Source organism: Miscanthus floridulus, chromosome 8, assembly GCF_019320115.1.
Source record: "Miscanthus floridulus cultivar M001 chromosome 8, ASM1932011v1, whole genome shotgun sequence".
In the NCBI taxonomy this organism is placed as follows: domain Eukaryota; kingdom Viridiplantae; phylum Streptophyta; class Magnoliopsida; order Poales; family Poaceae; genus Miscanthus; species Miscanthus floridulus.
In genome coordinates, this window is record NC_089587.1 from 220,484,923 (window position 1) to 220,555,595 (window position 70,673).

General features: G+C 46.9%; 5 protein-coding genes across 5 annotated transcripts; 3 read left to right on the plus strand and 2 right to left on the minus strand.

Moving 5' to 3' along the window:
* Positions 1–15,074: 15,074 nt before the first annotated feature.
* On the plus strand, positions 15,075–26,523 carry LOC136478215 (alpha-aminoadipic semialdehyde synthase-like). The gene is made up of 26 exons (XM_066476573.1): positions 15,075–15,437; positions 16,394–16,464; positions 16,593–16,856; positions 16,954–17,040; positions 17,130–17,259; positions 17,510–17,683; positions 18,297–18,376; positions 18,598–18,714; positions 19,110–19,185; positions 19,580–19,751; positions 20,062–20,158; positions 20,616–20,779; positions 21,574–21,628; positions 21,738–21,878; positions 22,066–22,386; positions 22,586–22,666; positions 22,872–22,937; positions 23,056–23,173; positions 23,344–23,473; positions 23,665–23,744; positions 24,343–24,501; positions 24,591–24,843; positions 25,039–25,147; positions 25,590–25,751; positions 25,861–25,930; positions 26,007–26,523. The coding sequence occupies exons 2-26, from the start codon at positions 16,444–16,446 to the stop codon at positions 26,060–26,062; spliced, it is 3,183 nt and encodes a 1,060-aa protein (XP_066332670.1). The 5' UTR covers positions 15,075–15,437; positions 16,394–16,443; the 3' UTR covers positions 26,063–26,523.
* Positions 26,524–26,659: 136 nt separating this feature from the next.
* LOC136478217 (26S proteasome regulatory subunit 7A) lies at positions 26,660–30,603 on the minus strand. The gene is made up of 10 exons (XM_066476574.1): positions 30,402–30,603; positions 30,070–30,151; positions 29,353–29,444; positions 29,125–29,202; positions 28,977–29,038; positions 28,140–28,284; positions 27,827–28,045; positions 27,562–27,743; positions 27,098–27,273; positions 26,660–26,986 (listed from the first exon to the last, which is right to left on the minus strand). Exons 1-10 carry the CDS (start codon positions 30,486–30,488, stop codon positions 26,829–26,831), a joined length of 1,281 nt encoding a protein of 426 aa, XP_066332671.1. The 5' UTR covers positions 30,489–30,603; the 3' UTR covers positions 26,660–26,828.
* A 2,791-nt stretch (positions 30,604–33,394) lies between these two features.
* On the plus strand, positions 33,395–34,465 carry LOC136475040 (beta-1,3-galactosyltransferase pvg3-like). Its single transcript, XM_066472598.1, has one exon. The coding sequence runs from the start codon at positions 33,432–33,434 to the stop codon at positions 34,461–34,463; it is 1,032 nt and encodes a 343-aa protein (XP_066328695.1). The 5' UTR covers positions 33,395–33,431; the 3' UTR covers positions 34,464–34,465.
* Positions 34,466–53,300: 18,835 nt separating this feature from the next.
* LOC136475041 (beta-1,3-galactosyltransferase pvg3-like) lies at positions 53,301–54,549 on the minus strand. The gene has a single exon (XM_066472599.1). The coding sequence runs from the start codon at positions 54,403–54,405 to the stop codon at positions 53,401–53,403; it is 1,005 nt and encodes a 334-aa protein (XP_066328696.1). The 5' UTR covers positions 54,406–54,549; the 3' UTR covers positions 53,301–53,400.
* Positions 54,550–56,653: 2,104 nt separating this feature from the next.
* Positions 56,654–58,393, plus strand: LOC136475042 (large ribosomal subunit protein eL33w). The gene is made up of 4 exons (XM_066472600.1): positions 56,654–56,810; positions 56,915–57,143; positions 57,252–57,295; positions 58,117–58,393. The coding sequence occupies exons 1-3, from the start codon at positions 56,743–56,745 to the stop codon at positions 57,291–57,293; spliced, it is 339 nt and encodes a 112-aa protein (XP_066328697.1). The 5' UTR covers positions 56,654–56,742; the 3' UTR covers positions 57,294–57,295; positions 58,117–58,393.
* The last annotated feature ends 12,280 nt before the right edge of the window (positions 58,394–70,673 follow it).

The following is a 70,673-nucleotide window of genomic DNA, read 5'->3' on the forward strand; positions in this document are numbered from 1 at the left end:
CACATGCCCTTGTCCTAGAGAAGCGGTGACGAAATTGCCTAAGTGGACATACCACTTGTCCAACTATAGAGGGGAACCTAAGTGACCCCTTAAGAATATGAACTGGTGCTATTCCTAACTCATCTCTGTTTTCATCGGACTCTGGGTGCAAAGCCTCAATACTCCGTATCTCAGCCTGCACCAAGCTGAGAGCTCGACGGTTCTCTTTCAACTCCTAATGGGAGCACCGACAAGCCCAATCTAAATCTCTCACCAACTCTGACTGCCTCTGACTTCGGTTGGTGCCGAAATGTGTGGGATTCAGATAACAGATCCCATTGATAGGACCCATAATCCTTCGAGGAAAGTAGGCAAAAGTATGAGAAGTCTGTAGCTCAAGGCACCGAGCCCTAAGCCCTGTCATCACTTGATATGCTGCATCTTGAATGGTGGCCTCTGGATAGCTACCCATTCCTTGGTACTTGAGTGGCTCTTTGGTTTCTCCTTTGACAAGTCGTGGACGTAGAATGACCTTTGCCACACACTCATCTTGGCCTAGGCCTATGGAACGAGCATAGACAAAGTACTCTAGCTGGTAGGAGAAGTTGGCATGCCACATCATCTCCCGAAGGATAGCTAGGAAACCTTCCATGCCTTCAGCCCATGTCATGACAATCAGCCTTCCATGAGACATCTAAAGCAAGCAAAGGATGAGTTAGAAGCAACCTTTTGACCAAAATAAATTTAAACTTAATTTGCATAATTCATTTTGAAATTTTGTTAAGTAGTACTACAACAATCTCTGTAATGATATGCTCTGATATCAGCTATGGCAAAATCACCCAAATTATATGGCCCACCTGTGCCTATCATTGTCTTATAGACTTCTGACTGCTGCACATGGGAGCCAGACAATTTAGGAAGTCTATCGGGTGTCCTCAGGGAACCCCCAAATCATCCACTTTCTTCTTTTGAGTAGGATCCATTATAGACAACATTGCAGTATTACAACAGTTTATATAAATACATAAATATGTTTCATCAGAGTAAATGGCGGAAGTCTTACAAACCATAAGTTTACCAATTATTCATTAAGTTATTACAAACTTATAAGCTTTAGCCAACTATGCAGTAGGGTAGCATGACAGGTTGTGTAACACTCAAAGGGGTTTCACCCTACCCAAGGGTGCACAACAAACTCTTCTATAGCTAGCTCTCTTCCTACAACAAGGGATTAACAAACCCCAAGTATAAAGGTACTTAACAAGACTTAACCGACAAGAAGGAAAGACCCCAAGGGTATGCAGGCTTACAGGGAATCAAGGTAAGTCTGTAGCAAGAATCAAAATTAACTTTTGCAGAAAAGATTACTAATGTTGATCCTTAATTTCAAGGTTTTAGCTCAAGTTAAGTACTTATGAGTCTCTCATTTGCACCTGATCTAAAGCAATCACTTCTTTAACCATTTCACATCATGATCATACAACTAATGGTTCGGTTATTAACTATGATGTAAGTCAGAGGATTGGGTCTCCATCTCCGAGAAGCATGGCGATTCAAATCGATTTGGCCCAGCTGGGCTTTCCTTACAACACGACATATGCATTTCTCGGCCTTGGACCTACATATATCAACCCTCACTCGACTCCCCCAAAATGTGAATCGCTCTGCGCTACCTAGGAGCATAGTACTCCACCTCCCTATGCCACTCCTGGTGGATACACAGGATGGGTACATGCTACTCTCACCATCTCCACACTCCTAGTGCGTAGTTGTCTTTTCACATAATGGAATAATCGAGATATCAGGTTTACCAGAGTATGTGGTCAGTACTACAAGGTCCCGACCACACGGTGGCCTACAACGGTATAGTCCTCAATTGACATAGGCGGGGCACTATGTCAAGACTCCATTCTTGACGCAAGAAAAGAGTCCGCCTAGTCTCAAATTAAATTAAATTAATTATCTTTATTAGACTTTAGGACCAACACTGAGTGAAAAGCCATAACTTATTTCTCAACTCTTATCAACTAAGCATGGCTAAGCATCATTACACTAATTTAACTAAACAAGGTGACAAGGATGAGTATAGAAAATCAAGGAAGACATGCAGCAATTGGTGTATCAACCAACTCCTATTCACTTAAATGCACAAGCATAGACTTATGCAAAAAATATTTGTAAAACACAAGGAAATAGTTTATGCTTCGGGGCTTGCCTTCGGTGTCGAGGTTGTCAGTCACTTCAGAAAACCACAATAAGATAACTCACTTCTACTGGCAAGAAATCAACTCCAGGGACTGGCTCAACAACAGAATTCCACTCTTGATCACTAGACGTAAGTAAACATGCATGCTTTCGAATGATGATGCACAAAACATGGATTATAAAAGATTAACACAACTAATTAACTTGAGTACAACTTTCCTTTACTAAGCAAGTTAGATTAATTACTCACAAAGCATTATTTGTTATTATTATTAACAAGGTAGATATGAGTACACAATCATGTAAGGTAAGTGCTAAGGAACAACAAGGGTTTAATGTCCCAAGGTCTACAATAAATCCCAAATTACACCCAATTCATTTAATGATTTATAAAAATCATTTTGATATTTTTATTAATCCATAAAAGGCATTTAAATTTAGTAAACAATTTATTTTTTTATCAAAACAGAGCTGGACTTTTTATAAAGGTTGATTGAAGCTTAAACAGTATACAATAAAAGTTTCATTATTTTAGGATAATTATTTTAACCTATAAAATTCATGGAAGATCCATTTATTAATTAAAAGAGGTAATTTTTAAGCATACCAGAACTATTGAAAATGTACATTTCATATTTTTCTTAGGTAGAGCATACAAACATAAGCTTATACAAAAACTTTTATAATTTTATCATGCTTCTATATTTTTCTATGATTTTAACAAGATCAGTACAATTTAATCATTTCTAAAAAAGAATAAACTGAGAGAACAATTTTCACCCGACCCCTCGCTAGCTAGAGTGACTGATAGAGGGGCCCCGGGTCCACAACACAGTGTCCCCACGGTCAGCCATGGGTTCATCGCCGTTGACTGGCGATTCCTCGCCTCCGACGAGGTCATCGGCGATGGTAAGGACACCAACATACTCAGGGCAAGACGGCGCATCGATCTAGGGCATAAAACGTATAGCTAGGGTTACGAGACAAGCTTGATGTCGACCATGGTGGCTCGGCATGATGGACTAGCCCAATGGTATGACCCCCGGTGACGTAAAGGCCACTAATGCACTCAACACGCTCACGCGAACACGCTCGAGGGGTCAGTCGAGCATGCGTGGCTAACTACTCTCGTGACTGCGACCATGGAGGCTTGGCATGGTAGAGCATGCCGGCACAGTGATGTTTCGGCCATGCGGGCTCAGTAGAGCCTAAACGGATAGCTAGGTTAACTTCAAGAGCTCACCGCGGCTTGGTTGCTCCTACTGGTTGAGACGGAGGCGAGGTGGAGGTGCACAGTCGGCGGTGAGAATGATGGCGGCAATGTGAACTCTCATCGTGGCGGTGTTTTGGTGCGTATGGAGTTCTACAGCTAAAACAGAGGAGCCGATGAGCATAAGGATGTTAGGCCAGAGCTAGTACATGAAACAGCTCGATGAAAGACTCACTGGAGCGACCTGGCCATGGTGAGGTGATCACAGCGGCGATGGTGAGCCGTGGGAACTCCGGTGGTGCAAGACACTGCAAGCCAGCTCAACTAGAGTGCAAAGACGAAGCAGAGCTATGTGCGTGGTGAATTGGATAATGGCGCAATGGCTGAGGTGAATTGTGTCGGCAAGAGAGAGCTCGATGACGACGGCAAAGAGAGGGAAAGGAAGAACACGATGGCCGGCTTAGGGTTAAAACGGCAAGGACGACGCAGGCATGTTTGCTAGCTCTAGCTTGAGTTTGGACACGCAAGCAGTTGTGTGCCAGTTGTGTGCGGAGCGATGTTGGAGGGCGGTGGCTTGCCGGTGAAGCAGATAGGTAGGCCGGATGCCAGTCATGAACAATACCGCCTGAATCTCCTTCTTCTCTCCTTTTCTCTAGATTCCAAACAGAAACTTGATGATCTTCCTTAATAAAACTTGTTCATCTTGGTGCGGGCTTTAACTTTACTTAAGGAACTAAACTCAGATTCCCAACAGAATGAGAGATCCAAGATCAAGAACCAAAGCACTTTGAAACTTAACTTTGAAAATTCAGTTAGGGTTTGAAAATTGATTTGCTTAGCTATCATAGGGAATTTAATTAGTGATTAATCAACCGGTAAACCTATCAATCAATAGTTCCATCTTGTAGTACAAACTTTATACTAACAAATGATACTAATGTTTGAACAATTTTATTTATGAATTTCATTTTAATAAATACTCCAAAATTGAATTCCTTATTGATCTCCAAGACTTGGCCAATAATGACTAAGTGCTAGATTTTTTAAATGTTGGGACTTAAATCCATACCCTACACTTGACACTAGTGGGAAGCACATACTTTACACCTCAAAGTTTATTAGGGCATAATGTCAAGTATTTTAGTGAAATTCGAAAATAGAAGGTCACAAAGTACCTTAAAGAATTTTTGGGTTTCAACACATTTCAACACACATGCATTGCACTGCTAATCAAATAAGATTTTTTAGTGGATGCAAACTTGATTGACTACTATGAGTGATTACTATGCATGATGATGACATGATCATGTTTTAGTGATGCTTAACACCATGGGTGTTATAGCCATCGACTAGGAGTACTGGACGATATACTTCGATGGGTCGCTGATGAAGAAGGGGGCCAGCGTGGGGCTAGTCTTTGTTTCACCCCTCAGAGTGCGCATGAAGTACATGGTCCGCATCCACTTCCCTACCTCCAACAATGTGGCCTAATATGAGGCACTCATTAATGGCCTGCACATCATTGTTGAGCTAGGCATCCAATGGCTCAATGTCTGGGGCGTCTCCCAGCTGGTCATCGACCAGGTCATGAAGGAGTCAAGCTGCCACAACACTAAGGTGGCTGCATATTGCCAAGAGGTCCACCAGCTGGAGAACAAGTTTGATGGTCTTGAGCTCAATCACATCTCGAGGCGGCTTAACAAAGCAGCCGATGCGCTGGCAAAGATGGCGTTCGGCCGAGAGCCGGTGCCGACGAGCATTTTCACCAGCAATCAGTACAAGCCCTCGGTCCGCTATGAGGAGCTAGAACAAACTAGTGATAGGTCGTCGACCCTAGGCTTGGGGGTGGACCAACCCTTAGCTCCCCCTAACCTCGAGGTCATGGAGCTTGACACAGACCCAGTGGCAGAGCCTGACCATCTTGCTGACTAGAAGACACCTTACCTCGATTACCTCCCTCATGAGGTGCTACCGACGGACAAAATGGAGTCTCAGCGGCTCGCGCGTCACGCCAAGTCCTTCATCGTTATTGAGGGGGAGCTCTACTAGCGAAGCCACACACTAGATCCTGCAGCGTTGCATCTCCATCGAATAAGGGAAGCAGTTGCTGAGAGATATCCATGGTGGGGTATGCAGGCACCATGCCACACCTAGGACCCTAGTCGAAAATGCATTCCGATAGGGCTTCTACTGGCCAACCATAGTAGCTGACGCTAAACAGATTGTGCACACATGCGAAGGGTGTCAATACTATGCTCAGCAGACCCACCTACTAGCCCAAGCACTCTAAATGATCCCCATCACGTGGATGTTTGTGGTCTAGGGGCTCGATATGGTCGGATCTCTCAATAGAGCGCCCGGGGGCTATACGCACTTGCTTGTCACCGTAGATAAGTTCACAAAGTAGATAGAGGCTCAGCCAATCACTGTGATCTAGTTCAAGCAAGTCATGTTGTTCTTCCTTGACACTATCCATTGCTTTGGAGTCTTGAACTCCATTATCACGGACAACGGCACGCATTTTACTAGGAAAAAGTTCCTCTAATTCTACGATGAATACCACATTCGCGTCGATTGGGCCACCATGGCACACCCCCACATGAACAGGCATGTCGAGCATGTGAACGGCATGGTCCTACAAGGCCTCAAGCCTAGGATCATCAACCGGTTGAACAAGTTTGGCGAGCGATGGGTCATAGAGCTCCCCGTGGTGCTCTAGAGCCTAAAGATGACCCCAGCTAGGCCACCGGCTACACACCCTTCTTCATGGTCTACGGTTTTGAGGCTATCCTCCTGACCAACCTTGACTATGGAGCATCGAGGATCAGGGCGTACAACGAGCAGGGAGCCGAGGCATCCCTCGAGGATGCCATGGATCAGCTCGACTTAGCACACGACATTGCCCTCCTCCGCTCGGCTAAGTACTAATAGGCATTACGCTGGTACCACAACCATCAAGTGTGGGGTCGGGCCTTCAATGTTGGGGACTTGGTACTCTGCCTCGTCTAGAGCAACAAAAACCATCACAAGCTCTCTCCGTCATGGGAGGGACCATATATCGTCACATAAGTGCTCCGACCCGGCACCTACAATCTCAAGACCATCGATGGTAAGGTTTTCGTCAACACATGTAACATCGAGCAACTATGCCATTTTTGCCCTTAGCATATGCATGTACCCATGAAAACTAAGAACGATGTTTCTAAAATACAAAAATGCTTTCTCAATCCTTAGTGACACCTGACCCCAGCAACAGCATAGGGCCAAGCCTCACTCGGAGGCTGATAAGATCATACCTATTTAGAAACAATCGCAGTGCCTGACCCCTTCTCACGTTAAGATCTAAAAGCGAGAGCTATGAAAACAAACACTGAGTAAAGTTGGTCGGACTGTAAGGAACCTACGCTCTAGTGGCTACGATGTTCTTGCTCACTAGTGTGTTCAGGGTTCTTTTGCTCGTGCCTTAAGCTTTGTATCCTTAACAATAGAAAAGGATTAGAATGCAGTAACCTTTTTATAACACAAAAAGAAAAAAGTACCCAAAAGTTTGTTTGACCGAAACAAAAGAATTAAAACTTGTTCATTTATTACAAGACCACCACTTCGTTTATCTAACTAACTAATTTTTTAGGGGGATGATCTCATCCTCTATCCTGGTAGATAAGTCCTATGCCAGAGGGGCCACCTCCTTCTTAATGTCCTCCAGCTCGGCGTCGGAGTAGCCGGGCGTGAAGCCTTGGCTCATCGTCGCTAAATCGATGTTCTCATAGTAAGGGCGAGCGATTGTGAATGACTAATTGATGCCAAAGCAGAGCGCACCCCTTGCAATGTCATGCGCCTAATCCATGATCTGGATGGCATGAACCATGAGCGAGCTTGTCTCTAGCACCGAGGCCAGCTCGAGGTCGCTGTAGACTAGCTAGATGGCGATGCGCAAGGCTTCATGCTCTTCACTCTCCTTTAGGAGGGTGGCCTTCACCTAACCGAGCTCCTTCTCCAGGCTGCGGCTCTTTATCACCTCTGTCATGAGCCTACCATCAAGTCCTATCCAAGTCACACGACAACCACATCAAAGGACTCACCACGAGTTTTAGGGAAAAGGTCAACAAGGCAAACCAGAGGATTACCATCCACGTCCACCTAGAGCTTATGTGCCTCATCACGCCACCTGGTCACCTTGGCCTCTAGGTTCTAGATCTGCTCCCAATGCTAACTGACCTCTGTGGCAAGTCTGGCGGCCACCACTTCCTCTGCAACCTTTAGGCCCTTTTCTCCTCGGAGCTCGCCCTCCAAGAGGCAGATCCACTGCTAGGCGTTGGCACGCTCCTGACGAGCCAGGTCACGCTTCGTGCAAAACCCTTTATGGTTTGGAGCACATCATCCTTCTCCTTCAGTAACCACTCAGCCTCTGCCTCATCCACGCACGTCCTCTCAAGCAGGGCCATGAGCTTCTCCCCAGCCTATTTGGCATCAATGTGAGCCTTTGCTTCCTTGATCCGGAGATCAATCAACTCCTAGAGGATGGGGCCAAGCTCAACCACCTCCTAACGGGTAGCACCGAGCTATGCTCCTAGTTCCTCACGCCTCTGCTTCTCTTCAGTGAGGCGGTCCCAAACATCCTTCTCGCGATGAAGGAACAGGGACTTCTCCTGGCTGCGGTCCATGAGAGACTACGGAGAGGACACGGGTTAAGAGGCACAAAGGAGAGAGACAAAGGTCGAACACACGGACATGACGTACCTTGCCAACCAGCATGATGACATCCTATAGTGAGTTCAGCATGGTGGTCAGGGCATTGACCACGATCCTGACCCCCAAGTGAACATGCCCCCACTCCCTCTCCTCTATGGCGGCATCGAGGGCAAAGAGCGTCACCCTAGGTTCTGCTAGTCGGCCCACCGGATCTGGGGTCCTCCCTAGGTGTGCGGGTCACCATTGACCTAGACCAGAGACTAGGACACCTTAGCATCGATCCTAGGCAGCGCTGATCCCTCTTGCGACAGCAACTCCCCTGGGATAGGCCCCCAATAGTAGAGGGGATAGGTAAAGCAAACAAGGAAGCAAGTCCCACCATTGCTCTTCCTAAGGATGCATCGAGCGTGGCCTCCTCTGTCTGCCCTGCCATGGGTGCGACCATCTACACGGACGATGGCCTTGGCTATGCCGTCTCCACCAATGACATTGTGGCTACACCCGGCCATGCCACGTCCATCAAGGATGCCTCGGGTGCGGCCTCCCTTGTCTGCCCCATCACAGACATGCCTACCTACGCAGATGATAGCTCTGGCCACATCATCTCCACCTATGATGTTGCGGTCATGCCTAGCCATGCCACGCCTGCCACAGGTGCCCTAGATGCGCCCTTCACTGCCTGCCCTCCCGTAGATGCAACCATCAACTGCGCCTCATTGATGGACCTCATGGTCGCCCTGACGACACTCCTGCCGGCCTCTGGTGCGGCACCAGATAGGTCTGGCGCCGTAGAAGGCCCGGACAGAGTGGGGCGGCTCACTCCTGTCGTCTCCGGGGGTGTGTCCTCCCCCTATTGCTCCAAGAGATGCCACGGGAAGGGGCCCGCCTATGGTGAAGGTGGGTCCTTGTCCCTGCTAGCTAGATCGTCCCATAGGATGGGCAACCCAGAGCCATCGTCCTCCTCCTCCTCCTCTTCTTCTTCCTCCTCTTTCTACTCCGATGAGCCTTGGCACCGCTCCCCTCGCTATAGCTTCACCCGCTCCTTTGCTTGCCATTTCTTCTCCTTATCGTCCTTATCCTTCTTCCTCCACTCATCTGTGGCACGGTTCATGGCCCTCACGGTCGTGTGCTCCGGCAGCGGCGCGACAGAGGCCCGAAAGCCCAAATCCACCGATAGCTCGATAAAGCCTGGCTCTAGCCGCATCACGGGATGTCCCAGGATTAGGAACATAGTGTCAAACTCGTTCATCGCCTCCTTGATGCGTTGTGTAATCTCACTGCTGTGAAGCGGCCCCTAGGCGAGCACCGTCCCACCAAGTTCCACAACCGGCATCATCTCGAACAACAGGAGGGGGCGCGCCATCAGCGGCGCCACCCTCCTCGCATGGTATGCTCCAATGACACTAGCCCTGTGAAGGCTATGGCTCCTTAGGGATGTGACGGCCTCAAGGATGTCGCACATCCTCTTCTTTTCCTTATCGAGTGGCCCCACGGCCACGTCAGCGGCACCTCTTTGATCAAGCGCCTGATGAAGTCCAGCAAGAGGGCGACAGGGTCGTTCTTCAAGTAGAACCACTATGCATGCCACCCCTTGTTGGATCTAGATAGTTGGTAGGGCATGTACTCGGCCACCTGCTACCCCCGAAGGTGGATGCCCACGCATCCCATCGGCATCAGAATCTCCCTATCTCTGTTCTCCTTCCTGTGTAGGGAGATGGTGAAGAACTACCTCCACAACTTGAAGTGTGGCTCAATCCCTAGGTACCCCTTGCACATCATGATGAAGGTCATGATGTGCTGAATCCCATTGGGGTTGAGGTGCTGCAGCTCAATCCAGTAGTGGTGCAGTAGCCCCTGGAAGAACGGATAAGGGGGGATCATGAGCCCACACTTGTGGAAGGGCATGAAGGAGACGATGTAACCATTGGGTGGCATCGGCACATCCTCGTGGCCGAGAACCAGCCACTCCATCGCGTCGATCCTCCCACGAAGAAGATCGCACTTGACGAGGCCCTCCATGCGTGCGAAGGTGACGTCGGAATGGTACCACGACTCCATGGAAAGCAAAGATAGAGGAGCAAGGACTTTTTGGTGGCAGCGGAGAAGCAAAGGCTACGGATCTAGGGCACTGGTGACAGATTAGCAAAGGCAGCAGATTCGAACGACGATAGTGAAAAGGCGGAGAAGGCAAGGTTGTAGTTTAGCGTGCCGAAACATGAAGGGGGAGGCCGCTATTTATAAGGCAGGGTGAGGCAAGAGGTGAACTGTCTGCCTAGATTTACGTGCCCGCTACACCACATGACATCCCCTACCCCAAAGATCGTGCGCACGCTACCTCTGGCTGCTCCCTCGAAGGACGCGTTGGATGACGGTTCGCCCGATAGTTGGCCGAGAACAGTCACAGGTAAGGAAGGGATATGGGGCTAAAAACACTCCCATGGCCAATTACGGCCCACGAGTTTGAAGGTTGGTCCACCGACAAGTTTACAACCGCTCTAGGGCACCTTTAGAGCGAGGGGTGAAAAAGGATGGGCCCGCTAGCGGCCAATACCCAAGCGCACGAGCGCTACGGGTATCTCGGCCCACGTTCGAGTCCTGGCCAGCACGCTGTCCATGGTTTTTCCTTAAAACAAAGGCAGCAAGCCCTTGGGACCGAACGAACGGATCCAAGAACTATATGGACTGGCCGTCAGGAATCTGTAGTCAGACACCCACGAACGGGACACCGGGGCCCTACTCGAACTAGCCCGTTAACAGCTAATCGAGCACCATGGTTCATCCACTGAGGAAAACATGGCACGGCTCAACCCCTCCGTTTTGTCAAAAAAATGCTTGAGGGAGAACGATTGTAAGACGAGGCGACCCATCGGACCCTCACAACGTGCGGGGGCTCGGGGGGGGATTGGACTCGCAAAGAGACCGAATACGCGGTCACGTGACAACGGTGGATCGATCGGGTCCTAAGAGGGGCTAGAATTAAGGAAAATCCTCTCTGGTCGCCAAAGAAATCCCACAGCTACATGCCCATGAAAGAAGTCTGGTCGCAACAAAAAGGGATCGTAACCCACCAAGGTGTCCCGCGGGTAGCAGAAGATCAAAGCCCTCGAAGTCCCTCCATTCGAAAAAGCCTACGAAGGAGTATCATACTCCTCTACATGCTCGGGGGCTACAATCGGGTATCAGTATTAGGTATATCCAAAGAAGGGATCTGAGGACCGCGGACAACAACTCGTCTAGATAATCAAGGACGTATTTTAGTCTCGACCGACCCCGAAGGGACGGTTTCCGCCTCGCCAGACCCCTCGGGCACGGGCCCATGTCGCCCGACCCTGAGGGTACGAGAGCCGTCTCGCTCGACCTTAAGGGCACGGGCTCCGTTTCGCCTGACCCCTCGGGTGAGGGCTCTGTCTCGCTCGACCCCTCGGGCGCGGGCTCCACCTCGCCAGGCCAGGTCCGTACCACCCCCAACCACTACGGGTCCAAGCGTGTGGGTCTGGGTCAAGCCTTTGACACCAAAAGGGGCACGGGCACGCTTTGACGTGACCTGTGGCCATGACAGGCCACGCCCAGGGGTTCGCATCGCCAACAGTGAGTGGTGCGTGGGCGCTGTGCTGCCTAATCCCCGTACGGCCGCTGACATGCACGTTGGTTCACCACGCAATCCGTCGGGACGGGATGGAACGCCACAACCAGCTGATGACGTCGAGGCATAGCACCAGTGGTGAACAGAAGCCCGACATGAAGCCATCTCTGTCACCATCTAAAGCATCGACGGGACCTGCATAAAGGAGAAGAAGGACGTGGCGGTCCCAGAGGGCTTTTTTTCCTCGATCTTCTCCCTCTTTCTCTCTCTCTTCTTTTTTTCTGATGTAACCTGTATCTTTTCCTTCTTCTATAAAAGGGGGAACACAACGCAACACAACACAAAGACATAGGCACGAGCACACGGCTGAGCAGCTAAACGAACTCTCAGCACTTTTCAATAATTCCACCAGAGACCTGGGATCCGCTCCCTCTTTTGTCCATCTATAACCCCTACTACAGACAGTGTCGGTAACACGAGCAGCAGCAGACTGGACGTAGAGACGTTCTACTCGAACCAGTATAATCATTGTGTCCTTCGAGCACACCATCCAGGCCAGACGCGTAAACTATAAATTTACTAGCCGGTGATCCGAAACGGTATGCCATTGTCGATTCAAAATCCAACAGTGAAAAGGAGATTTTCAACCGACAATGATCAATAAACTAGGTAGTCAAAGTTTGGTCTCTTATAGTTATGAGGCCCTGCTGCTGCGTTAGGGCGTCCTCAACGGGCTTCAAATCGACAGGCTAGCGCCGTGTTTAGTTCGCCGATTTGGCGCCGCCCAAATCACTATATATACACTGTAGGTACAGTGACATTTTGTTTTTATTTGGCAACAATTGTCCAATCGTTGACTAGTTAGGCTCAAAACGTTCGTCTTGCAAAGTACAACCAAATTATGCAATTAGTTTTTGATTTTGTCAACATTTAGTACTCCATGCATGTACCACAAATTTGATGTGGCGGAAAATCTTTTTTTTTTTATAGTGTCAAAGTTTGATTTTGGGTGAACTAAACATGGCCTAGGTGAACTTTCATTGGCTACAGGGGAAAGAGAACAAAACGCTAGTGAAATCACTATACTCGCACAGACTCCTAGTCCTAGAAGGCACTCACTCTCAACTCTACTGTTCTCGCAGAAACGTGTCGTGCTTTTTCATTTTTTTATTGTTTCTGATGTCCAGCTCAGCCGGCGATTTCATACCGCCGTCGACGACACAAAGCACCTTAATTCAAAACAGGTAGTAAAAAATTTAAAATTAGTCTTCAACAGAGTATCTATATGAAAGATTTATTTTTATTGTCTGAGAGGCACAATCCAAATATGGACATTCTCTCTCCTGAAAACTCATTTGCAGAAATGATTCTCTTTTGGGTCTTGTTGGTGAAGAAGATACCGAATATGTATTGAACATTTTGCCTGTAGCGCTACCCAAAGGACGAATATGTCTTGTATTTTAGGTATTTTAGGTGTTGTTGTTGGAGATAGCCTTAGTGCGTTTTACTGTGCTCTGCTCGATCAGTCAGTTGTCACAGCGCATGGTTGGCGGTTGCAGCGGCGTCATCGGCTTACGTCGCATTCCTTTCACCTCCAGCGTTTTAAGCCCTATTCGCTGATAAGGCATGACTAAAAGTACGATTAATTAATTTATTGTGAGAGAAAAATATTATTTATTGACTAAAAGAGTATGGCTTACGAGCCTAGCGAACCGAACGTTAATTTGCTTGCGGTGCCTCGCTCAATTAGATAGGAGTATACTCCTATATAATAAGCCGCGACTCCGTTGTATTTGACGAGCGAGCTGGCTGCGTGGCGACCAGAGTCATTGATTTCTTTTTGGCCCTGTTCGCGTGTTCTTAAACCCGACTTGATCCGTTTTTTTCATCCAAAATAATATTTTTCTCTCATAAATTCCTCTAAATTTATTCAGATTCCTCCGTATCCTTTCAAAATTCCTCAAGCAAACATGGCCTTTATAGCTAGGGAAAAAAAAGGAGCTGCCCTGAACAAGCAAGCAAAGCAATCCTGTTGGTGTTGCGCACGCAAGCACGGCTCTCCGATGTCCGTCCTACGTCGCTGTCGTCCTTGGCGTGTGCTCACATCCTGGTGATAAGCTATAGCCATTTAGTCATTGTTACGTGCAGACTGCCCGTTAGGCTGGGCTCCGGCGGCTCCGGCGGCCGTCTGTCGACGGCTAAGTGGTAGATATCTAGTTATTGTTTATCAGAGCTATTTTTCTCTCTCCTTCTTTCCTCTCTCACTGACACTATCAGAGCCGGAGAAACTCGTTTTTCTGGCTCCGCGGCTCCGGCTCCTGTAGGCACCTATCGGCTGCTGGGCGGCCAACACCCGGCTACAGTGCAGGAGCCGGAGCCCGCGGGAGCCTGGCCAAACGGGGTCTCCTCCTCCCAGTTGGACACTCTCGCAAGACGGCAAGAAACTGCATGCATGCATTAACCGGATAGTGTCTTTATACAGCCACATATACAAGACGATACGCTGCAAGAACGTGGGGATGATAGCTACTGAGCAGAGAAACAGATAACTTATACTATAGCTCGTTTGTTTGGTTTTTGGCTTGCAAGATTTTTCATCCGGCGGCCATGGCTGTCAATTCGATCTCCGCCCGCCACGTTTGCCGGCTCCGATGAAGATGAAAGGAACCGGTCGAAATGGCTTTCGGGGTCTGCGTCACCGTCTCGCTGACCTGTGCGACGTACGTACTGCGCACTCTTCTTGCACCCGAGGCACGCCACCATATCATGTGCGGATATATATGGGCTACCAAAGAAGGCGGCCCGTTTTTCTAACTCTTTTTCTTGGGGTCTCCTTGCACCACCATTGAACGTATAATACGATTCGAACGTATACACACTAGCTACTCGCTCGGTTCTTCATTTCATTTTTGCCCCTCTCTCTCTCTCTCTCCTCTTGTGTCGTGGGCGAAACGTAATTAAAAAAAAGCTTCAGATTAAGGCAGAGGGGTGCGCCACGATGCGCACTTTTAATTAATTAAATTACAGCCAAGATTATCCCACGTTGTGCACATAATATGTTTGTCTTGTGATATTAGTTATCATTATCCATAGAGCTGTGGGCAAGGGGCAAGGGATGGCCTCGGATTGTTAACTACTCCTAGATCACATTATGATGAGTTGTTTACCGTACAAAAACGCAATCACTGGCTTGCCTCATCGGATTTAGATATTAAAATAAAAATCTTTTGGCGCCGCTTGGAGTGGAGTGGCACCAAATGGAGTGCAACGCGGCGTGCCACGTGGCCACGGCCATTCTCCGTACTCGATCTCGTGATCTCGTCCCTCGCCCACGCCCACTTTGGCTCTTTTCTCCCGTCTCCCATCTCCGTCGTCTCGTGGTGCCGTGCGCTTCCGAGACAGCTCAACTCCACTCGTGTTCCTCCACCTCCTCCACCACGTCGGCGTCGCCATCCATCGTCCTCGTCGGAGCCCAGGCCAGCTGAGAGCTGACTCCCCTCCCTGAAAGGCTGGAAACCTCCAAAAAAGAAGGGTGCGGATAGCGTGTCCAAATCGAAATCGAGCAGGAGTTCGTGCGCCCCCGTTTTCCCTCCGCCTCTCTATTTAAGCTAACCTCCGGATAAACTCCGCCAGCGCAGAGGCCGCCTCATCCGTCTCCATTCCGCCCGCCACCTCACTCGCTTACCTCCTCCGCCGGTGCCCGTGCGCCATCTCCACTCCAGCTCGCTCTTCATTCCGCCGGGACCACGTCGATCGAAGTGCCAGGTACGGCACTGCCGCCTGCTTTCTCTCCGGCCGGCGTCCCGCATGGCCGCATCGCCGGTTAATCTACCAGTTTGTTTCGTCGTTGATTTGCTTTGGAGGATCGCGTCGCACGGGCGTACGCGACCTCTTGGATTTGATTCGTGGCGGGGTTTTCCAGGCGGTTCGGGTTAATTTGCGGCTCCAACGGCGAGGTCCGCCGATCAGTGCGGTTATTTTGGGGGCGCCGGGCGCGGCTGCTGGCAGCTGGCGAGCGATCGGTCGGTGGGCGTTGGGGATCGTCGGCGACGCCGCCGTACACGTGCATTCGCTCCAGACCTCCAGAGGACAAGGAGGGAGGGGGCCCAGCCTGTACTGATGATACTATGATAGGCGTTGGGCTGTGAACAACCGGACGAACTAGTGTGGGCGCTGAGATAGCGGCAGGCAGCCCGTGACGAGGTGGTGATACTACGGACGGAACGGACAGTGTGAGCGCGATGCGTCCGTGACTTGGCTTGCCTACGTCGTTCAGCTTCTGGCTACTACTGACTAGACTAGAGTGATCGTTGCGCGGTACAAGCCGTGCAAGGACCATTTTCTAGTACAAGAGAAAAGGAAGCGGGCATGTGCAACCATCTTATACTGGTAGTAAAGTCATATGCTACACTACTACCGTCTCTTTGTCCGTTAGTAACCTTGATTTGGAACCTTTCATTGCTATGGAGTTTGGACTGATTCATTCGTATCGTAGGATGCTGCACTCTCTGTGACAGCTACTTGGTTGGATTACTAGCTTATTTTGTTTCTTTGCCAGCCAGCGCCTGGCAACTATGGAGTAGAATGAGCGAAGTTCAACTAATAATTTGTTGTCGTAGCAGATTGCCATGCCGTCTTTGAACTGTATTCCCCTGACAACATCTGGCTAATGATTTTGAAATCTGTAACGACCTGACTGTGTAAACTCACTTCATTTCCAGGAGTTGTGGATTTCATGTCCGTGATCGTGGCACCTTAATTGGACTCCGATATGGGTTCTGCTGCTACTGAGGTGTGTAATCTGACCCTTTTGTTGTCACAAACCATGCGGTGTTTGATAACCTTGTTCTTTAACATGAAGGTTAATTATTTTTTTTTAAAAAGGAAGGTTAATTATGTTGATTACAATTCCACTCACAGGGCAATGACACCTTGCTGGGCAATGGAGTTGTTGGGATTCTTGCTGAGACTTGTAACATGTGGGAAAGGAGGGCACCATTAACTCCTTCCCATTGTGCTCGCCTTCTGCTCGGAGGAGGGATGAACGGAGCTCGAGTAAACCGGATTATTGTGCAGCCAAGCACGAAGAGGATACATCATGACGCTCAATATGAGGATGTAGGATGCGAGATTTCAGAAGACCTGTCAGAGTGCGGTCTTATTATAGGCATCAAACAACCAAAGGTCATATTTCTCATTAAGTTAGATACTCTATTGGACAGTGCTCTGTACCAGTATCATCATGGTTCTGAAACGCTTGGAGGTGTCTTCACTTGAGCAGTTGCAGATGATTCTTCCAGATAGAGCGTACACTTTCTTTTCGCACACTCACAAGGCCCAAAAAGAGAATATGCCACTGTTAGATAAGGTATTAAACATAAGCTTGTACCTTCATCATTTCAGTCAACTGCCATTATCATTTCTGTAGAATATTAAAATGTTGACTAACGTTCTCAGATCCTTGAAGAAAGGGTGTCCTTGTTTGATTATGAGCTAATTGTTGGAGATGATGGGAAAAGGTCGCTAGCATTTGGGAAGTTTGCTGGTAGAGCTGGCCTGATAGATTTCATACATGGTCTCGGACAGCGTAAGTACGATGACCAACACTAATAATCGGCTCATGCAATTACTTGATATTATGCCTTTGATACTTGGATTTTCCATCTGGGTTTATTATAGGAACTAGTTAATTTGCTCACTGCAACTTACAAGTAATTGTTTACAATGATTTAAAATGAATTCAACTACTGATTCATAGTACAATCTATGACTGGAGATGTCTCTGTTTGGTGTTGTATGTCATTCAAGCGGCCTAAGGTTTTCCCTTACAATTTCAGGATATTTGAGCCTTGGATACTCGACTCCATTTCTCTCTCTGGGACAATCTCATATGTATCCTTCGCTCGCTGCAGCCAAGGCTGCAGTCATTGCCGTTGCTGAAGAGATAGCAACATTCGGACTTCCATCCGGAATTTGTCCGATAGTGTTTGTATTCACTGGAGTTGGAAATGGTAATTGTGCTGTCAACATATTTCCATTTATTGTTTTTTGTAATAGGAAGCCCCTTATATGGGTACTGTCCAACCATGTGTTTTTGGCGTATGCATCTATTAGGGGCCTTGCGCGCTTTGCCTCTTTAGGAGTTGAGTCCTTTAACATTGGGTGATTTCATGATCTTAATGGTTTCAGGGCATAAAACATTTCTTCTACTGCACATGTGGTGTTATGATCACTCCTGTTCCATCTCTATTTTTGGGCCATTGCACAAATACTATGTCGTTTACAGAATTTTGCTGGTGTATATGCCTGTCGTTTTAGTGCAAGCTCAAAGAAAATACATCTTACTCTTTCCTTTCAAGGCCAAAATGACCTTAACTCATTGACATTTCCTTGAATTATTGTGGTTAAATATGATTTGTGAAACTAAATATCTTAAGCCTGCTGGCACTAGAGGGGATATTGATAGCATTACATCGACCAAAAAGTTATATAGATATACATGCTTTCTAAAGGAAATGGAAAAAAACTAGACCTTAGGGTACTACGTCTCAATTTTTACTACCTTAGTGATGTGGTTTTATCTGAAAAAACTTACACTTGACATATATAACTTCAACGTGACAGTCTCTCAGGGCGCGCAGGAGATATTCAAGTTATTGCCCCATACCTTTGTTGATGCTGAGAAACTTCCTGAAATTTCTCAGGTATTATACTTTTACTCATTCTCTTGCATTAAATCATAAGTTCAACTAAACTAGTTTAACTAACAATTTCTTATGTAATATCTCTTCCCTAAATGAAATTCATCAAATTTCTACCTCCTTTTTCTGTATCCAGCAGGATTAGCTATTGTTACTTGATTTAATTTGTAAGCATGCTTCTTAACAAACCTAGTTATACTCTAACTCTGTTTTTAATGTTACAGCCCAGGAATCTGTCTAAACAATCTCAGTCGACCAAGAGAGTATTTCAACTATATGGTTGTGTTGTGACCTCTAGAGACATGGTTTCCCACAAGGATCCCACCAGACAATTTGACAAAGTAATGCACGTCTCTTCAACCATAAGTGGATTTTTAGTTCCTCCTTGATGGTCAGTTATAACAACATTTTGTTATATTCCAGAGATGTATTCTACCACATACCCACATTTTAATTTCATCATGACCTGATACAATCTTCTCATTATACTGGCTGTGCATCAGGAGCCTTTGTGCCTATCTTTTTTTTTTTTTTGGTTATAATGACCATGTCCATTTCTCTCTCTAGGACAGTCCTAATGTACTTCATCTTCTTATACATATATATATCTTAAATATATTTTTAAGTAAATTGCATCCATATTTTTCAGTTATTTTTCTAATTAGACAAGTACCTCATTAGCTTTTCAATGGCCTCAGTGCCTCACTCAAAAATCTTAAATTTGTGTAATCTGCAGGCTGACTATTATGCTCATCCAGAACACTACGCCCCTGTTTTTCATGAAAAGATTGCTCCATATGCATCTGTCATCGGTATGGTCTTGGATGAGTGCTTTTATCATAAATTGTTCCATTGTACACTTTGAACCAACTAGAACATGTTTTTATCAACTTTGAACATGCGAGACCAGTCATATATGGATATTACCTTGTTTTGACGCAATCTTTAATACAGCTCAGGCACATAATTCTTTCTGTTTCCGTTAATGTTAATACTCTTAAGAAAGTACAGTATTACTAACTATTATTTTGTATAGCATAGAACAGTTTTAGGGTAAAAACTAGCTCTGTCCATGATAAGATCGCTTTGCGGCTTTTGTTATATAAAGATGGTGGGATTTAGTAAATATCTGCTACATTGTAATAAATTTCTAGAGTAGACATATTTGTCCACACTCTATAATTTGTGTCTTCATGGTTTCTGCAGTAAACTGTATGTATTGGGAGAAGAGGTTTCCACCATTACTGAGTATGGATCAGTTACAGCAACTGATGGAGACTGGTTGTCCTTTGGTTGGCGTCTGTGACATAACTTGTGATATTGGAGGTTCCATTGAATTTGTCAACAAGAGTACATCAATAGAGAGGCCTTTCTTCCGGTAATGCATTCCTCCATTTTCCATTTTTAAATTTAAAACTGGAAAAACTATAATAACCCATGAGTAGCATCACAATATCCTAAAGTGTGTTGGCATTACTTACATCCCTAATTCTTTCGAATATTCGTTGTGGATGCACAATTTGCTTAAATCTTCTGTCCTTGCCTAGTATTGTAGTTCAGTGGAACATTCTCTGATATTTACAGCACCCTAGATTCTTGGTGGCTGCTTCCTCAATCATCACAGTTACTGTTTAATAGTTTCTTCCTATAGTTATGATTCTGACTAATTATGGGATACACAACCGTAGGTATGATCCTTCTAATAATTCATACCATGATGATATGGAAGGTGCCGGAGTGATCTGCTTGGCTGTTGACATTCTCCCTACAGAGTTCTCTAAAGAGGTACTCCCTCCATTCTCTTTTTTAGGCACCTGAGCATCTTTGTTAAAAAACTTATTTATAAGGCGCTGCAAGGTACCGAGGCGTACGTATTAACTTGTGTTTCACGGCACTCGAAGCGACCAAGCATGCTTTGCATCGGATTGGTCAGAGCTAGTTGTATCACACATGCATGCATCTAAATTTGGAAGTTAATCCATCCAATTTGAGCGACGTGGCATGCAAAATGGACACGTGTGTGGCACCCAATGCTAGATTAATTCTTGTATGTGTACTGCGCTGGCATCTTGGTATCTGTAGTAGTGCTCGTTGCGCCAAAAAAACACAATGGAGGGAGTAACAGATTTCTTACTACAACAAAGATGCTATTCTGTATAGGCATCAGCTCGCTGCATTGATCTTACTGATTTTTTCTCGAACATTGATCTTACCGTTGTCCCATTGTATTTGAACCATGTAGGCCTCCCAACATTTCGGAAACATATTATCTAAACTTGTTCCTAGTTTGGCCTCAGTGAAGCAACCGGCAGAACTTCCTTCCTACTTGAGAAGAGCTTGCATTGCACATGCTGGCAGATTAACTCCGTTGTATGAATATATCCCAAGAATGAGAAACACTATGATGTAAGCTTCAAATACTTCTATTCTTCACCGTTGTATTCCTCTCAGATAGTTCCGTTGTACGATGTGATCCATAAAGTTGCAAACCAGTTAAATAGATATTCTTGTTAAAATACGTGGTTTATTTTAGCATTTTGTACTATGCTTGTTACTCTACAATATGGGGAGTAGCATTTTGTTAAACAACCCTACAAATTGTATTCCTTCAAAGCTTCAGTTCACGGACTTCTTTACCATGGCATAGCTATGCTTGTATCCTCCAAACTCACAGTTTTTATTTATGCTGAGTTTAAAGGGGGATAGAGTATACTTATGCTGTGGAATTAGTCTATTGTATAGGATCCTACTTTGAATACATCCCTTGCATTCCTCTGCACAGTGTTGCCCCATTGGGCATGGTAATGGATGTGTTTCTGAACTTATATATTTCTACTTGTAAACCAGAACACTTCAAGTTTTGTAGAGGACTAAGTGGCCTAGTTTTTACTCTGCTTTGTTCTAACTAGTATTTTTATTGGTTCTCTTTAATAAATGGACAAGGAATCTATGATTCATGTGTCTTTTGTTATCAATAATTTGAACACCATCCTATTCCTGTTTCTTTATTTTTTTTTGTTCAGAATCTTCTCTATGTAGTGGTTGTTCATGTTGTATAAATTGTTTTTTGGCATTTTCCCTAGCATCACATAACCATAGTTTTCTCGTTATGGCACTTTGTGTGCTTACCAGTATTTACCAATCGCCACTTTTTAATGGTCATTAATGTTGTTATCAAAGTTATATTCTATTTCTTGCAGAGATTTGGCCCCCACAAAAACAAATCCATTGCCTGACAAGAAGTACAGCACCCTGGTTAGCAAATAGTATTTTCCTAGTACTCCTGTGCATTCATGCTTTGTATTTGATCAATACAGAATTACTTAGGCTTTTTGTCTTTAAAACTGTTGATTATATGAAACAGGTATCTCTCAGTGGGCACCTATTTGATAAGTTCCTTATAAATGAAGCTTTGGACATCATTGAGACAGCTGGAGGTTCATTTCACTTGGTTAGATGTGAAGTTGGACAAAGCATAGATGATATATCGTACTCAGAGCTTGAAGTAAGCATTTAACTTCATACTGAACCTCAAATTAGTTAGCGTGGAAATCTTCTCTGGAAAAAGTATTAGGATAAATCTTTTTAAAGAAGAATAGTTCCTCCTTTCTTTTAAAGAACAAATCTTCTGCTGGTCAACACAACCATAATTTGTTTTGTTTCTGAAACATATGATACACACCTTTTTGCAGGTAGGAGCAGATGATACTGCCACATTGGATAAAATTATTGATTCCTTGACTTCTCTAGCTAATGAACATGGTGGAGATCACAATGCCGGGAAACAAACTGAATTAGCTCTGAAGATAGGAAAAGTCAATGAGTGTGAAACTGGTGACACAGTTGATAAAGGAGGGCCAAAGGTTTTAATTCTTGGAGCTGGAAGAGTTTGTCGACCAGCTGCTGAGTTTCTAGCATCTTACCCAGACATATGTACCTATGGTGTTGATGACCATAACGCAGATCAAATTCATGTTATTGTGGCATCTTTGTATCAAAAAGATGCAGAAGAGGTTATTCTTGCAATGATGCATTCCCATCTCTTGACAATTTCTCTGTACTGTTTGGTTGCTTGCATGATTTGCTATTAACATGCTTTATGGACATCAATGAGCAATACCAAATTAAAAATAGTGTATTTGGTCGTCTTGTATACAATATTTGTGGAATTTAACCTTTTATCTTCTCATGTCTCTGTATCTGTACATGCAGACAGTTGATGGTATTGAAAATACAACTGCTACCCAGCTTGATGTTTCTGATATTGGAAGCCTTTCAGATCTTGTTTCTCAGGTAAGTTTCATCCTGATACTTAAATATGAGTGGATCCCCATTATTTTTTAAACCAACTTCATTCACGCTTAGGCAATAGCTCCAATGTGGTTCAGGATGTTGATTTGTGCTTTCTTTCTGGGAAAATATTTTAAATTGTACCCCTGAATTTGTTAATTACAGTACTAACTTGCCAGAAGATTAATGACACGAGCTCCTCTTGCAGGTTGAGGTTGTAATTAGCTTGCTGCCTACTAGTTTTCATGCTGCCATTGCAAGAGTATGCATAGAGGTAGTCTTCTTATGTTCGTGGTGATTTATAAAATCCTTGGAGCTCTGTTGAAGCATTAAACCATTATTGATGTGATATTTATTGTGAGGGACTTTGACTGACAAATTCATTATTACAGCTCAAGAAGCACATGGTAACGGCAAGCTATGTTGATGAATCCATGTCAAACTTGAGCCAAGCTGCCAAACGTGCAGGTGTAATTATACTTTGTGAAATGGGCCTAGATCCTGGCATAGGTACTTCCTCAATGTAATGGTCACTCGTGTACATTTTAATGAAATGCTTATGCAAAACATATTAATGGAAGTATTAGGGAAAGCAGTGTATAGTGAGAGAAAGTGCTCTTTCATCATAGGTTAATTTTCCTGTAGAAACAAGTTTAAGTATATTGATTTATGTTATGCAGATCACTTGATGTCAATGAAGATGATTGATGAAGCTCGTGCTCGAAAGGGAAAAATAAAGGCATTTACATCTTACTGTGGTGGATTGCCATCTCCAGCTGCAGCAAACAATCCACTTGCCTATAAATTCAGGTAGATGTATCCATGTTCTAAGTAATTCAGTTATCAGTAGTAGTACAATGAGGTTTCTACATCCAGATATTCTTAACAATAATATTTCACGTGGCATCCGTTCAAAAAATATTTCACGACTGGTTCAAAAAAATATATATTTCACGTGGCAAATTTTTTGAAATGCTAATAGTTATATTCCTCCTTTTCAGTTGGAACCCAGCTGGTGCCCTCCGGGCAGGGAAAAATCCTGCTGTCTACAAATTTCTTGGAGAGACGATCCATGTAGATGGTAAGTCTGTTACAATTTATTTCTCCTGACCTGCTACACTAAATAAGGAGCAAATGCTTGCTTGCCTGTTCCACTTTTTTTCAAAAATGATGGCAGTAGCTTTACATAATCGTTGGAGAGAAGTAGATGCTACAAATTACAACATACATCTCATATAAACACACTGCGTAGACTTTGGGACTTGGCTGGGTTCAGGCGCCTGCGTAGACTTCTTCCAATGGTCACAGATGCTTTCGTTTCATATTCCTACTTTCTAACTGTTTCTTGCGTTTTTTATAGTGGTAATCCCGGGATTACCACTAAAGCTTGTATTTTCACGAAAACTCTACTTCCTCTTGATGAAATACGTACCTCATGGTATGGTCGAGAAAAAAATGTAAACACACTGATAGGAATAGTACCAATTCAAGAGGTGGGACGCTAATGTATCAAGGACCAAACTTATACGCTATCCATGTATTAGTTTTCTGTCCACAAATAAACAAACTGTGGAGTTACGGAGCACTTGGATCTATTTCATATCCTGTAATCTAATAATCTGTTGAAACAATGGATTACTCCATACAGCTCTTGAGTGATTTACTTACCTCTTCAATAGGTCATAACTTGTTTGAATCAGCAAAGAGGCTCAGACTACCAGAGCTTCCAGCTTTTGCTCTGGAACACTTGCCAAATCGGAATTCCTTGATATATGGAGACCTTTATGGTATCTCCAAAGAAGCATCTACCATATACAGGGCTACTCTTCGTTACGAAGGTAAGCATCTGCATACCTTTTGCTTCAGTGAGGCATTGCTTTGCATTGCAAGTCTGATTTCCATTCACCATTTTGCTGCGCATGTGCAGGTTTTAGTGAGATAATGGCAACCCTGTCGAAAATTGGGTTCTTTGATGCTGCAAATCATCCACTGCTGCAAGATACTAATCGTCCAACATATAAGGGTTTCCTTGATGAACTACTTAATAATATCTCCACAACTAACACAGACTTAGATATTGAAGCCTCTGGTGGATATGATGATGAAATGATTGCCAGACTATGGAAGCTCGGGTGTTGCAGAGATAAGGAAATAGCTGCTAAGACAGTCAAAACCATCAAGTTAGTCCTGATCCCGTGCTACAAAATTCACATCTTTTATGAACTGTTGTAGTGCAATATAAATAATGCCATCAAGTTAATATGTTAAAAGAATCCCCAGGCAAAAAATGATTTAGGGATAATAGAAACAGGAAACATGAATGCTGTAGTTGTATTTTATTTTAGAACTGACAAAACACAATCATACACGAGCAGATTCTTGGGACTACATGAAGAGACTCAAATTCCTAAGGGTTGTTCAAGTGCATTTGATGTGATCTGCCAACGAATGGAACAGAGGATGGCCTATGGCCACAATGAGCAAGTGAGGCTTAATACTATCTTACCACCTGTCATATGTCTCATGTGTTGCATGTAGCTGTTAAAATATCTGTAGTACAGATCTTTCTTTCTAAAATCATAAGAGATTCAACCTTATATTTATATTGTCATAAAAAGAAGTCAAGAAGGTAATAGAAAAGTGTCAATAATCTCAAGCTTACTAATTTATTGTCTGTAGTTGCCTTAACCAGTTCAGTTGTATAAATTTGACAGGGACAAAACTCAGATACGAAAATGCACTTTTGATTCCTAGCAGATTTGCAGTAGATTACCAGTTTAATGATTAATGCGAATCCAAACTTCTTTACTCTGGTCTACCACCATATTTCATACTGTTTTTACTTCATGTTAAAAAAAATGGATTAAATCGAATCAATAGCCTTCCTCGGATAACCATTGCTGAGACACAGCTCCTGCAAATTCAGGACATGGTACTGCTCCACCACGAAGTCGAGGTGGAATACCCAGACGGGCAACCCACCGAAAGGCACCAAGCGACGCTACTGGAGTTCGGGAAGGTTGAAAATGGCAGATCCACCACTGCCATGGCCCTGACCGTTGGTGTTCCAGCAGCAATAGGGGCCCTGGTAGTAAACCTAACCACAATTATACTTGCATAACAGTAAGGATAAAAGCCAAAAAGGAAAATGGAAAATAATGTATGTTCATTTGCTCTCGAACCATGTTATATTGCAGCTATTGCTACAGAATAAGGTCCAGACAAAAGGAGTGATCAGGCCTCTGCAACCGGAGATCTACATTCCAGGTGTGCTATAGTTTTCATGCCTGTCCTTGTGGAACACGCGCAACTGTACTGACTCAGTGTATTTGCATGTGTGAAGCATTGGAGATCTTGGAGTCGTCAGGCATCAAGCTGATTGAGAGAGTGGAGATTTGAAAGTTCCAAGTCACTGTCCGTTCTGATCAACTTGCTGTGGCTGTGCTGCGCTGCAGCCTTAGCAGCTCTCAGCTGGTCATCAAATGTAAAGAAAGTTGCAGCAGCTACAGTGAAACGGCTGCAAAAGTAGCTACAGTGAAACGGCTGCAGTGTATGATATAGCTGAGTACATATATCTTTTGCACATAGTATATGACCTGTCGTAAGAGACGGCAGAGAAACCTCTGTATATATGACTTCTCAAATAATGCCCGGCAAAGAAACCTCTGTATATAAGACCTATCAAATAATGCCGATCAGTTGGCTTGGCACTTGGATTATACTAGGTAATAATGCGGCCGACCATGGCACAACACTATTGCCCGTCGGACTGACCACATCAGACTCGCAGGATGCACCACCCTGCCAATATATGGTCTGACTGTAGAAGTTTTACGATGCACAGAAGCAACCAGCAAAGCAAAGCAACCAGCAAAGCATAATCCAGATGAGACGTCAGAGCAACCACCACCTGCGTTGCCTGAGGTTTACATTGCGTCAGTTCTCCGAATGAACTTTGCGTCATGTGCGCATCATCAGTCATAAACACAAGCAACATGAATCACCGAGCGGAGAACCTTGTCTTAAAAACATGTGGTACAGGTTACAGTCACTGGGGATCCAATTTGCTAAACAAACAACAATCTTTGCATAGAACCTCATGACGATACAATCATCAAAAAGATCCAGAGTTCTAAAAACAACAGATCCCATGAAGACGCACTGACTAGTTGTACACCATATACTTGGGTGTTGCACTGAATTTCTGGTAGCCCTTGATGACCTTATTGACAGCATCGAGGAAGTCCTTTTCTGTCACCGTTTTCCTGCGGGCACGGATGGCATACATCCCGGCTTCTGTGCAAACGCTCCTTATATCCGCTCCTGGAGTAACAAGCAAGGCTATGTGAGAACCTGATCGTCTATCGTAAAATCTTCAAGTACAACAATCAAATCAAACAGATAACATTCTGATCAAACCACAAAGCAACTCACCAGTAGAGTTGGGGCAGAGCCGTGCCAGAAGCTCGAAACGAATATCTCGCTCGCAGTTCATGGTTCGTGTATGGATCTTGAAAATTTGGGTGCGGCCCTCCAGGTCAGGTAGCCCGAATTCTACCTTTCTGTCCAGACGACCAGGACGCAGAAGCGCAGGATCCAAGGTATCAGGCCTGGAGAAAACAGAGGTCAGCTTCTGGGGCCTGGGATATGGCCAATAAACTTTATAGCCATTATAAACAATACATCTTCATGCAGCCATGTCAGTTTAAGGCATGGAGCCTAATTTTCATGCAGTCATGTCAGTTTAAGGCATGGAGCCTATAAACAATAGGTTTTCATGCAGAACTTCGCATATTCAAAATCCTATGTTTCTTCAGATAATATCTTCAGAATAGAGTACCGAGGTAATCACCTAAAAGGATCTGGAATCACATGAGTAAAATGAAAAAATGAAATACCTATTAGTGGCCATGAGAACTTTGATGTTTCCTCTTGCATCAAACCCATCAAGCTGGTTCACTATTTCCAACATTGTTCGCTGCACCTCATTGTCGCCACCCACCCCATCATCAAAACGAGCACCACCAATAGCATCAACTTCATCGAAGAAAACAATGCATGCTTTCTTTGAGCGGGCCATCTACAATAGAGGAATTCGTTTCAGAAATATGTTGAACAGAAAAAACTGGATGAATCTTTACAGATTCGCAGCACTAGATATACCTGGAACAGTTCCCTGACCATCCGAGCACCTTCTCCGACATACTTCTGAACTAGCTCACTTCCAATTACACGGATGAAACAAGCATCGGTCCGATTTGCTACAGCTCTTGCAAGAAGAGTCTTGCCAGTACCAGGTGGACCATAGCAAAGGACGCCTTTTGGAGGGTCAATACCAAGCTTGACAAACTTTTCTGGGTGAAGCATAGGAAGTTCAACAACCTGTAAAAATGGTACAGCAAAGAGTAAATAAAGTAGGTCCATAACTAACTGTGATGAAGTATGTGCCAGCTCACAAGGAAAAAGGATCACATACTTCACGCATCTTCTCAATCTGCTCCTTGCAGCCACCAACATCATTGTAAGTCACATCTGGCTTTTCCTCCACAGTCATCATGGTAACACTTGGGTCAATTTTTGGTGGAAGAGGGATCTGAATCTGGTACTTGTTACGATCAACACTGCAACAAGCATCAAGTGTGAGATCACAAATTTTTCACTAGGTGGGAAAAAGTTTCAACTTATTCAGGAACAATAGCACAACGCATAGAGAAATAACCAAAAGGCCAGTCATGTTTCAGCAATAAAATGAATGCACAGGATCATTTTTAGATTAACCAACCTTTCCATCTCTTAATATTGCGTAGGGCAGAGTTTTATACTAGCATCCAATCTATGCAGCTAACAATTATTTCCAATGCAATAGCAGTATTCAAAGATTACTAAAACACATAGATACACTACATTCAATATTGCTTTTCAGAAAACACTACACGCCTACCAAGTCATGGTCATGGAGGACAGCTAATTCAACAAACCAATGCTTTCTCATCTATGTCAAACATGTTCATGACATCTTTCCAAGGGACATGGCTATCACTACACGAATGGCCATTGCTTTTTTAAGCCTTCTAATAAGTAATAACTCAAATTAATAAGCATTGTTCCCATAAGACATGCAGCTTGCATGATGCATATCATTTTCTTACAAATAATCACCGGAAAGATGGGCCAGTTTTGTATACATTCATCACGAGTACATAAATGCATCATAGTGCTGTAGTAGAAATGAATGACTAAGTATGATATGCTAAAGGAAGAAGACACTTTAAGACTTATGATATGCTTAATTTGAAAATACAGGATGGCATACCCGACCCTCATCCCTTCCTCGATATCAGTTGGAGAGACCTTATCCCCCAGTCCAACCACAAACTGCAGTAATCAAAACAAGGCATAAGAAAAAAGTGTACAGTTTCTAGGTCGCATGAGATGGAAATAAAATGGCAAGCATGGCATACCTTTGCAATTTGTTTTACATTTATAACATATTTGGCATCATCCGTATTAGGGCTTATAATCTTTGTACACCTTGCTACCTGCAGGAGGATAAAGAGAAGTTATTAGTGCGCTGACACATGTAAAACTGAAACCGAAAAGATTTTGTGCCCAACTATCATGCATCGTAGGTCGTAATTCAAATCTGTAAAAACTATTAAGTAACACAATATCAGGTTCAGTTAATATACTTGTAATGGTTGTTCTTCTTGCATCATCTGTTTATCTGAAACCAAATCCCACTGGCTAGGTGGAGCCAGCCCTGTATCAGACTCCTTTATCCCTGCATTTAGTATAAGAGCACATCTCAGGTCAAAAGGAGCTTGCTAGCATTAAAACAAGCTGATGAATTGCAGAACAACATAGAACATAATAGAAAACACCAGACATAAGACATAATAGAAAACACCAGACATAAGTTGTGGTCTCATAGCCAATTCATCTTACTACACTATTAAGTTAATAACATGTCATTACTACACTATTAAGTTAATAACATGTCAAATATCTAGAGTGCAGGGTAATATATAGCAGCACCCCCATGCCAGAACTACAGAGGAATCACTAAAGAAACAGTTCCCATCGATTTTTACCCTTGTTCAGTAAACTAGAATGTTTCAAGTGTAACACACTAAATAATGCATCACTACATCTTAACCATTTGGATAACTATACGTGAGATCGTCAAGTAAATGAAACTCCATATTAGCTGCAAGTAAATAGCCAGCTGAAACAAGTGTTGCCAAGTGAATATAATTCTCAGTGCAATAACTCAACAGTCTAAGCTAGAAGATGAATAAAATGCCACAAAATGATCAAACTTATCCTTAGGACCAACTCAGAAACAAATTGGCCTACATCTCCAATGCCACACCGAAAAAAAAAATCATAATAAAATTATCACTCACCACAAAGGTCATTGATTTTCTTGGCCATCTCCTTGATCTCCTTCTCGACCTTCTTGATGCTGGTCGAGTACGGCCCAAGCCCCTGCAACAGCATCCAGCAAACCAAAATTAGCAAACATCAGCAGTTTCTCCCCTTCCAATCACACACGGCGACCTAAATCTGGTAAAAGCACGATGCCGTTACAAACGACAGAGGAGATCAAAACCCTAAACCGATCTCGAGCCCGAATCACAACGAACACAACTCTGAAGCCCCACCCCCAAGACCAAATCACCAAAGAACCCTAGATCCACGAGATCAGAGAGATCCAAACGGGGGTCGAGGGACGCACATAGGTTTTAAGGAGGGCGATATCGTCCTCGTCGAGGGGGCGGGGGTTCTTCTCGTTCATGATGTCATCCTCCGGTTCCGGAGCCATGGCTGTCCTCCTGAGCGAGCGGCGCTTCTCCGGCGGCGAGGGGAGAGGCGGCTGTGGCGGCTCAGGTCCGTGGGGCGGTGGGGGGCGAGGAGATTGGAGATGCCTTCATCTGGGGTACTTCGACTTCGTTTTATTGGTATTTTTCTTTCCTCTTCTCCAAGGGACCCTTCTGCACCGTGTGATACTGATCGGACGGAGCTAGATATCGCTTTGCCTGTTATACAGACGGAAAATGGAAAATTGGACGAGTACCATTGAGAGATGTAAAGTTTGGAAATGTACCCTTCGTTGCTACTATAGGTATGTTTTGTTTCCGCAGCCCGCGCACAACTAGGCGTGGCACCCTACTGCCGGTAACCAAACGTGCCCGATATATCATCAAATTGTCACAATGATACTGATTTGTATCGTCAGCCAGACATGCCCTATATATCATCAAATTATCACAACGGTACTAATTTGTACCGCTTTTGTTAACTTTCCTAACACGCGGCTCTTTTCTTCTTACTCTTGAATCATCTTCTTCATGGTTCTTCTTGTTCAAACTTGATCCTCGCCAGAGAGTGGAAGTTTAGTGTGTCTCTGGTCATCCTATTTATCCTTTCTTTGTGCCATGATCTCTTGCTGCTATGTGTTCTGCACACATCTCTTGCCTCGGCAAGCAATGGTGTACAAGTACAACTAATCTCCTCGCTCCTCTGGCTTATGTTATTCTTCCTCCACCACAAATAGCTCGAGCTTCTCTCTTTCGTCCTCCACCACAAGCAAGAGTAGATCACCGAGACCCTCCAACATCATTTATTCCTACCTCTCCTGACTCCTAAGGCTGCAAACTGCATATCGACACCACATCTTTAATCCCAGCATCATTTCCACCAATCCAAAATGCCAATTCACTCCTATAAATCATCTCATCATCAACTCCTATAGCACAGACACTAACAGAATTGTATGGCTCGTTGCTTTCCGAATAACTTGTATTCTTGTGTGCTAGGCATCTTTGGTTGACATTTGTTTTGATATGAGGGTAGTCTAGCTTGTACCTGAGAGCCACGCTCCCGCTGTCAAGGTTCATACATGTAGGGCCAATTTGTTTGGGTGCATGTTTACATCCATCCTGCCCGAACACAAATGTTAATTGGTTGCCTCGCTCGCACCAACAAGTGTTTTTGGTCGCGTGATGGTGGCTTTAGGTCGGTCACTAGTGAATGGTGATGGTTCAAGGGTGGGGTGGGAGCTAGCTAGACAGCAGGACCCGATGGTTACAGGTGGCGAAGGACATGTAGATGAGGAGGGGCAAAAGAGGTGGCAAAGGAGTGAGTGAGAGAACAAGTGAATGAAAGAGAACACGGCTGAATTAGTCGAATGGGCAGAGTAGATGATGGAACAGTTAAGGTAGAAGGCCAAGAAGATGTCGTTGGTTTTTAATTATATATATCCTACATATTGCTCGCCTTTGTGCAGATGTAGTTCTATGCATTTTTGCTAAAATAGGGGGGACACATTCCCAGAGCATGAGCGTTGCTAACGAAAACAACACTAGTCTCCTACCTCCCACCCACCTTGCTGCCTCCACCATCGTCCTGGCCCTTGTCGTCCCCGTCGCTAGCCGCACCGTCCACCATCCATCCCTACCCCCACTCTAAACTAATCTGAACCAAAGCTCCTCGTTTCTATTGGCCCGTCGTCGGCCTCGCTGACCACCCAGTCAACAGCACTGCTAGCTGCACTGTTCACCCATCACCCCCTGCTCCTCCTCTCTGCCCTCCCTAATCCAAATCGGAGGTAGACACCGCTTCCCTTGCCCCCGTTGCATGCTCTACCTAATCGGTTGTCTCCCACCACCCATTTGGGGGCACTCCAATCACCTCGCTCGTTGTCCTTCAGCTTGCCTTAACCGTTGTCGGCCCCCTCCCCCTTCTAAAGGGCACCGACCATGGACCCCCCCCCCCCCCCCCCCCCATCCACCCACCCACCCACCCACCTCGAAGACCCGAAACTCGAACCCTAAGAGCCTTGGCCCCTCCACTTCTTGCCTCGTCTGAGCACACCACCGTGCTGGTTCACCCACCTCCAGCTCATTCTATGTGCTCGCCGCCTCCCTCCCCTAGCCTCTCGGGCTCAAACAAAGATTGTGACATAGTAACGGACTACATTAACCAACGTTACTTTGGATCTCACCAGTAGTCACCCCTTCAGGCCATAGCTGAGCTCGTCAGCTCGATCGCCAGAGATGCATTTGTTATAGCCGTATCCGTATATATATATACTTCTGGTCAGCTACTAGCTGCTAATGCAGCCACCTGTTGACGTTGCGTACACGCCGTTGCTTTGGCCTCTGCACGGGCGTACGTTGCTGTTATCACAGGCAAAGATGACACGCGAATGAAGTTCAAATAAGATCCCCGGAAGTACGTCGCATTAATCCGTTCGTTTGTTCCTCACGCAAGGTGAGTGTTGACAAATCGAGCCATCACTGCATCTGCATGCAAACGTCGTTGACTCCACCAGTCTACGTTCCCCCAAGATGAGACCTCGCATGTCGCGCCACGCCTAGCTCTAGATCGCTTCCATAGTCCCAATCCATTTCTACACACGGACTCCGCCTCACTCTCGCCACCTTTACGCAAAGGCGTCGCCATTACCGACGATGCTTCCCCTGCCTGCAGCTGCCTTCAATTCGATCGATGTCAGTACGTGTAGCAGCCTAGGAGTATAGCTAGCATCATATCAGTCGCTCCCTAGTCCCTACTTGCATCGCATACTTGCCTGCTCGACTGCTCGTTGCTCTCAACGTCTCCGATCCATGCAGCGGCAGCACAGGCTAAGCTAACAAAATCCTGTGATCAGCCAGCGCAGCAGGCCGCGTCGTCTAAGCACCTCTGATCTGCGACGACTGTGGTGTGTGCGTGCGCGCTTCTTTATTTGCTTGCCAATCGATCGATGCCGTCACCGCCGCAGCCGCCGCCGAGGAATTCTCTCAAGTCGTTCATGGGCAACGGCAATCACGCGCCCCTGCAGGTCGGCGTGAAACAGAGGCACGGCGGCGGCGGCTTCCCCAGGCTGTCTGCCTCCAGCAAGGCGCTGGTCCTGCTGCCGCTCCTGCTCCTGGCCTTCATCTTCCTCTTCGTGTACCCCAAGGAGTTCGAGCTGCAGGCGATGCTGAGCGCGTGCGGCCCGCCCGCAGCGGAGCCGGCGGTGGTCCGGAAGCCCGACTTCCGGCTGCTCATCGGCGTGCTGACCCGCGCGGACCTGTACGAGCGGCGGCACATGCTGCGCATGGTGTACGGGCTGCAGCTCGCGTCGCCGGAGGAGCCCCTCGCGGCGCACGTGGACGTCCGCTACGTCTTCTGCCGGCTGTACAAGGACGACCAGCGCGTGCTGGTGCCGCTCGAGATCCTCGTCCACGACGACGTCATCGTGCTCGACGGCTGCGAGGAGAACCTCAACGGCGGGAAGACGTACACGTTCCTGTCCACGGTGGCGCGGCTCTACGCCGACGAGCCGTACGACTACGTGATGAAGGCCGACGACGACATCTTCCTCCGGCTGCCGCAGCTGGTGGCGTCGCTGGGCGGGATGCCCCGGGACGACATGTACTACGGCGCCACCATCCCGTGCGACAGCATGGACCCGTTCCGGGAGTACATGGCCGGCATGGCCTACGCGCTGTCGTGGGACCTCGTGCAGTGGATCGCCACCTCCGACGTGGCGCGCAACCACAGCGTGGGCACGGAGGACATGCTCACCGGAATGTGGCTCAGGCTCGGGGACAAGGGGAAGAACCGCTTCAACGCCAAGCCGGCCATCCACGACTACCTCAACCCCGTGCCCGTGGACCAGTGCGAGCACGAGTTCATGCCCAGCACCATCGGCGTGCACAGGCTCAAGAGCAACCCGAGGTGGGCGGAGGCGCTGAAGTACTTCAACTTCACGGCAGGGCTCAAGCCGTCCAAGTCCTACAAGATCGACTAACACCTAGCCTCTCCTATCTACTACTGTAAGTAGTAGGGATCGATCCATCGGATGCGTGCATGCGCGTTGCTTAATTTTGAGGGAACTTTTAATTAATTTATACATAAAAACAAATGTGTTCCTTGATTTGATCTGTGCTCTTCTCACCAACTCCATCTTCCCACTTGTTTTTTTTACCATATTTTGTACTTCATAATTTTTTTTAACAAAACAGTTAGAAGAGCCGCCGGTTATACTAAAGAAAAGAAGAAAAAAATCCAGATTAGTCGGTACAACATAGCAGCAAGTGAAACAACGACTAAACACCAAAGAAGTTGACAAACAAAACAAACACCTAAAGCAATTGCAACTAAACCTTTGGAACAAAACCCACAACAATTGCAACTAAAAGAAAATCTAACGCATAGGCAACAAAATCCCCGTCACGTTGCAACTTGTCGGTGTTTTGAGTTACCACCGATGAGTAAATTTCTAGTATTTGTGTGTCTGGCTCGGATGGTATGCTTAGAGGATACGAGGTTTATACTGGTTCGGCCAGAAAGTCCCTACGTCCAGTTCGTCGCGGATGCTCGTGTTACTAGCACTGAAAATTTATAGTAGGGATTACAATCAGGCGAGAAAGGGAAATGATCCCAAGTCTCTGGTGGAAGAAGTGAATGGGTGCTGAGAGCTCGATCGTTGCTCAACCGTGTGTTCGTGTCATGCTCTTGTGCAGATCTGGATCCGATCAGGTCTCGATGGGTCGATCTCCTTCATGGGGTGCCCTGCTTTCTCTTTTATAGGCCAAGGGAAAGCACGAGTTATAGCAGAGGAAAAAAAAGAACGAGAGAGAGGAAGGCTTTCAGGATCATCGGGTCCTTCTTCTCCTTCATACGGGTCCCACCGATCCTGTAGATGTCAATAGGGATGGCTCCACGTCGCGGCCCAGTTCGTCACTAGCACCATGCGCAGGCGTCATCTGCCGGTCATGGCGCTCAATTCCGTCCCGACGGACATCGTGGTGAACTGATGCGCCTGTCATCGTTCGTATGAGGGTTAGGTAGAACAGCACTGGCACGCCCAACACTGTTCTTGATGTGAATCCTCAGGTATAGCCCGTCATGGCCACGGGTTATATCGAGTCATGCCAGTCTCTTCCCCGGTGTCATAGCTTTGACCCAGGCCCATACGCTTGGACATAGAGTGGTTGGCGGCGGTATGGGTCTCTGTCAGGCGAGACAGAGCACGAACCCAAGGGGGCGGGAGAGACGGAGCCCGTCCCCAGAGGTCGGGTCAGACGACGGAGCCCGCACCCAAGGGGTCGGGCGAGGCAGAGCCCGCGCACCTTGGGACTGGTTGGAGCCATAGTCGTGCTCCTGACTGCTCGGATGAGTCAATATTGATGACCATTAGCTCCTCCTCTTCGGATATCCTAATATTGGTCCCCGACAGTAGCCCCCAAGCCTACGGAGGAGTAGAATGCTCCTTCGAAGGCTTTTCCGAATAGGAGGACTCTAAGGGCTTTGGCCTTCTTTTGTCACCCACGGCGTGACCTGGGGACGACGATTCCCTTTTGTCGTGATCGGACCCCTAGGGGGTATAGCCGTGAGATTTGGTGGTCCAGAAAAGGTATTTCCTGATTCCGACCCCTATGGGGTCTGTCGTTCCACGACCGCGCGTTCAGTTTCCTTGCGAGTCCAACTTTCCTCGAGCCCCCGCCCGTAGCAGGGGTCTAGTCGAGGGTCGGTTTGTATTTGTGATCGTCTTCCCTCGAGCGTTTTTTTCGATAAAACAGAGGGACTGAGCTGTGCCACGATTTTTCTATATGGACGGATCATGGCGCTCGATGAGCTGTTAACGGGCTAGTCTGAGTGGGGCCACGGCATCCTATTCGTGGGGGTCCAGCTTGGGTCAGCTGGTGACCGACCCTAGATTCTCAGTGGTCAATCCATATAGTTCTCGGGTCCGTTCAACCATTCCCGAGGGCTCTGTCTTTCTTCGAGAAAAAATAATGGATCGTATCCGGCCGAGACTCAAACATGGGCCAGGATGCCCGCGACGCTCGTGCGCCCGGGTACTGGCTGCTAGCGGGCCCATCCCTTTCCACCCCTCACTCTAAAGGTGCCGAGAACGGTTGTCGAACCCGTCGGTTTTTTAGCTCTGTATCACTCTTACCTGTGACGGACCGTGGCTTTTTTGGGGAGGCGAAACTGAAAGGATCAAGATACCCAAGAGGGGGTGAATTGGGCTAATTCTAAATTTCTTTGCAATAATTAAATCCTATGGTTAGCTCAATTAACCCCTTGTACCTAGAAAGTGTTTCTAATTGTTCTACCGCCCAAAAGACTTGCAACCTAAGTTCCAATCCTACTCTAGCATGACACTTCTATGAATGTAAAGACTAGAATTGAATTGCTCAAAGTAAATGCTCAAAGTAAATAGAGAAAGAGGAACGCGGCGATGTTTTGCCGAGGTATCGGAGAGTCGCCACTCCCCACTAGTCCTCGTTGGAGCACCCACGCAAGGGTGTAGCTCCCCCTTGATCTGCGCAAGGATCAAGTGCTCTCTACGGGTTGATTCTTCGACACTTCATCGGGATAAATCACCCACAACCGCTCACAACTTGAGTTGGGTCATCCACAAGCTCTCTGGATGATCACCAAGCTCCCAATCATCACCAAGCCATCTAGGTGATGGCGATCACCAAGAGTAACAAGCACGAATTCTCACTTGACCACGACAAGCCTAATGAGAAGGGTGAATGCACATTTTGCTACTCTTGATCTTCACTAATGAGGGCTCTCTTTGGGATTCTCAAATCTCAATCACCTCACTAGGACCTTGCTTTTCTTGGTACTCTCTAAGGTGTTTCTCAGTTGTTGGAATGAGCAAAAGTGCCCCCACACACGAGTGGAGGTTGTATTTATAACACCGGCTAAAAAATGAACCGTTATGTGCTTCTGCGGGGTGATCGGACGCTCTGATCAGTACACCCCAAACTCCAGTGGTTAAGTGTTGACCGGACGCTGGCCAGCGTCCGGTCACATTTTCCCTTCACAGGAACCTTACTGATGTTGACCGGACGTTGGACCCCTAGCATCCTATCACTTGCTGAGCAGTGTCCGATCAGTAGCCGGAACCTAATCAGCGTCCGGTCAGCATTGACCGGACGCTTCCGATTAGGATTCTCCCTCTCTAGGACCTTGCTGGAGTCGACCGGACGCTGGCTCTCAGCGTCTGGTCACTTGACCTCTCAGTGTTCGGTCACTTCCAGACACTTTCACCTTGGTCAAATGAACTGATCGGGCCATAAGCTAGCGTTCGGTCACACTGGAGCCAGCGTCCGATCAGTATTTGACCCTCCATTCACTTTCAACTCTCGATCATATGTGAATGAAGTTTGCTCCATTGGATCAAAGGGTTGTTTTGGAGCTATCTAGTGCTAGTTTTAACAAATGTGCACCACACCAAACTCACTAGACTCACCTAGGTCAAGCTCCCCGTTCATAGCCCGCTTAATAGTATGGCCAAAGGAAAAACAAAGTCCTAAACTACTCTAAGTGTCTCTCCAACTCCAATCGACACTTAAAACTTGTCCATCCTTTGAAAACCGAAACGATTTCCATCGTAGGGGCATGACAACCTTGATTACCCATTCGATCTCCATTACCGCGACCTAACTTAATTGTTTCTGTAAAACACACGTTAGTCACAGTAATCATGTATTGTCATTAATCACCGAAACCCAACTAAGGGCCTAGATGCTTTTAATCTCCTCATTTTTTGTGATTGATGACAATACTACCTTGAGTATGTGAAAGAGATGAGGTTTTTAACATGCTTGGTTCATATAAGCTTTTAGCAATAAGAACAAAAGTGTTAGGCAAGCTTATATGACCCAACCCAACATGATGTACTCAAAAGATATGAAATAAGCATGAGTACAAGCAATGAAGCTCATTTGCATCAAAGTAAAACGCGGAAGCAAAGGCAAATGAGCATAACACAAGTGATATGACATATAAATAATTCACAGTAGAGAGCACACATGTCATATATCACGATCACGTAGATATCACTATCACATAAATATAGTAGTAAACATGAATGCATAATGTATCACACACATAGAAACTCCAAATGTAATAGATAAGCTAATATAATAACTAAGCTCCCCCTAGATATGTTGCTCCCCCTAAGGCTATCATACTCGAACCCTCTCCTCCTTTAGCGTCAAACACCAAAACCTAAGGGTCAGTCGGTAGGGCTGTAGCCAACGAGCCGGGTGCTAAGGTACGAGGAGCAAGCTGGAACTGGTCACCATCATCATCTAACCCTGAGCTCTGAGCTATCTGACCCTCTATAGCTAGAAGTGATGCTGAAGCAGTCTGGGTCGGATCAGGAACTAAAGTTGCTATAGGCTATGCTGGTATGACTGAAGCAGCCGGCTCTGATGATGCCACTGAGGAGGAGAGCATCTCTATAGTCGTTGTGATAAGTGCAGCCATAGAAGGACCTAGAACATGCAGGTATGTAAGAGTGGGCTGCCCTGTCAACTCACTGAAGGAGGCACCAAGACTCCTGGAGACTGAAGTGTCTGGCACTAGTAGCAACGACGTCTGTGCTGGTGTGAAGTCCGTCTGAAGAGGTGTGAACTATGGGGCTATCACTAACGAAGCGAACCACTAGGACACCTGTTCTATAGGTGAAGCATACTATGCTAGTGGTTGTCCCTGACTCTAAAGCCCACTAGGCTATAACGCTGGAGTCATCGAAGTGGTGGCAGGCTAACCAATCTAGGGCGAAAGCTGTGGTGGTGGGGCCCCAATTGCTGTCACTACATGCTGCATAAATCCAAGAAGTTGCTGCTGTATGAGGATCTGCTGCTGATGCATGGCCTACTGCTGCTGCTGCTGCTGTAGAGCCTACGTCTGCTGCTGAATAGCTAGCTGCTGTCGCTGAAACTCGTCCTGCCAAGTATGGAACTGAGCAAATGTAGCAACTGTCTCTTGATCCTGTCGTGCCTGGTCCTGCCTCATCCACTCAAGTATAGTAAGAATAGTGGGGTCTGTCTATAGAGTAGGTGGCGCTGAACTAGAGCTACCGACCTCAGCATCATGTCGATGTAGAGGCATCTATGGAATGGGCTGGTAGTCATCATCAGAACTGTCACTAGACTCGCTCGTGACCATCCCCTCCTACTAAGCAAGCTACTCCTCCTCTATAGCTGCAATACCCCTAATAATATCATCCTGCTGGGCTATAGTCTTTAGCACCTCTAGGCGACGGCACGGCTGACTAGGTACCTATGGTGTACTGTGGTAGATCATCTGAGTCAGGTTATAAGTAGGAAACTCTGTAGTGGCACCACTGTACTTAGCTAGCATCTCAGGCAGCCTCACTGTAACTGCCCTACGAATAAGAAATGTAATCCAGTGAGCATAGGGTAGCTATAGTGTCCTCCATCTCTGACAGAAGAAGATCTCAAATATCAAAAACTGTCTGCTGTATCAGAGAGTTGAGAAGCCATAGCTGTATATGAGTCAATCCCTCTCTATATCCCATCCTCGAAAGTAATGTCATCCTCATGATAGCCTCAATCATGCGAGTAGTGGGAGTAAGATCACCGGGGTTCCTCCACGACCCCTCGCCAAAGGGCTCTGTGAAACAGTGATGAACCAAGTCTGTAGGGGGCACCATACCATCATGAGGGCATCTAGGGGTGTGGTCTGTCCATAGCAAACCTCATGAAGCCTGACTGGCTGCTCCTAAAGCCTGAGTATCTCCCTGACCCTAGTGCTCATCAGCCAGTAGTCTCTGCCTCTGAATGCAAAGTGTATAAACCTGTGCTGTGGGTCAATCTAGAGTGTAGCATAGAACTGTCGAACCTAAGATGGAACATACAGCCCTATCCATCCAATCAGATCTGTTAGCCCTGGTAAATAGGATAGATACAGGTGAATGTGCTCTCTAGCTGCTACTATTATAGACTCTATGTTGCACACCCTCTGTGATTTGAATACTGCTCCATTGTTAAGATAGGTATTATAGAAATTCTCCTGTAAGGGTGTATAAAATCCCTCTGATGCTCTCTCATCCCTCCTAGGTGGAAACCACACCTCAAAGTCCACAAACCTCAGCTACTGCACCTGCTTGGTCGTGGCGACCCTCAAGTCAAGATGGGTCACTGGAGGCAGACCCTGTGGTCGAGGCGGTGGACGAGAACCCCTCCGCTAAGTATCTGCCCTAGGCATAACTAGAGCACGGGTACGACCAGAGCAGCATAACTATGGCTGAGGTGCCGGCTCTATCTCCTCAGCCTACTCGGCCTGCTCACCCTCCTAAGTCTGTTGTGCTGGCTGTGCCTCCTAAGTCTACTCTACTGCCTATGGCTGCTGCTATGACTCCCCCTAAGGCTGACCCTCATCAATGGCAACACGTTGTCCTCTAATCATAAGAGTCCCAGCTGGACCACCATGAAGGCGCTCAACTCACTCAAGTGAAGCCCTCGCTTCTGGTGAAAGCTGATCTACAATCCAGACTCTGTTGCGAGCACCTCCTTTCTCGGCACGCTCTGCGGCCTCTACAACTATGGTGGCTCTCGCTGTCTCTACATCTGGATACTTGCGCTTTCTTACTGCCAACTTCTTTGTCGCTTTGCCTTTTGGTTCTGCAGGCTAGCGAGGCGGGGGCCTCGGATCCTCGTCACCGGGACCACCTCCGACATTCTTCGTATGAGCCATCTGATGGATGTGAGAAGAATCAACTGCCACTGACAAAGATCAACTGTCACTTCCGAGACTTGGCCTCGTTCCGTACTCGCAAGCTTGGCCCCGAGTTAACTGACAACTGCCAACACGATCTCAACGGCACCAACTCGCTCCACGACAGAATAGATAGGATATACAAATAATTTTAATTATGCATCTAGAGATACGAAACCCTAATAGAGCAAGCAATTAGGTACGAAATTGAAATGCGGGCTTGCTACCTGATGAACCGGCGATCCAAGGAAAAGAGAAACGACATGCGGGGAACCACCGAATTGTGAGGCTAGGGTTAGGGTACCGGCTCGACAAAGATTGGCAACCAAGTAATGCAATGAGAGCACTCGAGCTTGGCTACAGCGAGGGTGGAGCTAGGGCACGAGCTCGTCGGTGCTGGAACTCGGATGGCGCAACATGGGAACTTGGCGAGCGGCGCTGGATGACACGGCGGCGCGGGGAGGCATAGAGCGGTGGCGCTGGTGTGGGAGGTGGCGCTGTAGTGGCGTGGCGAACTGTGGTGGCGCGGGCGCTTGGGAGCATGGGGAGTCGCTGTGGTGGCGTGGAGATCTGCGGTGGCACGGAGAGCTACAGTGGCGTGGGAAGGTAGCTCAGGAGCACGTGGAGGCGCTACGGCGGTGTGGAGGCGGCGGCTAGGGCATGAGCACACAGCGATGACAGCGCTGGTAGGTTAAGGATGTGCGGCGGCTCGCGATTATAAGGGGTCCCCGATAGAGTTGGATAAGGAAATAAGAAAAGAGATCAAGATCCACACGACTCCTATTGATCGGACGCTCCGGTGGCAATGACCGGACGCTGTCACCCAGCGTCTGGTCGATTCTAGAGAGGTTCAATTCCTCTAGAATCACGACCGGACGCGTCTGGTGGACACTGACCGGACGCAGCCAGAGTCCGGTCAATATAGCCTTTGTCTTCTCCACATGACCGGACGCTGAAACGCCTTCTGACCGGATGCTGAAACGTAGAGTCCGGTCACTCCTTCGCAGCAAGTTCACCTCCTGTGAATTGACCGGATGCTGGACATCAGAGTCCGGTGCAGCGTTCGATCACTCTTTCTTCAGCAAATCTTCAAAGTCCTTCGTGCTGCCTGTTTCTAATCAAGTCCCAACTTGAATAAGATTCAAATAAACACCAATTGAGACTGATATGAGTGACCTCTCTCAAACCCTCAAGTTTTTCAAAATATTTTGCCTTAGGCTATAATTCTTTTTAAGAAAATAGGCAATAAGAGAGTAATTTGAAGACAAACGACAAAACAACATTCATGCATATGAAATGTAATACTTGTAAGTAAATCAAGTTGCTTGTCAAGTTTGATCCAAGGTTAAGCTTCTCCACACGCTTTTCGGTGGTTATCTTAACCATGTTAGACAAGCCCTATATGCATTACAAAACATTAAACATATTGTATATTACAATACAATACAAGGGACAACACAAGCTCATTTTTTAGTGAAGTTACTAAAATCAAGCACATTGAGCTTATTCCGCAATCTACAAAATGTTGCCTCATCTAGCGGTTTAGTGAAGATATCCGTCAATTGATCCTCGGTCCTCACACCTTCTAATGATATATCATACTTTGCAACATGATCTCTAAGAAAGTGATGGTGGATATCTATGTGCTTTGTGCGAGAGTGTTGAATCAGATTATTTGCAAGTTTTACCGTGCTTTCATTGTCGCACAAAAGAGGTACTTTTTCTAGAACGACACCATAGTCTAGCAAAGTTTGTTTCATGTAAAATATTTGTGCACAACAAGCACCTGCGATAATGTATTCTACTTCGGCGGTGGACAAAGCCACACTATTTTGTTTCTTGGAGGACCAAGACATAAGTGATCTGCCAAGCAAATGGCACCCTTCGGATGTGCTTTTTCTATCAACTTTGCATCCGGCATAATCCGAATCGGAATAGCCAACTAATTCAAATATAGCTCCTTTGGGATATCAAAGGCCAATGTTTGGTGTGTGCTTAAGATACCTAAGAATTCTTTTAACGATAATCAAATGAGTTTTCTTAGGATTAGCTTGAAATCTAGCACACATACACACACTAAACATGATGTCGGGCCTAAATATGGTCAAATATAACAAACTACCAATCATAGAGCGGTAGAGAGTTTGATCAACCGGGTTACCTCCCTCATCTAGGTTGAGATGTCCATTAGTAGACATTGGTGTCTTGATTGGCTTATATTTATCTATCTTGAATCTCTTGAGAAGATCATTTATATATTTCTCTTGAGAGATGAAAATCCCTTCTCTCATTTGCTTGACTTGAAAACCAAGAAAGAATGTAAGCTCTCCAATCATTAACATCTCGAACTTCTTTGACATCAATTCATCAAACTCTTTGCAAGAATCTTCATTTGATGATCTAAAGATGATATCATCAATATACGCTTGACAAATGAAGATATGCCCATCAAGCTTCTTGGTGAATAGTGTGGTATCGACCCTCCTAATGGTGAAGCCCTTCTCAATGAGGAAGTCCCGAAGGCGCTCATACTAAGCTCTTGGGGCTTGCTTAAACCCATATAATGCCTTGGACAACCTATAAACATGGTTAGGATATCTAGGGTCTTTAAACCTAGGAGGTTGATCAACATAGACTAGTTTATTAATAAAGTCATTTAAAAATGCACTTTTCACATCCATTTGATGAAGTTTTATTTCATGATGTGATACATATGCAAGGAGGATATGGATGACTTCTAATCTTGTAACCGATGCAAAGGTCTCTTCAAAATCCAAATCTTCAACTTGAGAGAACCCCTTTGCCACTAGTCTTGTCTTGTTCCTCACAATAACTCCTTGATCATCTTGCTTGTTTCGGAACACCCACTTTGTTCCAATGACTCTTGCACCTTTTGGCCGCTCTTTAAGAGTCCAAACTTCATTGCGGGTGAAGTTGTTTAACTCTTTATGCATGGCATTTATCCAATCTAGATCTTGAAGAGCTTCTTCTACCTTAGTAGGCTCATAGCAAGAGATAAAAAGTGATGAGCAATAAATGAAGCAAGTTTTTGTAATCGAGTCATTACACCCTTTGATGGACTCCCTATGATGAGATCTTGTGGATGATCTTGAAGTAGAGGTATATTTCTTCTATTGACCACTTGAGGGGGAGGTTGTGGAGCATCAACATCTTATGCTTGTATCACAATTTATTCATAGGAGACATGCGTGTCTTCATTTTCTACTCTTCCATCTTTTTCACCATCTTGTGGCACACTTGATGAAGAAGGTGGATGAATCACTTGTACATCATCTTTATCATCTTTAGGCTTGATGTCTCCAACCGGAATGTTCTTCATAGCCTCTCTCAATGGTTCATCACCTACATCATCGAGATTCTCATATGCACCTTGGGAGCCGTTGGATTCATTAAATTCCACATTATATGTTTCTTCAACTAAGCCGATGGCATGATTAAATACTCTATATGCTTTAGACTTTGATGAGTAACCAACAAGAAAACCAATATCACAATGTCTTTAAAACTTCCCTAGGTGTTGGCGCTTCTTATAGATGTAGCATTTGCAACCAAACACCCTAAAGAAGGAGACGCCCGGCTTCTTCCCATTGAGCAACTCATAAGGTGTCCTGCCAAGGAACTTTTGAAGGAATAAGCGGTTTGATACATATCATGCGGTGTTGATAGCTTCCACCCATAGAGCTTTGGGGTGTTGTACTCATCAAGCATTGTTCTTGCAAGAGTGATCAATGCCCAGTTCTTCCTCTTAACTACACCATTTTATTGAGGAGTATATGTTGCAGAGACCTCATGCTTGATTCCAACTTCATCACAATAGGCTTTTATGTTTGTGTTGTCAAATTCCTTCCTATTGTCACTTCTTATCTTCTTAAGCTTCACTTCAAATTCATTTTGTGCTCTTTTGACAAACTTCTTGAAGCAAAATACAACTTTAGATTTGTCATGAAGGAAGAATACCCATGTATACCTTGAATAATCATCAACAATCACAAGACAATAAAGATTTCCTCCCAAACTCTTATATATTGTTGGTCCAAATAAATCCATATGAAGGAGTTCTAGCACTCTTGCGGTTGACATGAAAGCTTTTGTTGGATGGGTATTTACAACTTGCTTGCCGGCTTGACATGCACTACAAAGCTTGTCCTTCTCAAACTTCACATCCTTCAACCCTCTCACCAAATCATTCTTCATTAGTTTTTTGAGTGAGCTCATCCCAACATGAGCAAGTCTTCTATGCTATAGCCACCCAAGTGTTGTTTTGGTGAATAGGCATGTCTTCAAGTTTGTATCTTCGAAGATGAAGTCCACTAGATATAGGTTATTGTATCTAAATCTTTTGAATATCACATGATCATCATTCTTCTTAGATACAATAACTTCCTTCTCGGTGAACAAGCATTGGAAGGCAAGATCACACAATTATCCAACGGATAGTAAGTTGAAACTCAATGAAGCAACATATAGTATATTGGAGATAGAATGATCATTTGATATAGCCACTTTGCCCAATCCTTTGACCTTGCCCTTTGAGTTATCTCTAAATATGATTCTTTCTTGTCCATCTATTTCTTCATCTAGTGAGGTGAACATACGAGGATCACCGGTCATATGTTGTGTGCAACCACTATCAATAACCCAATGACTTCCACCGGTCTTGTAGTTTACCTACACACAAGGGATCAAGCTTTAAGAACCTAAACTTGTTGAGGGCCCTTCACCTTCTCAACAAATGACTTTGCAACCCAAATTTTCTTAGGCCTATTCTTATTGGGAGGACCTAAGAATATGACTTTCATCTTTCCACTAGAATTCTTTCTAAGCATGTAGTGAGTATTGAAGGTAAAAGGTCTAGCATGCTTAGGCAAGGGTTGTGGTGGTGGAGTTTGGCACTCATAAGCAAAGTGGCCTTCTTATACACACTCAAAATATCTCTTTAGCTTTGGCTTAGACTTATGTTGTTGTTGAGATTGAGCCTTCTTCTCTTGGTTTGCCAAGTACCCAATGCCACTTCAATCTATCTTCATGACGGTGTTCATTAGTAGCTCACTTTGAAGATGCTTGCCTCTAGTGAACTTGCTCAATCCAATCTTAAGATGCTCTTTCTCCAACTTGAGCTTCTTATTTTCTTCCTTGAGAGCATCATTGTTTTTCTCTTCCTTGAGCTTCTTGTTCTTATCTTTGAGCTTATAATTCTCAAGGATCAAACCATCATCATGAACAATAGTTTCTAGCACAATAGACTTAGTGGTTTTGAGCTCTTCAAGATCTTTCTTGAACTTTTTATTGTCATTCTTGAGCTTGACAAACTCATCATAATCATCGGCTTCAACCACTTGCTTGTCCTTGCTACTAAAACTTTGCTCAATTCTCTCAATAATCAAGTCATCACATGATGTAGCAATATCAATCTTAACAACATCGTTAGTAGCATCATGTGGCTTATTGGATAAGAATTCTTGAGCAATAACAAGATTATCATGATTAATCTTAAGAGTAGTATATTCTTCTCTTAGCTTGTTGTGGCTAGTGATGAGCTCATTATGTGTCCTCTCAAGTTTATTATGTTTTTCTTTAAGCTCTTTCTTAGAAGATTTGAGCTCCATGAGTTTGGATGATATAGCATCATTTGCTTCTTTAAGCTCAACACTAGCCTTTTCCGCTATATCACATTTGGCTAAAAGAGAGTCATTTTTAGCTTCTAGCTTTTCATTTTTAGCTCTAGTTTTTATAATGATCTTAGTGTATTGTTTTAGCAATCTAGCAAGATCATCATAAGAAGGTGATTTATATTCATCATCATCACTAGCATGCTCATCATCACTACTAACATCATTGTTAGATACCTTGCGGTCACCCTTGGCCATAAGGCATAGGTGTGTGGAGGATGATGGTGGTGGTGGCGATGAAGATGATGAAGAGTTGATAACAATTGCGGCCATCTTCTTATTGTCACTATCATCATCGGATGAGGCACTAGATGAATCAATGTCCATGAGCCAATCACCGACAATGTATGCCTTTCCACTCTTCTTCTTGTGGAAGTCCCTCTTCTTGCTATCTCTCTTCTTGTATGGCTTATTCTTCTTCTTCTCTTCTTCTTCTTCTTCATTACTTGAGTCATCTTTCTTGCCCTTGTATTTGTTCTTGAACTTGTCTTTCTTGGGCTTAGTGCATTGGTGTGCTAGATGACCAAGTTCTCCACAATTGAAGCAATCCATCTCGAAGATTGGCTTCCTTCTAGAGCTAGTGAAGAACTTCTTCTTGCCATCAAACTTGATGCTACTCTTGTTGAGCTTCTTTAGCATCTTGGTGGTCTTCTTTACCATGAGAGCAAGACTTTCATCATCAACTTCATCATCACTTGAGCTCTCATACTCAAGTCTTGCTTTACCCTTCTCTTGGCTAGCTTTGAATGCTAAGTCCTTATCTTTCTTCTTGGTAGAGGAAGAGCCATCTTGTGGCGTGATGTGCATGTACATCTCATGAGCATTGATCTTTTCTAAGATTTGTGTCGATGTAGTGGTGGAAAGATCACCTTGATGAAGCACGGTCATAATATGCCCATATTTATCAATGGAGATGACACTCAAAATCTTTCTTACAATATCGTATGGTTGCATTTGAGTGAGTCCAAGCCCATTGACTTCCTCTACAAGAACATTCAAACATGAATATATCTCATTAGCACATTCTTTAGGAAGCATTTCAAAAGAGTTAAGCTTTTTCATGACAAGATGATAGCATTCCTCATGCTCACTCTTAGTCCCCTCATGGAGCGCACAAACGTCCGACCATAGTGCATGGATGTCTTTGTGGTTCCTCATCCAATTGAACATATCTTTGCAAAGACCTCTAAAGATGGTGTTTCGAGCCTTTGCATTCCACTTCTCATAGTTCACCTCATTGCCTTGTAGGTGAGTAGCATCCCGAGGTTGTGGGAAGCCATGTGAGGTGGCTCTAAAAATACCAATATCTAGAGCTTCTAGATATGCCTCCATGCGAATTTTCCAATAAGAAAAATCATCTCCCTTAAAGATAGGAGGAGGTCCATCCCCATGAGACATCTTGCTCTATGCGGTTAAGCCTAAATACGTGAGCACGAGGCTCCGATACTAATTGAAAGGATCAAGATGCCCAAGAGAGGGGGTGAATTGAGCTAATTCTAAATTTCTTTGCAATAATTAAATCATATGGTTAGTCTAATTAACCCCTTGTGCCTAGAAAGTATTTTTAATTATTCTACCGCACAAAAGACTTGCAACCTAAGTTCCAATCCTACTCTAGCATGGCACTTCTATGAATGTAAAGACTAGAATTGAATTGCTCAAAGTAAATGCTCAAAGTAAATAGAGAAGGAGGAACGCGACGATGTTTTGCTGAGGTATCGGAGAGTCATCACTCCCCACTAGTCCTCGTTGGAGCACCGCGCAAGGGTGTAGCTCCCCCTTGATCCGCACAAGGATCAAGTGCTCTCTACGGGTTGATTCTTCGACACTCCGTCGTGGTGAATCACCCACAACCGCTCACAACTTGAGTTGGGTCATCCACAAGCTCTCTGGATGATCACGAAGCTCCCAATCACCACCAAGCCGTCTAGGTAATGGTGATCACCAAGAGTAACAAGCACGAACTCTCATTTGACCACGACAAGCCTAATGAGAAGGGTGGATGCACACTTTGCTACTCTTGATCTTCACTAATGAGGGCTCTCTTTAGGATTCTCAAATCTCAATCACCTCACTAGGACCTTGCTCTTTTTGGCACTCTCTAAGGTATTTCTTAGCTGTTGGAATGAGCAAAAGTACCCCAACACACGAGTGGAGGTTGTATTTATAACACCGGCTGAAAAACGAACCGTTATGTGCCTCTACGGGGTGACCGGACGCTCCGGTCAGTACACCCCAAACTCCAGTGGTTAAGTGTTGACCGAACGCTGGCCAGCGTCCGGTCAGCACTGACCGGACGTGTCTGGTCACATTTTCCCTTCACAGGAACCTTACTGATGTCGATCGGACGCTGGACCCCCAGCATCCGGTCACTTGCTGAGCAGTGTCCGATCAGTAGCCAGAACCTGATCAGTGTCCGGTCAGCATTGACCAGACACGTCCGATCAGGATTCTCCCTCTCTAGGACCTTACTGGAGTCGACCGAACGCTGGCCCTCAACGTCCGGTCACTTGACCTCTCAGCGTCCGGTCACTTCCAGACGCTTTCACCTTGGTCAAATGAACTGACCAGACCCTGAGCCAGCATCCGGTCACACCGGAGCCAGCGTCCAGTCAGTATTTGACCCTCCATTCACTTCCAACTCTCAATCATATATGAATGAAGTTTGCTCCATTGGATTAAAGGGCTGTTTTGGAGCTACATAGTACTAGTTTTAACAAGTGTGCACCACACCTAACTCACTATACTCACCTAGGTCAAGTTACCCGTCCATACCCCCCTTAATAGTACGGCCAAAGGAAAAAAAAGTCCTAAACTACTCTAAGCGTCTCTCCAACTCCAATCGACACTTAGAACTAGTCCATCCTTAACCTTGTCGTCCACCCTTTGAAAACTGAAACGATTTCCATCGTAGGGGCATGACAACCTTGATTGCCCATTCGATCTCCATTACCGTGACCTAACTTAATTATTTCTGCAAAACACACGTTAGTCACAGTAATCATGTATTGTCATTAATCACCGAAACCCAACTAGGGGCCTAGATGCTTTCAGAAACGCCTGACATGTTTTTCAAGGGGGCGGCCATATGTTGCGTGCGCACGCCCCATGACGAGACGTGGTGACAGGTCATGGCAGACGCGGAGATCTAGGCGGGCTGTGGGTTTCCTCGTACTTGTTGCCCCTATAAAACCAAAGGGTTAGCCCTCCGTGTTTCATACGCATGCCTGCATCCTTACCTCCGCAGCCACGCCGCCGCCGCCAACACTTAGGTTTCCTACCTCCGCATCTCCGCCACCGTTGAGCTCACATCCATCCGTCCCCACCTCCAATGGATCCGTGGTGTCATTCCAACATCACCTTCCAGCGCATGGAGGGCCTTGTCCGTCGCGGTCTTCTCCGAACGCAGACCTCGCCCGAGCAGTGGTTGATGCCCGACAATGAGGATTCGCCGTCGCCGCCCGACAGCTACATGGTATCGTTCGCCCACTTCCACGAGCGTGGGCTCACGACCCCCGCCCACAAATTCCTCCGGGGACTACTGCGCTTCTACAAGATCGAGCTGCAGTATCTCAATCCCAACGGGATCCAGCACATGGCCTCGAGATCGGGCGAGGCAGAGCCCGCACCCAAGGGGTCGGGCGAGACAGAGATAGCGGCCTCGAGGTCGGGTGAGGCAGAGCCCACACCCAAGAGGTCGGGCGAGGCGAAGCCCGCGCACCTGGGGACCGGTTGGAACCGTAGTCGTGCTCTTGACTGCTCGGATGAGTCAATGTTGATGACCATTAGCTCCTCCTCTTCGGATACCCTAGTGTTGGTCCTCGACACAACCACTACAACAACACAAAACCTAACGAAGAGGCAACAAAATCTGTATCACGAGGTCCAAAAAGCATGGCCTTCTCCTCTCATGAGAGAGCGGAGGACGGAGGTCCGGTGGTAGTAGTTCCCTTAAGCAGACTGCATAGCCATAAATGACATCCCAATCAAACTTATGATTCTTCCCAATAATGCCCAAATCCTCACACTATTTTGCACTCCTTCACAATACATACTTGGTGAAATTCAACACACATAGAGTTACAGTGAGAGAAATATAAAAATCTCTATTTGCGGGAAGATTGGCGTTCGGGGAGCACCTTTACCGCTCTGTCTTGCTGATGCGAAACGGGCCATCATCGCACGGTTGGAGGGGCTACGCGCGACTGACGCAGTTGGCCTACCCCGTGTACTCTATTTTCTACGCGCAGAAGTGAGGTGAGCCACATAAAGTGGTTGCACTGGGGCACCTCCTTGCCACTCCCACCCTCGGTGGCCGTTGTAGCCTGCAGAGGTTACTGCAGGCGAGATACTGGCCCCGTTCGCTGGTCTGAAACTTGGCTGAAACTGGCTGAAAAACACTGTTCCGGCTGAATTGTTGTGAGAGAAAAACACTATTCCGGCTGAAAAAAGAAGCCGAACAAGCCATTTTTAAGACAAGCGAACGGAGCCACTGTGTTTTGGTGGTGATGTCGCTCCCCACTGCCCTTATTTCTTCCACCTCGACCAAACCCCCAAGCGTTTTCTTATAGGCTATCCATCGCCTATAGCGGGGGGATAGAAGACATAAGCTAGTAGAGGAGTAATCTCTCCCGTGGCTGGACCGAGCTGGCCCTGAGCTCATGATGTGTAAGGTGAGCCATGGCGATTGGTGTCCCTGGGTACCTCCCCCACTCCTAGCTCCACTCACATTGGCTGCTATCATCGGCAAGCTGCTCAAGATGGGGCCCTGCCGGCAGGAAGATGCACTTTGGCAACGTCGCCTGAAAACTAAGGGGTTGTTTAGTTCCCCAAACTCCTGAATTTGGCACTATGCAAAAAGAAGATTCCCCGTCACATCAAACTTACGATACATACATGAAGTACTAAATGTAGACGAAATCAAAAACTAATTGCACAGTTTGATTGTACTTTGCGAGACAAACGTTTTGAGCCTAATTGTCAATGGTCGGACAATTATTACCAAATACAAACGAAATACCACAGTGCGCTACAGTGCGCTACAGTACATTTGGCGGCGCTAAGGGCTAAAGCAGGTAGCACCGCATCTTCTTCCCTTCCGTTTTACTCTTTCTGTTCCAAGTTATAAGTCACTTTGTTATTTTTGGTACATAGAATTTGCTACTTATCTAGACCTATATATTTTATTTAGATACATAGCAAAATGGATGTATCAAAAATAGCAAAATGAATGTATCAAAAAAGTAAAAACGACTTGTAATTTGGGATGACTTTTCAAGCTTCTGTGCAAACGCTTCAGGAATTGAGCTGATGGCCGTGCTATGTTTTCGTTTTTTCAATCCATATTTCCTGCGGATATTGTGTCGCATCCGTATCGATCCGTACCTTTAAAGTAGCAGCTGACCCTAAATTCTCAGTTGTGGCACATGCGAAGCTTCACGGTAGATATTGCTTGAAAGAAACATACCATGCTTTTATCTAACTTTTAGACGAGGTGAAGTTTCCCAAACCCTACAAGCCATTTGTCCAGTATTTATTTGATTCTTCGTAAGTACAACTCAAACTACGAGAAACCTTTTGATGCTGGCGTGCGCATACAGGATGCATGAGCCATGACAATAGGTATGCTGGGATTTACCTGTTTGGTATGGCTCCCGGAGGGGCTCTGGCTAGAAGCGCATGGGAGAGCCGGAGCCTTTTTGCACTACGAAGGAGGAGCCACGATTTCAAACTTCTCGCGGATCCACCTGATGGTCGCAGACGTATGGACGCGGTTGCCCTTCTCTGCATGCTCTTTGCCCGGGTACAACGTACAAGACGAAACCGACGCCGGCGTGGTGCTTCACCGTCGGGCAAATCGTGCGAGCAGCGGTGCGGGCGCCTGCGCTGTGCGAGCAAGCGACGGCCTAGGCAAGTGCGTTGTGGGAGCGCACGGCAGCGTGGAAGAAGGCAAGCCTTGCTTGGGCGAGCGGTGGTGCAAGCATCCAGGTGCATGCGGCGGCGGCCAGTGCGAGTTGCTAACGAGCGGCGCGGCGGCAGCGTGCGGTATTCAGGGAAGGGAGCAGGAGGTCTGCAGCTGCAGGCCGTATGGGCCCTTAGCCCAAAACCGAACGTTTAGCCTTATTTTTGTCATAAAAATAATTCAAATACGGTTTACCTTAATCATGATAAATATTACGAGTAATCGATGTAATATTGTCAATTTTAGTTTCAAAAAAATTACATGCATTTTAATTTCTCATGCGTACAACCAAATCAAATAATAAGCGCATGAGTACTTTGGACATTTGATATATCTCATTCATTTCAAAGAAACAGGAGGAGTTGTTTTGCCAAACGTTTTCTAAAACTATTTTAGCTTCTCCAGAAGAGCCAGAGCCAGAGCTATTTCAGAAGGAGCCAGGTAGCTCTTCACAGTACAGCAACATAAACTCTAGCTATTGCCTATAAAAATCTAAAACAGGTATGCATGACAACATGTATGGTAGATCGATCTCTACACGGCTAGACGTGGTAGACGTTGTCCAAGTCCACATGATAGAGCTTGGACGGCTTGAGCCCCTGTGTGGCGTTGAAGAAGTGGAGCGTGCGCGCCCACTTGAGGCGGTCCTTGAGCTTGTGCACGGCCACGGCGTCGGCGATGTGCTCGTGCCGGAAGCAGTTGACGTCGGTGGCCATCTCCCTGTCCCAGTAGTCGTACATCCTCGGCTCCTCGTTGTACACGTTCTTGTACTTCCCGCCCTTGCGCAGCCAGCCGCCGAAGTCGACGTCCTCCCAGTCGTTGTGGTCGTCACGGAGCTCCGGCGTGGCGGCGATCCACTCCGCCACGTCCCACGACACGACGTACCCCATCCCGGACATGTACTGCTTCTCGGGCAGCCAGTGGCAGGGCGTCAGGTAGCCTTGGTACGCGTCCCGCCGCGCCTTCCAGCGCAGCGACTCCGCCAGCGCCGCCACCCGGTAGTAGGTGTCGTCGTCGGTCTTGCCCACGTAGTCGTACCGCTCCCCGGCGAACAGCCCCGGCACGGCCGAGAAGTAGGCGTACGTCTTGCCGTCGTTCATGTTCTCCGTGCAGTTGAGCACCACCACGTCGCCGTGCGCGATGATCTCCAGCGCCACCAGGATGTGGTCCTCCTCCCGCTCGATGCGGCACATGACGAAGCGCACGTCCACCACCGCGCGCACGGGACGCGGCTGCAGGGAGTAGGCCAGCCGCAGGAGCGCGCGCCGCTCGTACGTGCTTGGGGTAGTCACGATGCCCATCAGCAGCCGCAGGTCCACCGCCTCCTCCGCTGGAGAGCCCCCGGCGGCGAGACGGCCGACCGCTGACGGCGAGCCGTTGTTGTCGTTGCATGACGGCGACGAGGACGACCCGAACATCCCCGGGAGCCTGAAGTTGTCGGGGAAGAGGACAAGGTAGATGACCGCAGCCAGGAGGATGCCAGGGAGGAGGAAGAGCGAGGTGCGTTGGGACGACGACGGAGCCCCAAGAGAAGACGGAGGCTTCATCCTGCTGTCCGGCCGCCCGGCGGTCGTCGTCTAGCTAAGCTTCTCAAGTCTGGCTAGCTGATTAGCTGCTGCTGCTGACTTGGTGAGCTCAGTAGTGCTCGGCGGCGAGCTGTTAGTTAAGCTTACTTAAGTAGAAGGAGCACTGACACTGTGCTTTGCCTTGCAGGAAGGTGCTGTAGATCTGAATCCAAGTGTGTCTGTTCACTGAACTACGACTCCGGGGAGTAAACCGCGCTTCTAATTTTTTTGTATAATCCTAGTGTGAAAATCGATGCCTTGAGCTGTCCATACATAGCGTTTTTTACTGCTACATGTGAGCGTGTGACTACAATTGGCTTAGATCTAAGCCCCCGGTCAGCTCGTGGGTAAATCTTCTTATCGGAAGCTCATCGACTGCATTTATTGCGTAGATCCGAAGCGAGCAGGATCCGAGGAACGTAACGTGCAGCTGTCGACCAATACTACTACCGTGCATCATTTATTTTTATCTCTAATCGAGTTCTGTAATTCCTATCGTTTTAAACAGTGACACGGTCACCAAAGTATAGCTTTGTCTACGTTTTGTTTAATAGTAATAAATTTATTGTTAAAGTAATCTTTGAAAAGTAAGTTATATACATCTTATCTTAGCATCATCAATGTTAAAACTAGATGTTTTAAAAGCTATGGACACTTGAAGTTATAAAGGTTTGACTTTGACATTGGCCTAGTAGTAACAACAGAAATTAGGAAACGGAGAGAGTGCATATGTTTATGAGTGTCCACCATATGACTTTTAAAAAAGAATGTTAAAGGCAATATCATAATGACTCGGTAGCAACTTACACCCCCTACCTCTGCCTTTCAGGAGACTAGCAACTTCGGTCGATAGTTTCTGCGGTTGATAAGCCAGTCACAGCTGATTTGTTGTGAAAGAAAAACATTGTTCCATAACTGATAAGACAGGCTGATAAGTTCAAGCGAATAGGCTGTCTATGTGATCTAAAAAAAAGAATGTTAATTACAACTTAAGTGTTCTAGTGATGATTCCTCTATTCTCCAAGATAAAAGCAACCTCCCCCTAGAAAAACGCTTGTACTTAAAACATCACACTAGTAGAGAAACGGGCTGTAGTCCCGGTTCTCAACTCCCTTTAATTCCGGTTTTGGAACCGGGACTACGCAATCGGGACTAAAGGTCTTGATTTTTAGTCCCGGTTCCTCCAACCGAGAGTAGAGGTGTTTATTGGATAAAAAAATATTACAACTGTGGAGATTCAAACCTACGACCTCCCACTTCAACTCTTGCACGCGTTACCATCTCACCTACCACCACACATCTAAATTAGATAAGATACGCTTTCCTTTTAAATTCAGCTTGGAGACACCTTTAGTCCGGGTTTGAGACATAAACCGGGACTAAAGATATCTTTAGTCCAGGTTCGTGTCTCAAACCGGGACTAAAAGTCACATTTTTAGTCCGGGTTCATGTCTCAAACTGGGACTAAAGATTCTCGCACTGACGTGCCTCTGACACACCTCGGTAACCGTTGGGCAGGGACCTTTAGTCCCATATGGAGCTACCAACCGGGACTAAAGGTTTCTCTAGTCCCGAGCGCGAAAAATATTGGGACTAAAGCCAAATTTCAAAGTGGATCAAAAGTCGTTTCTCTACTAGTGTTAAGAAGTGATTAAAGGCTAGGATTTTAATTAATATATTTTAAACGTCTACTAGTTCATTTGCAAGGAAAGCAGGACTTTATATACTCCTCGTTTAGACAATTTGGCTAAAGAACATATCAATTGGCTAAACCCTCAATTAGACAAGTCCATGCCCTTGTTAGAAAATTCTATTGAAATTGAAAAAAATGAGTCACTTTATCATTCAGATTGTACAAAAGCACATGAAATATTTGTCATAATGTCATTGGCTCAGAATTTCTCAGCGAGAGCACACGTAAAATTGGCTGGTTGTTCCGTAGATGCTTCCTGTTTATATAAGCACAAAATCTCCTTTCAACTTTTCTCTTCGGCGGTGCATAAAAAAAAAACGGGCCAGGCTTCTCCGTCATTTTTGAAGCACATATTGGCCCATTCAACACGCGATTACACGTATTCAGCCTGTTAAAGCCACATGTCCACATAAGTACTTGGCCCATTGAAAGTAGCCCTAGCCCAGCATATCCGCAGTAAGCCAGTACATCCTCGATACAACACCATTCGATCTCAGCCGTTCACTTGCGAAACTGACGGGTACTTAACCACTGCCACCGCCTCCCTCTAGGGTTTCTTCCCCTCGTGGTTGCGCCGTCCCCCGCACTCGACCTCCGAACCCATCGTCTCCGGCGGCAGCAGCGAGATGGTGAAGGGGCGCACGGGGCAGCGCGTGAGGCTCTACGTCCGGGGCACCGTCCTCGGATACAAGAGGTGAGCTCCTTCTCCTTCTCCTTCGCCCCAAGCCGATCGCCCTTAGCTTTGCCCTTGCAACCGTGTTGTGACGCGCGTGCGGGCGGTGGGTGTGGCTGATGCAGGTCCAAGTCGAACCAGTACGAGACCACATCGCTGGTGCAGATCGAGGGGGTGAACACCAAGGAGGACGTCGCGTGGTACTGCGGCAAGCGGATGGCCTACATCTACAAGGCCAAGACCAAGAGCAGCGGCACCCACTATCGCTGCATCTGGGGCAAGGTCACCCGTCCGCACGGCAACTCCGGCGTCGTCCGCGCCAAGTTCAGGTCCAACCTGCCGCCGGAATCCATGGTGAGCTGGAGCGCCCCCGCGCCCTCCCCTTCTCCATTCGTCGCTACGTCCTGCTCTGCATTCTGTGCTCTGTGCTAATTCTGTTCTGCTATTCCCCCTTTGTTGCAGGGCCGCAAGGTCAGGGTCTTCATGTACCCCAGCAGCATCTAAAGGTTAGTGTCGATTGCAATCTACTCAACTTACTGCTACTAGTTGCACGCCCTGATTATTGTTGAATACCTCATACCTAGTACCTCTTTACGTGTTGCCATTGTAGCTTCATCCTACACGGCTATACCCATTAGTGCTGCTGTGCCCTGCCTACAAATGTGTCTTTTTGGCAGATGGACTTGTTCTTATGTGGTGCAACATGCCCAATTAAGGATTAGTGGCTGGTTATTTGGCTGTACTCTCAGTTGTGTGCACCACCGAATAATCAGGCAATCACATTGAGATTCTACAGGAACCTTTTATTGTGTATTGATAGAATCATGTTGTTAGGTGATTAAAAAGGAGACACGTCTCAGCTATTTCTACACACATGAATAGGATTAGCAGAAATTATCCGCAGGACACCTGTGCTGCCTGGTTTCAGTGAAATTCATTGCCACATTGGTGTTGTATAAGAAAATGGATAGAACGATAGCTGGCTTATTTGGTTGATTGAATACATCTGCATTTTGATAGTTCTGGAATCATAGTCACTTATTTATTTGAGCCCTTCCAGGCTCCCACACTTCCAAGCTAAGTGTATTTTCAATTTCATTTTCCTGTTCTGTGTGGGATTCTGTTGCTAAGCATAGCAGAGTGCCAGAGTTACCTTACCTAAGTATTTGGTTTGTTACTAATTCTGAATTTAGAAGAAAAAAAAATTACTTTTGCAACTATCTGTTCTTGCTATCATCAAATGTTTTTCTGAGAATACTTGCTGTAGTTCTCCAATCTCCACACAAGGCCCTTTTTATCTGCTTCTAATACTTCTCGTCCAATGCAGATAATTTCAAGGCGTGGAGGATCGTGCTTTTCTTCTAGATTTTATCTTCCTTAAACTGTCATTGCAAGGGTCGTGTTCAGGTTGAGAGTTAGCAGGTTGAGCTGTCTATTTGAGAACCCTTTAAAGTTCTCCAAGTTTTGTGTTATGGGCCACTTGAAACATTATATGGAGTTTAAGTTAGAACTGAGTTATCTGCCATATTTTTGTATGATGATTTTGTTAATGGTATACGCTCTCATTGCATCTTGAGCAACGGTTCTGTGATTTCATGAGCGTATCTCTGGCTCCATGGTGAAGGGCGGGTCTGGTGCAAGCGGTCGAGTCTTACCGCCTGTGACCGGAAGGTTCCGGGTTTGAGTCGCAGTCTCCTTGCATTGCATAGGCGAGGGTAAGGCTTGTCACTGACACCCTTCCCCAGCCCTCACGCTCAGGGGAGGTCTAGGCCGCCGTGCCTGTGCACCCCGCGCCCGCGTCGGGAATGCCCGAGCCACCGGCTGGAGGTGGGGAGGGTGGACGCGGACGGGCAGGCACATTTCAATCCATGATCCTAAGGCCCTCTTTGGCAGGGCTTCATCGGCTCCGGGTCTCTCCAGTTCATTTTCTGCCTTGCTTTTCGAAACGGCTCCTGCTACAGTGCCGCGAGGTGAGGAGCCGGAGCCCCCGGGAGCTGCGTCAAAGAGGGCCTAAATCCTTACTGCAAAAGAAGATGTATTGCTGGAGACCCGAGACCTCCATCATCTTACAGCACCACCCGTCGCCCTGCCCTCCACCGACCTTATCCGCCCGCTCTCGGCACCTTGCCCTCCACCGACCTCATCTGCCCGCTCTCGGCCTAGCCGCCCTCAGCAGTCAGCCCTCCTCCACCGCGCCTCCCGCTCGTGACGGCGGCACATGTCGCGACGATGAAAGGGAAGGAGGACGGCATAACCCATCCTCGGCCGCAAGCCATGCCCGGCTCTCCCCATCGGATACGCGTGTCGCCTCCAATGGTGCGGCTGTTTCTACTCTTGAGCGGTTACGGCGCCGTCCAGGGCTTGGCCGCGCCACCACATCACGTGCTGCCGCCAGCAGCAGTGTAGGCGAAACCACGGAACAGGGCGTGGAGGCTAGCCATGGTCGACCGCTGGGAGCCCGGAAGGGGACAGCGGTAAAGCATTCCGGCCACCTACACTGGCGTCGCCTGACCGGCTAACCCAGAACCACCCCAGCCACCATCACACCTGGCTGCTTGCCTACAGGAGTAAGATGGAAGCGAGCAACTAGCACAGTAAGGGGAACGAGCCGTAGCTCGAGTGGCATCGCTGCTGGTGGTGCAGCGGCCGGTCGTGGGTTCGAGCTCTCTGCTCGACCCATGATTTCCCACCGGGGTTTTTCCCCATTTTAACAGAGCATCTCTCGCATGGAGCTACAAAGGGATTATGACGTGCCCGTCGTCTACGGAGCCTTGGATGGTTTCGGTGATCTCTTCAAGGACACGATCTTAAAATCTAGGTGTAGTTGTAGGATCTGTTTGTGTACTTGAGGTGTGCGTAGGGTGTGTGTGAGTGTGTGTGTGGTGTTGGTGAGTATCTGGTCATGAACAGATACTACAGTTGCACCTAGATGAGAGGCGTAAAAAAAACTAGCACATGGTCATAAACAGATACTAGATGAGAGGTGAAAAAAAAAAACTAGCACGACTAAGCGACATTGCCTCTACTGCATGCAACATGTCCGACAAAATGCCCAGCCGCATATCACATTAAAGGTACACAGTCCTGTTCAACTACCGTGATAGCCCATTTGATATACTACCCACATAGCCTAATGGTGTTGCAATTTGCGTGTTGCCAAGTTCATTTACAGTGTGCGCTTGAAGATTCATATATACTATGATGCTTTCTGTTCAACATATTGCAAGTAGCAAGATGACTATTTCACAGTTAGCACCCCTTTTTGTGTACTGTTCTTTCTCGTACTAAATATATTGGTAGTAATCAGAGAAGAAAGCAAGTATCCATTCATGTCTTCCTGTAAATTGAGTGGAAGCTCGTGTATATTTTGGATTTACAGGAAACTCCATGGTCCATAATCTTGCAGCAGGGATTATTGGTGGCTTCATTAAAGGAATGAAAGACAAGGCTGAAGAAAATGCAAAAAATGAGAGAAAGTTTGACGCCACAAACTCCCAGCGAACACTTGGAGTCAATTTTCTTGAAAGAACCATTTGCTGAACCTTCTACCCAATCTTGATGATCGGATAGAAGAAATGTCAATCGGTTCTCTTTCTCTTTCTCCTTCCTTATATATCTTAAAGCACGCATTTATCTTAAGTGCTCCCTTCCCTCTTAGCATAGGAGTATTGAATGCAGATGACATAGAGATTGACGATCAAGTAGCTCGGGCAACAACATCCTCCTTTACATCCCAAGGGAATAAGAGAACAACAGGTTGGAAACAATACTAAGAGAACTCCACAGGAAATTCTAACCAAATGTAAGTTTGATGGGGTAACTCATGAACATTGCAAATGGTCATGGTTTTACTGTGTATGGGAGCATTGCAGGGTCAAGCTAAATGTAGGTCCATTACAGGATGCAGCAGCCGCAGCTGCTCATGCAAAACGTAAGCTGATGCAGAGGCAAGAGAAACTGGAGGTGAAATAGTTGCTTCTAGACCACAGTTCATATTGGTTGTCTTCATCGCAAGCCATTATTCAGAGCAATATCAAACATGTTGTTTTAATTCAACTTCACCTTCAAACTCATATACTTGTTTTCACAGAAAGAAATATCCTTCCATATATTAGTAGCCCAACACTAAAACAGTGTAACAACTCACAGAGGCTGTAAAATTTTATTCCCCTACGTTTAAATTGTAGCTTGTTGCATAGCTCTTAATTTTACCCTGCTGCTTGCCCATACCTAACCAATAATATGCATATCTTGCATTGTATTTGATGATATAGAGGGTTCAAATCTTGTGGTTCGGTTCCTTGGTTGTTGTTGTAGTTCTCAAATTATTGTATAACTTCTTTGGCTACAACCACAAAAAAAAAAATTATAATGACAGTTCATGTCAGAAGTCAGATAAATGTTTTGGACCTAGAACTGCGGATAATGTCAAGTGCTACTTGAGGGCAGTCAGAGGTCCACTTTCTCTGAGCTTTGACATGAGTATGGTTGTGGTAGTTTACTCATAGACACTCCATCCTCCACTATTGTCGCCTCTCAGGCGTGTTCGCTGGTTGGTTTCTGGGCAGGTTTGGGCTGGCTGGTGCTGGTTTTTTGTGAGAGGAAAACACCGTTGGCTGGCCGAAACCAACAAGCGAGCATGGTGAATGTTTGCACTTGCTTGAAGTTTCTTTTATAATGCACTGACAATCCCCACAAATATGCTACATGAAGTAATCTTTATTGGCTTTGATCCTAACATGAAGATGTAGATGTATGTTCCATCAATGCGATTCTCTAGAATCCAACGGACAGTTGGAGGCAGGCGCCCATGTGTACTCTTTGTCGCCCATGTTTTCTCTATGTTAAAATTTGCTTTTTAACTTTGTGAATCCAGAATTACATACTGCCTTGTTTTATGAATCCAGAATAGTATATACTTTGCCTAGCAGGTTGCCTAGAAAAGCCAGTTTTAGGTCGTGTCGACTTATAGTTGAAATATTCAATGCTCATACTCAAACCAAAGGAGCTCGATTGGTCTCCATATAGACTCACGCATGGTAGGATGGCCCAATACAGGCAAGCGTGTAGCAACGCTGTAACACCCTCGGTGTTACACCATAAATTATTTACTAAAACATGTCATTGGCATCACGTTTATATGTCAATGCATGTAATAAAGTGTGTAGATTAATTTCTGTAACTCCAAACGATCAACTAAAATACGGAGCGAAAGTTGATTCGATAGTCATGTTATATCACTTAGGGTTTAAAACTATTTTTTATTAAGCAAAAATGCTATAGAACATGTGTGTGATACTTAAATAAAATTTGAAGTACAAACTTTGTAGATGACAGTGAAATACTTGCGGTCGAAAAATGATATTACTAGCTAATATTTCCACTAGCTTAGAAATCTTTTTCTCGACGTATCATTGTATTAATAGAAGAAAAAAAGAGCCATACATAGACCCGAACCCCATACACACACCACTACATAGACACCGGATCACCAGTTAACAAAGCACTAGCTTAGAAATCGCAAATGGAAATCAAATTCACCTCCAAAACTTAGAAATTTTCAAGTCTGCCGACTGCTAGACATTGCTATGTTTAGCAATTTATTGTGAGAGATTGGGTTAAGGAGTAGGGTAGTATTATGGCTTATTTTAATAGCCTAATATACCCTCTAAGGTATAGCAAAAGTTGTTTGGGGGATTGAATCAACGGTTTAGACGTCTCAAACGATTTAAAATTCGTGCATAACATGAACTCGGGCCGTCTTCTTATGTTGGGCGTGGTCACCAGGCCATCCTGCCCCGACGTCGCGGTGTCGGTGCGCTAGGCGTGCGTGCACGTGGCCACGCTAGCCGGTTGCTGCTGCAGCAGCCTGGCCGTGGTGGGCACGCCGCTGGCCGCCACGCCCATCGCTCACCTACGCCTGGCCGTCCTGCTACCATGTCGCGTTGCTGCCGCTGTCGTCGCGTCGCTTGGGCTTGGCCGAGGCCGGCCATAGCGAGCCGCTGGCCCTGCGCCCTGCTGCTCTGCCTCACACTGCCGTTTTGGGTGCCGCCGCGGCCGCGCTGCATTGTCGTCGCGTCCGCACTGTCGGCACTACTAGCATCGCGACGCTGTCGCTATTGTCGCGTCGTTGTCACGTCCGCGCTGATCCACTACACCTCTGCGCTATTGCAGCCCTGTGCGTGTCGCCTCTACTGCGCGCACGTGGGCGAGCCATCGTCGCCACGCCATTTATGGCACTGCGGCTCGCGGGCCACACCGGTCGGACGCACACACACATTGTCCGTAGCGCTGGCGCGTGGGACTCCCGTGCTCGCCGCTCGTGTCTCGCCAAGGCGTGGACGAGCCAAGCCCACCTGCCGCACCGTCTATCTCTTTCCCTCTTTCTCCCTCTGTTTCCCACCACCGTTGCATCGTGTCACGGTGAAGCCAGAGAGCGAGCACCTCTCATCAATTCCTCGTGCTCGCGTCTCCGCCTTCACGCCCCCTCTCTAGCCGACCCCACTGCGCCTTGACTCGTGTCACGCCAAGCTTTAATTTTGGAGCTTTACCCGTCGCCGTGCCGTTAAGGCCCGTCGCCGCCCGTGTCGTAGCCAGTCTTCACCACTTCATCCTGGACCAATTCCTCTGCACCACTAGCTAGCCTTGGCTCCCTCTTCATCATGCGCATGCTAGTCACAGCTCTAGTGCCATCGCCTCACTGCTGACGCGGTCGTGTCTTTGCGGTTCGCCGTTCACCTTGTAGCGCGCACGTGGCCAACCTCACTCGGGTCATCTCCGATCGAGCTGGCTTCTCGGTATGGTCACTGGTGAGTGGTCGTTGCTCACCCGCTACCCTACCGTCTTGTTGTTGTTGCGGCTCACCTGAACGTTGTCGCCATTGCTGTAGGGTGCCCGTCGTCGTGGAGAGGTCCCTCTACGGCCTCTCGGCTCGTGCAACCGTTGCCCATCGTCTCGCGTTGAACCTTAGGTGAGCGTCGGCCTCGTAGATAGGTCAGTGGGGGTCCCATGTGATCGGTGTAAGCGCCAGTGCCACTATTCGCCACGCCAGCACACGCGAAGATGGTCGAGGACCTTGCCATTGAAAAGAGGAGAAAGATTCGAGGGTTCCGTTGTAAAGTCGTTGTCTACAGAAATAATAACGTGGACTGTGGGTTGTTTTCCTCATAGTCTAGGGGTGTTTTTGCAAGAGTGCCGGTGCACGCGGGCTTCCTCACCACGGGCCGCCTCTGCGCGTAGGTCGTTGAAAGGTCATAATGGCTAGAGGTGGGGTGAATAGCCTAATAAAAATTCTACAATAATATCGGGTACCATAGAAAGAGGTCCCCTAAGCAACAACCGAAAAAATCGCTTAGACCCCGTCAAAATCAATGCTAAGAGACAAACTATTGGCTAACCCCCGGCCTTGACCGAGGCCACCGAATCTCTGCCTCGCTCGAGGCCTCACACGAGAGGCCTCGGATGGTCTACCGATTTTCCGCCTCGCTCAGAGCCTCGCACGAAAGTCCTCGGACGGGGAACCAATTCTTCGTCTCGCCTGAGGCCCCGCGCGTAAAGCCTCGGATGAGATGCCGATTCTCTATCTCGCTCGAGGTCGGCTCGACAATAACCCCATCGCCTCTGCCTCGACCGATCTCCCCAACAGAGCGTCGCGTCCAATTAATGTGAGCAATCACTCCCGCAACATCAGACGGACGATGGCTCAACACAGCAGAGCAGCCGATGAGATGGGAAGTCGCATTAGCACCATACCGACCGGGACAGGACAGGACAGGGCAGGGGTTACCGGCCGCTGTGCTTAGTACTGTGCCCACGACCGGCGTCTGCACTGCACTATGCTACCTAACCCTTGCTCTAGGAACAACGCGGCATGGGGAGTCAAGTCCGGGTCACTATAGCCTCGGAATCAGTGTACAGGACCAACTGCTCCCTCCATGCCTCGGTAATCTACTTCAGAGTCTCGGCAACCTCAGGATTCACGCCCGCCGAGCCCCCCACGATGGCTCGGCCTTTGCACCAACTGAGCCTCGGCTCTTCATGCGGTCAACACATAGCGACTGGCACGTCGCTCGCCAGGCCCTGTGTCAAGCTATCACTGGAGCTCCCACGTCGCACAGGATCGGATGTGACCGGCGCATTGCTCCAGCACTTCAAGGGCAGGACCACTCCATCGACCATGCCGCCACAGTAACAGGCTACAGGGCTCAGACATGCCACCTCTATTCGCACGACGCCACATAGCTAACACATGTATCACCCTTGTCCCCCTTCAACTATAAAAGGGAGGGACCAGGACCGTTTCTAGGGAGAGGCACATGAGCGCACGAGATAGACGAACATGCATAGGAAGAGGAATAGATGAACTCACTCACTCACGCGCAAGCAACACTCTGTAACACACACGCTTCCCTGTGGCCTGAGATCAACATCTCGAGCAAGTCACATCGCTCCACGCAGAGACCTGGGACTAACTCCCTCTCTCGCCCTGCTTGTAACCCCCTACTACAAGCACCTCGGTGCAAGGAATACAAGATTGATCTCTCAGACTGGACATAGGGCACCTATTGCCTGAACCTGTATAAACCTTGTGTCTCTTTGCATCACCGTCCGGGATTAGGGGCATGCAGTACATTTTCACTAGTTGGTTGAGGGCCCACCGGTCCAAAACATCGACAGTTGGCACACCAGGTAGGGGCTCTACTGCGTGTCATCTTCGTCATACCAACAAGTTTCGGATGGCAGACCCCGTGCGACCACTACGTCTCAGCACGATAATCTGGTTCAAGAGCCTAGAGTTCATGTCTCTAGGATATAAGTATGATATGGTACTCCTCTCACCCAGAGTCCCACTGACCATCGACGACGTCACGCCCCAGCAGCCTAGGCGCAGGCGGCACCCAGGCCGCCGCTCTCATCACGCTCGCTAGGCATGGCATGGGCAGGACCACCCCGACACCACGCAAGCTCAGGGCGATGCGCCCCGCTCCACCGATATCCCATGCCCAGCTGTTGGCATAAGGTCCCTGGTTAGGGACCTATCTAGCCTGAGACTGGACAAGGGAAAGACGCCGGTGGTGTACGACGACGCCCCGTCATCAAGCTCTGCCCTGCCACCTCCTGAGGAGTCGACTTCGGCGGAGCAAAGCCTGGCGATGGCACCATCCCCGTACCCCTTCGAGTTGAGAAATATCGCCGCCACCTATGCTTCCGCCTATGCTTCTGCTCATGCAGAGCCCTCAGGACGCCACCAACGCTTCACCCTCGACTTCGACACCACAACTTCGACTCACACCCACGCTGACTCCTTGGAGGAGGAGGCATGGGCCAGAGCGGACTTCTCCGGACTTTGCGACCTTGAAGCCATGCGCTGCTTCCTAGCCACGAGCGACTACTGCTCTGGCTACTCCGACTCTAATGACGAAGGCACTTACGACCCCATTCGTGAGTGCTTCCACATCGGACTCAGGATGCCGAGCACAAGCGATGAGGATGAAGGGGTAGGCAACCATTCCCTACTTCGCCAGGGGGCAGGCGATGCCACACCTCCACGCGTTGTCCCACCGACAGCGTAGAACGAGAACCTTGCCCCCGGACAACTTCGATGCCCAGACTTGGAGCAGCTCCGAGAGCTTCAGGCCAAGGTTGAACAAGACCGACTCCTCCTGCAGCAGCTTTGAGACACTCTCGAGCAGGAGCAGCGAGGTCGCGGTGATGGCGGAGGGCCCACAACGTCCACCACCGCATCAACGACGACGAAGGGGGTGATCAACCCCTAATCTTCAATCGCGCTAGCCAGAACGTCACAGCTGCGGCGATGCTAGTCTGAATGATGCCTGAGCCCTCTACCACGGAGGGGCGACGGGTCTGCGGTGAGCTTTGGGATCTCCTTGAGAACGCCGCGGTGCTGCGGGCTAAGAGTTCCACCTCCTGACGGTGCGAAGGCACCTCGAAGCTTCCCACGGCACCGCCTCGGTAGGATAGAGAGGCCTTGGTTCGTCCCAAGCCCGCTCGGGCACCGACAGCCAGCAGGGTCCCCTTGCTGCACGACCGCCTCAGCAACCGACATGAGGCATAGGGCGACCACGAGGTGGTCAGCAGGCGATGGCGCCACGACAATGAGGGGCCCGCCCAGGGCTACCACCCGCACCGAGGTAGCCGCTACAACAGTGAGGAAGACCATAGTCCTTCTCCTGAGCCGCCTGGCCCTCGGGTTTTTAGCAGAGCCATCCGCGCTGCTCATTTCCCGACCCAGTTTTGGCAACCTACCAACCTCACAAAGTATAGCGGCAAGAACAATCCTGAACTTTGGCTGGTCAATTACTACCTGGCTTGTCAGCTAGGTGGCGTGGACAATGACCTGCTCATCATCCGCAACCTCCCGTTGTTCCTATCAGATTCGACGCGAGCCTGGCTAGAACACCTCCCTCCCTCGCAGATCCACGACTGACGCGACTTGGTAAGGGTCTTCGTCAGGAACTTTCAGGGCACGTATGTGCGCCCTGGGAACTCTTGGGACCTCAAAAGTTGTCGCCAGGGCCCGGATGAGTCTCTCCAAGACTTCATCCAGCGCTTCTCTAAGAAATGCACCGAGTTGCCAAGCGTTGGTGACTCGGAAATTGTCTAGGCTTTCCTCTCCGACACCACCTGCCGAGACCTGGTCCGAGAGTTGGGCCAAAATGTGCCAACCTCGGTGGCCGCACTCCTCGACATCACCACCAACTTCGCCTCGGGCGAAGAAGCCGTTGGACCCATCTTCCCCGACAACAACACCAAGGGGAAGCGGAGGGATGAGGCCCCCGGGGCCTCGGCTCCCCACCTCCCCAAGAAAAAGAAGAAGGGTCGCCAGGGGAAGCAGGAAGTCCTCAAGGCTGGCCTAGTCACGACCGTAGAGCGCAAAAATCCCCGAGGCCCTAGAGGCCCCGGGCTCTTCGATGATATGCTTAAGAAGCCCTGCCCTTACCACCAGGGCCCAGTGAAGCATGCCCTTGAAGAGTGCACTGAAGGGACCATGACGCCTAAGAGGGGGGGTGAATTAGACAACTTAAAATTCTAACTCTAAACTATGGCCTCTTTTTCTAACCCTAGCAAAACATATGCAATAGATAAGCTATCTAGATATGCAACTATAGTTTTGCTAGTGTGTTGCTATCTCTACCGCAAACGTAGTAAAGTAATCAATGTAAATGCGGAAGCTAAAGAGCAAGGTAGAGATAAGCAAACTCCCATCGACGACTCCGGTATTTTTACTGAGGTATCGAGAAGCGCGCAAGCTTCCCCCTAGTCCTCGTTGGAGCCCCTCGCAAGGGCTAAGCTCCCGGTCGGGTAACTCCATGGATAGCCTCGGGCCTTCCCCACACGCAAGTGGGTCTCCGATGTGCCTCTCGGCAAGCCTCTCCCAGATGCTCCCCACCGTCTTCACTATCAAGCTTCTGGCCGAAACGCCGCGGGCCTTGTTCCCTCCGGTACACGGTGGCGACCACACCACAAACACGGTTGGTGTGATCTCGCAAGACTTCAAGCCCCTCCGTTGTACAACACTTGTGCTCGCAAGCATGGGGTGGCAAGAGGTATGCAAACCTCACTAAACACTAGGCAAACACCTAGAGCAAGCGCATAAGCGGTGGTCTAATCAACCTAAGCACTTCGCAAAGCACTTATGCTAATCACCTAATAAAACACTAAGCACTATGCATGTGGAGATCACTCAAATGGTGTATCAACACTCTTGGTATGTTTCCTCAGCTCCACTCTCCTCAAATGGCCAGTTGGGGGCTGTATTTATAAGCCCCACTGAAAAAGTAGCCGTTGAGGTCGAATTCCCGCAAATCTGCTACTGACCGGACGCTAAATTGTCCTGACTGAACGCGTCCGGTCGTCCCGACCGTTGTAGCCGCGAACTGCCGATCGGACGCTGCCAGCGTCCGGTCGCAGTTTCGCGCGCCTGGAACCTCTCTGTACTCGATCAGACGCTACGTTTCTACGTCTGATCGGTTGTCGCTAGCGTCCGGTCCTCGTGTCCGGTCGCCTGTCTGCCAAGCCACCGGTCCAGCATCCGGTCACGCTTCCAGCGTCCGGTCACCTCTACGAGCTTGTTTCTTCGTGATCTTGCATACGGCTTGGTTCCTATCTTCATGCTTGGACTTTGCTTGATATCTTGGGTCTTCACTTGTGCTTCTAAAGTCTTGCTTGAGGTGTTGATCATCGGATCATCACGTCGCCTTCGTCCAAGTCACATCTTGCACCCTATTGGACTACAAAACAAACACTTGCAAATTCATTAGTCCAATTTGGTTGTGTTGGTCATCAAACACCAAAATCCAAAGTAAGTAGGCCTAGGGTCCATTTTCCTTATAATCTCCCCCTTTTTGGTGATTGATGACAACACGACCAAAGCAAGCAAATAGTAAAAATTTTGAATTAAAAAAATATCTACTTGCTAGGATGCAATGCAAGGGGCAAGGTTATATGATTCTAAGAGATACTACTTGAAAGACTATGATATCAATTGAAGACCTAACTTGCCCTTGCAAATGTCCCCATGTGGCATTATGGATTAAAGTCTTGCTTCCTATAAATTCTCCTCATTACTCAGACTAATCCATAATCCACTATCCTCCCTTTCTTGGACCATTACTATTTGTAGACATTAACTTAATGCTTGCCTTTGGTCCTCTAAATTCTCCCCCTTTGGCATCAAACACCGAAAAGGAAGACATTAGTAGCACGAGGGAGGGTCAAACTTTGTGATCCTTTGTGTATAGAGTGAAATGGATCACAAAATTTGACTCTCACATTATATAGACTAAGCTCCCCCTAAAAGTATGCATACATATGGTAGAAAGCAAAGCATATGCATAATTAGCAATTTATTGCACAAGAGAGTTTAATCTATATAACACATGGAGAAAGCATATAAATATGAAATGAAAACAACATGATGATGCCAATTAAGGAATGATGCTAAACTCCGGGGACTCCAATTTCCTTACAATGAGACTACTACACATAGGTTTGAAAAATTGATACCATTTGAAAAAGTGTTAGTCTCAAAGCATCCAAGTTGTAGATTAAGTTCCCCCTAAATTTGTGCACACAAGTGTTGAATACTTGTAAAATTTGTGCACATTGATTTAAGTATCAAAATACCATTTGAAAGATGATATTTCGGAGAGATTATCTACAATTTGGACTTTGGCACATATTAGATAATTAATTGTAAAACAAGCTATGTGCCGTGCTCCTAAACCATTTTAAACCATGTAGGTTTGCTCCAAGGGTTGATAATGAAACCGAGCAAGCCTACCATATGATATACCTATTGAATGCATGACAAAATATTTAAGCATGTGAATGCAAACATAGGCATGAAAGATAACTAGATGCTTTAAGAGTATATCAATTGAAGGACAAAACTAATTGAAATGAATACTAATTGGAAGTAATGACATCTAGTTACCTAACATGGGAAGGGGAATTTGGGTCCATAGTATTCACTAACCTACTTGGTAATGACTTTGTCCATCATGATGCACCCCATGAAATGCACCCATTACCTTGCCAAGTCTCCAAATTCCCCGAAGTCCGATGGACTTCTCACTTCCCTTTCGGGATCCAAACCTTCTTGGTGCTCTTCATGTTTAAAATGATTTCCTTTGGCACCCAAAAGCGTTTGACCCCATTGTTGGCTTGCTTGTTCACCTTGATGGCCACCACCTTGTCATTTTTCTTCTTCTTCAAGAGATAAGGTGTGGAGGCCTTCTTGTTCACCTTATTGGTGTAGGTGTTGGAGAGCTTGCTTGTTTGCTTTTTCTCCTTCTTCTTTGCTCCTCCCCCATTCTTCACCTTGCACTCATAGGACTTGTGACCTTCCTTGTGGCACACGTA

What these genes read in the sequence shown, in the direction of transcription:
- LOC136478215 (XM_066476573.1), top strand. Translation starts at nt 16,444, where the DNA reads ATGGGTTCTGCTGCTACTGAG. An exon ending in ATAGAGAGGCCTTTCTTCCG is followed by an intron (nt 19,752 to 20,061) that starts GTAATGCATTCC and finishes ACACAACCGTAG; the next exon opens with GTATGATCCTTCTAATAATT. An exon ending in CAGCAGCAATAGGGGCCCTG is followed by an intron (nt 25,752 to 25,860) that starts GTAGTAAACCTA and finishes GTTATATTGCAG; the next exon opens with CTATTGCTACAGAATAAGGT.
- LOC136478217 (XM_066476574.1), bottom strand. Translation starts at nt 30,488, where the DNA reads ATGGCTCCGGAACCGGAGGATGACATCATGAACGAGAAGAACCCCCGC. An exon ending in TCGCCCTCCTTAAAACCTAT is followed by an intron (nt 30,152 to 30,401) that starts GTGCGTCCCTCG and finishes ATGCTGTTGCAG; the next exon opens with GGGCTTGGGCCGTACTCGAC. An exon ending in AAGAAGAACAACCATTACAA is followed by an intron (nt 29,203 to 29,352) that starts GTATATTAACTG and finishes ATCCTCCTGCAG; the next exon opens with GTAGCAAGGTGTACAAAGAT.
- LOC136475040 (XM_066472598.1), top strand. Translation starts at nt 33,432, where the DNA reads ATGCCGTCACCGCCGCAGCCGCCGCCGAGGAATTCTCTCAAGTCGTTC.
- LOC136475041 (XM_066472599.1), bottom strand. Translation starts at nt 54,405, where the DNA reads ATGAAGCCTCCGTCTTCTCTTGGGGCTCCGTCGTCGTCCCAACGCACC.
- LOC136475042 (XM_066472600.1), top strand. Translation starts at nt 56,743, where the DNA reads ATGGTGAAGGGGCGCACGGGGCAGCGCGTGAGGCTCTACGTCCGGGGC. An exon ending in ACCGTCCTCGGATACAAGAG is followed by an intron (nt 56,811 to 56,914) that starts GTGAGCTCCTTC and finishes TGGCTGATGCAG; the next exon opens with GTCCAAGTCGAACCAGTACG. An exon ending in ACCTGCCGCCGGAATCCATG is followed by an intron (nt 57,144 to 57,251) that starts GTGAGCTGGAGC and finishes CCTTTGTTGCAG; the next exon opens with GGCCGCAAGGTCAGGGTCTT.